The sequence below is a fragment of the Kogia breviceps genome, chromosome 17, assembly GCF_026419965.1.
Source record: "Kogia breviceps isolate mKogBre1 chromosome 17, mKogBre1 haplotype 1, whole genome shotgun sequence".
Lineage (NCBI taxonomy): Eukaryota > Metazoa > Chordata > Mammalia > Artiodactyla > Physeteridae > Kogia > Kogia breviceps.
The window spans coordinates 36,192,573-36,264,661 of NC_081326.1; positions in this window are offsets into that span (position 1 = coordinate 36,192,573).

Consider the following 72,089-nt stretch of genomic DNA (forward strand, 5'->3'; position numbering starts at 1 on the left):
GTGGTAGAGTGGCTCATTTTGCTAACTGAGCTAATAAATCCTGCCACCACAGTTCAGCACCTTTCCTGTTTAGGCCAAAATTGCTCTTTTCTAGAGATTGCTTAGCCCAATAGATTAGAAAATCCTTCACATGATGTCATGATCTAATGAGATTACCCTTTAATCTTCAATTTCTAGTAACATTACAAATGCTAGGAAACTATTATAACCACAGTGCAACCATAAAACATATTAATGATATTCCACTGATAAATGTATTTGAAGTAGGAACCATTAGATAGAACAATAATTCTACAGATATTTTGATTAATTCTAAGAATCTGTGGTTTTTTCTTCATGTGTGTTTCTGCATTTCTGTTTCCATATATCATTTTTTAAATGAAAAAAAAATCAATATAATAATATTGGGGTTTCCAAAGAATTTACAATTACAACCAGTGTTTGGATGATATCTCTAATTTTTGAGAATGGTAGAGGTCAACTGAAGGAAAAAGGCAATAACTGCAAAATCAGCCAATAGGAGCCTCACCTGGATTACCTGTGTCATTTTCTCTGCTTTTGTCTCTGTTCTGGGATTGAGGTCTAGCTCTGAAAAAGCATTAAATTATCTGTGATTCTACTGCAATGATGTAAATAAGGCACATTCTAGCACATATTAGAACTTCTGTATCTGACCCCTCATTCTCTGCATTGTTCTCCTTTGTGTTGAATAGAGGCACATGGCTAAGAGCAAAGTTATTCAGGCATTCTACTCAGTCACATTCTTCCCTGCTGCCTTGCTAGCCTAGAAAGGAGTCTAATTTGCTGATGATTACAGTGAGGAGGGAATGATCCATTACATTAACTTTAATGAGCTGCAGCAGGTCACTTGGTAACGGATGGTACCATGCAAAGGTTGCAGTTCAGGGTGATATGAAATCACTGACAGCATCCTCCTGACACTTGTGCAGTGGCCATAACAAAGGAGGGAACACTAGTTTGTAGTCATAGTAATGACTGAACTTCACTGCATCTTTCCATTTGGACAAGCTTTAGTGTTACTATCTACAGCATTAAATAATTTATAGACAGAGCTTATGTAACTGGCGGTTATGATACATAGCATTAACTTAGAAGTGGTCTTGCAGTTGAAGGAATGATAAAGAGTCTGCATTTTTTATGTTTCCTCTCACTTGATTTTAAGGGTACTTTTAAACTTCAGCCAGTAAATTCAGGAGCTCTGAAAAACAATTAATGATTTAGTTAAAAATGTCTGCAGCGGAATATATCAGACTGATTTGTCTCTTTGAGCACGAACAAGACACTTTTATGTGGAAATTTCCATTTTAAGATATATTAAAATTTTAAATAATAGATGAAATATAAGTCTTTCAAGAAGATGAAAGGAAGGCAAGTTAAGAATATTTGCTTTATCTTACATTGAAAGTGAAATATATATATATATTTTAAAAATCAATTTATTTATTTATTTTTGGCTGCATTGGGTCTTCGTTGCTGCACGTGGGCTTTCTGTAGTTGCAGCGAGCGGGGGTTACTCTTCATTGCGGTGCATGGGCCTCTCATTGCAGTGGCCTCTCCTGTTGCAGAGCATGGGCTCCAGGCACACGGACTTCAGTAGTTGTGGCACATGGGCTCAGTAGTTGTGGCTCACGGGCTCTAGAGCACAGGTCCAGCAGCCATGGCGCACAGGCTTAGTTGCTCTGCAGCACGTGGGATCTTCCCGGACCAGGGCTCGAACCCGTGTTCCCTGCATTGGCAGGCGGATTCTTAACCACTGTGCCACCAGGGAAGTCCCGAAAGTGATATTTTTAGCTATGATAATATGATCTTGGCTCTGTTGTATTTTTCTAGTTGAGCAATAAATAAACAGAACATTAAGGTTTATATAGCATTCAGTAAACTGTAAAAGAATGTGCTTGAAAGACTTCTAATTTTTCAAAGACAAGTCTTTTATTTTCTAAGAATCCAATAAAAATAACACCTCAAAAGCATGTCTTCTTTTCTCAAGACTAACCTGTGGTTTAAGAAAGGTCACTGGATTAACTCTAGGCATTTTTGAACTGGTGACTGAAAGAGCTAACTTTCCTTATAACTAAGTAGGCAATATCTCTATTTTTAAAACATGGATGGCTAGTAACGGGGGATATTTCCCTCTTGGAATGGTAGTGGGGGTGAAATAAGGTCAGACTCTGGAAAGAGAGTCCATTTGGATGTCAGTCCAGTATAGACATAAATTCTTAAGAACCTCTCCACTCAAGAGGATGAGCATATCATAGGTGAAGAACACTCACCTAATGATTTCAAGCTCGCCACAATCTTCCTGCGCCATTATCATAAATTGCTAGTTTGGCAAGGGAGACATAACTAAGGAATTCATTGTTTGAAGAAACTCTTTTGACACCATTTCTTTCTTGATTTATATTTATACATTTGCTGCTGCCCTTGTTTGTATCTTTGTCAATACAGCTTCATTTTCACTCAGTATGGTTATTCTTATCACACATATTTTACCACCACATGACCAGTTATTTTCCCTAATTTCTGTCTGTTTGTAAAGGAAAAACAGAGGATGTAGAAGTGCACGGTAAAAAAAAAAGTTTGACTGGGTTGGGCACAGCCTCCTTTCATGTGGGTACGAACAGTTTAGCCAGGGCTAATTGTAGGCCAGTCACTTACATCCTCAAAATTAAGTGTCTAATTATTCCCACAATGGTCTAATTATGGCTGCAATTAACTGCAGGTGCAATGTTTGCACCTGCAGCTAATAGAGGGACAAAGCTACCCAAAACAAGTTGCCTAAGCAAAGTCTTAAGGGAATTGATTTATAGCTCTGCAAACACTTGAAGCAGCCTGTTTTCATATTAAAGATACTATTTAGCAAACAAACTTTATTGCTGATAGAACTTACTTTAGTTGATCACGCTTGCTTTTTGTGTTAGAGTATAGTTTCTATATGCTAGAATAGAGTAAATCTGGGCATTTATATTTTTTCTTAACTTGAACAAAATCTTTGTTAAACAGTTCCTGAAAAGAACAGATGTCACCCATTATCTTTCCTGGATGAAAAGCCTCATTTCTGCAAAGAGCAGATAAAGGAATAACGAATAGGTTTTGTTTTATGGCAAAGAGCCATGATTTGGGCCCCAGCTCTCTCAGGCATCTCATCATTATCACTATATTTTTACATAAAATTTAGCAAGTTAAAATGAGACTTATGGAGTCACATAGTCATCTGCTTAACAACCATAGTATTTTTGTCCATATACTCATTTTTAATAGCCCAGCTGTACTTTCTAATTTATCGTTATTGTCTTTAGTACCTAGCACAGTGCCTTTGACAGAGTACATACTTACCAAACACACTTTTTTGAATGAAGCAGAGGATACTGAGGTGACATCTCTTATGGGTCATTTATATGTTTTTTGTTTGTTTGTTTTCTTTTGTTTTTTTAAAAACATCTTTATTGGAGTATAACTGTTTTATAATAGTGTGTTAGTTTTTCCTTTACAACAAAGTGAATCAGTTATACATATACATATGTTCCCATATCTCTTCGCTCTTGCATCACCCTCTCTCCCACCCTCCATATCCCACCCCTCTAGGTGGTCACAAAGCACAGAGGTGATCTCCCTGTGCTATGGGGCAGCTTCCCACTATCTATCTAATTTACATTTGGTAGTGTATATATGTCCCTGCCACTCTATCACTTCGTCAGAGCTCACCCTTCCCCCTCCCCATATCCTCAAGTCCGTGCTCTAGTAAGTCTGTGTTTTATTCCCCTCCTACTACTAATCTCTTCATGACATTTATTTTTTTCCTTAGAGTCAATATATATGTGTTAGCATACAGTATTTGTTTTTCTCCTTCTGACTTACTTCACTCTGTATGACAGACTCCAGGTCTATCCAACTCATTACAAATAACTCAGTTTCATTTCATTTATGGCTGAGTAATATTCCATTGTATATATGTGCCACATCTTCTTTATCCATTCATCTGTTGATGGACACTTAGGTTGCTTCCATGTCCTGGCTACCGTAAATAGAGCTGCAATAAACATTTTGGTACATGACTCTTTTTGAATTATGGTTTTCTCAGGGTATATGCCCAGTAGTGGGATTGCTGGGTCATATGGTAGTTCTATTTGTAGTTTTTTAAGGAACCTCCATACTGTTCTCCATAGTGGCTGTATCAGTTTACATTCCCACCAGCAGTGCAAGAGGGTTCCCTTTTCTCCACACCCTCTCCAGCATTTATTGTTTCTAGAGTTTTTGATGATGGCCAATCTGACGGGTGTGAGATGATATCTCATTGTAGTTTTGATTTGCATTTCTCTAATGATTAATGATGTTGAGCATTCTTTCATGTGTTTGTTAGCAATCTGTATATCTTCTTTGGAGAAATGTCTATTTAGTTCTTCTGCCCATTTTTGGATTGGGTTGTTTGTTTTTTTGTTATTGAGCTGCATGAGTTGCTTATAAATTTTGGATATTAATCCTTTGTCAGTTGCTTCATTTGCAAATATTTTCTCCCATTCTGAGGGTTGTCTTTTGGTCTTGTTTATGATATCCTTTGCTGTGCAAAAGCTTTTAAGTTTCATTAGGTCCCATTTGTTTATTTGTGTTTTTATTTCCATTTCTCTAGGAGATGGGTCAAAAAGGATCTTGCTGTGATTTATGTCACAGAGTGTTCTGCCTATGTTTTCCTCTAAGAGTTTGATAGTGTCTGGCCTTATATTTAGGTCTTTAACCCATTTTGAGTTTATTTTTGTGTGTGGTGTTAGGGAGTGTTCTAATTTCATACTTTTACAGGTAGCTGTCCAGTTTTGCCAGCACCACTTATTGAAGAGGCTGTCTTTTCTCCACTGTATATCCTTCCCTCCTTTATCAAAGATAAGGTGACCATATGTGTGTGGGTTTATCTCTGGGCTTTCTATCCTGTTCCATTGATCTATATTTCTGTTTTTGTGCCAGTACCATACTGTCTTGATTACTGTGGCCTTGTAGTATAGTCTGAAGTCAGGGAGCCTGATTCCTCCAGCTCCATTTTTCGTTCTCAAGATTGCTTTGGCTATTCGGGGTCTTTTGTGTTTCCACACAAATTGTGAAATTTTTTGTTCTAGTTCTGTAAAAATTGCCAGTGGTAATTTGATAGGGATAGCATTGAATCTGTAGATGGCTTTGGGTAATAGAGTCATTTTCACAATGTTGATTCTTCCAATCCAAGAACATGGTATATTTCTCCAACTATTTGTATCATCTTTAATTTCTTTCATCAGTGTCTTATAGTTTTCTGCATATAAGTCTTTTGTCTCCTTAGGTAGGTTTATTCCTAGATATTTTATTCTTTTTGTTGCAATGGTAAATGGGAGTGTTTTCTTAATTTCACTCTCAGATTTTTCATCATTAGTGTATAAGAATGCCAGAGATTTCTGTGCATTAATTTTGTATCCTGCAACTTTACCAAATTCATTGATTAGCTCTAGTAGTTTTCTAGTAGCATCCTTAGGATTCTCAATGTATAGTATCATGTCATCTGCAAACAGGGACAGCTTTACTTCTTCTTTTCCTATTTGGATTCCTTTTATTTCTTTTTCTTCTCTGATTGCTGTGGCTAGAACTTGCAAAACTATGTTGAATAAGAGTGGTGAGAGTGGGCAACCTTGTCTTGTTCCTGATCTTAGTGGAAATGGTTTCAGTTTTTTACCATTGAGAATGATGCTAGCTGTGGGTTTTTCATATATGGCCTTTATTATGTTGAGGAACGTTCCCTGTATGCCTACTTTCTGCAGGGTTTTTATCATAAATGAGTGTTGAATTTTGTCAAAAGCTTTCTCTGCATCTATTGAGATGATCATATGGTTTTTCTCCTTCAGTTTGTTGTTATGGTGTATCACGTTGATTGATTTGCGTATATTGAAGAATCCTTGCATTCCTGGAATAAACCCCACTTGATCATGGTGTATGATCCTTTTAATGTGCTGTCGGATTCTGTTTGCTAATATTTTGTTGAGGATTTTTGAATCTATGTTCATCAGTGATATTGGCCTGTAGTTTTCTTTCTTTGTGACGTCTTTGTCTGGTTTTGGTATCAGGGTGATGTTGGCCTCATAGAATGAGTTTGGGAGTGTTCTTACCTCTGCTATCTTTTGGAAGAGTTTGAGAAGGATAGGGGTTAGCTCTTCTCTAAATGTTTGATAGAATTCGCCTGTGAAGCCATCTGGTCCTGGGCTTTTGTTTGTTGGGAGATTTTTAATCACAGTTTCAGTTTCAGTGCTTGTGATTGGTCTGTTCATATTTTCTATTTCTTCCTGGTTCAGTCTCGGCAGCTTGTGCATTTCTAAGAATTTGTCCATTTCTTCCAGGTTGTCCATTTTATTGGCATACAGTTGCTTGTAGTAATCTCTAATAATTTTTTCTATTTCTGCAGTGTCAATTGTTACATCTTTTTCATTTCTAATTGTATTGATTTGAGTCTTCTCCCTTTTATTCATTATAAGTCTGGCTAATGGTTTATCAATTTTATTTATCTTTTCAAAGAACCAGCTTTTAGTTTTATTGATCTTTGCTATTGTTTCCTTCACTTCTTTTTCATTTATTTCTGATCTGATCTTTATGATTTCTTTCCTTCTGCTAAATTTGGGGTTTTTTGTTCTTCTTTCTCTAATTGCTTTAAGTGCAAAGTTAGGTTGTTTTTTCAAGAAGTTTCCTGTTTCTTAAGGTATGATTGTATTGCTATAAACTTGCCTCTTAGATCTGCTTTTGCTGTATCCCATAGGTTTTGGGTCGTCGTGTCTCCATTGTCATTTGTTTCTAAGTATTTTTTGATTTCCTCTTTGATTTCTTCAGTGATCACTTCGTTATTAAGTAGTGTATTATTTAGCCTCCATGTGTTTGTATTTTTTACAGATCTTTTCCTGTAATTGATATCTAGTCTCATAGCATTGTGGTCGGAAAAGATACTTGATACGATTTCAATTTTCTTAAATTTGCCAAGGCTAGATTTTTGACCCAATATATGATCGATCCTGGAGAATGTTCCATGAGCACTTGAGAAAAATGTGTATTCTGTTGTTTTTGGATGGAATGTCCTATAAATATCAATTAAGTCCATCTTGTGTAATGTATCATTTAAAGCTTGTGTTTCCTTATTTTCATTTTGGATGATCTGTCCATTGGTGAAAGTGGGGTGTTAAAGTCCCCTACTATAATTGTGTTACTGTCGATTTCCCCTTTTAAGGCTGTTAGTATTTGCCTTATGTATTGAGGTGCTCCTATGTTGGGTGCATAAATATTTACAATTGTTATATCTTCTTCATGGATCGATTCCTTGATCATTATGTAGTGTCCTTCTTTGTCTCTTGTAATAGTTTTTATTTTACAGTCTATTTTGTCTGATATGAGAATTGCTACTCCAGCTTTCTTCTGATTTCCATTTGCATGGAATATCTTTTTCCATCCCCTTACTTTCAGTCTGTGTGTGTCCCTAGGTCTGAAGTGGGTCTCTTGTAGACAGCATATATATGGGTCTTGTTTTTGTATCCATTCAGCCAGTCTGTGTCTTCTGGTGGGAGCATTTAATCCATTAACATTTAAGGTAATTATCGATATGTATGTTCCTATTACCATTTACTTAATTGTTTCGGGTTATTCTTGTAGTTCTTTTCCTTCTCTTGTGCTTCTTGCCTAGACAAGTTCCTTTAGCAATTTGTTGTAAGGCTGGTTTGGTGGTGCTGAACTCTCTCAGCTTTTGCTTGTCTGTAAAGTTTTTAATTTCTCCATCAAATCTGAATGAGATCCTTGCTGGGTAGAGTAATCTTGGTTGTAGGTTTTTTTCTTCATCACTTTAAATATGTCCTGCCACTCCCTTCTGGCTTGTAGAGTTTCTGCTGAAAGATCAGATGTTAACCTTATGGGGATTCCCTTGTGTGTTATTTGTTGTTTTTCCCTTGTTGCTTTTAATATGTTTTCTTTGTATTTAATTTTTGACAGTTTGATTATTATGTGTCTTGGCATGTTTCTCTTTGGGTTTATCCTGTATGGGACTCTCTGTGCTTCCTGGACTTGATTGACTATTTCCTTTCCTATATTAGGGAAGTTTTCAACTATAATCTCTTCAAATATTTTCTCAGTCCCTTTCTTTTTCTCTTCGTTTTCTGGGACCCCTATAATTCGAATGTTGGTGCGTTTAATGTTGTCCCAGAGGTCTCTGAGACTGTCCTCAGTTCTTTTCATTCTTTTTTTTTTATTCTGCTCTGCAGTAGTTATTTCCACTATTTTATCTTCCAGGTCACTTATCCGTCCTTCTGCCTCAGTTTTTCTGCTATTGATCCCATCTAGAGTATTTTTCATTTCGTTTATTGTGTTGCTCATCGTTGCTTGCTTCCTCTTTATTTCTTCTAGGTCCTTGTTAACTGTTTCTTGCAATTTGTCTATTCTATTTCCAAAATTTTGAATCATCTTTACTATCATTATTCTGAATTCTTTTTCAGGTAAACTGCCTATTTCCTCTTCATTTGTTAGGTCTGGTGTGTTTTTATCTTGCTCCTACATCTGCTGTGTGTTTTTCTGTCTTCTCATTTCGCTTATCTTACTGTGTTTGGGGTCTCCTTTTTGCAGGCTGCAAGTTCGTAGTTCCTGTTGTTTTTGGTGGCTGTCCCCAGTGGCTAAGGTTGTTTCAGTGGTTTGAGTAGGTTCCCTGGTTGGGGGGAGTAGTGCCTGTGTTCTGGTGGATGAGGCTGGATCTTGTCTTTCTGGTGGGCAGGTCCACGTCTGGTGGTGTGTTTGGGGATGTTGGTAGCCTTATTATGATTTTAGGCAGCCTCTCTGCTAATGGATGGGGCTGTAGACCTGTATTGCTCTTTGTTGGGGATAGGGTGTCCAGCACTGTTCGTTGCTGGTCCTTGAGTGAAGCTGGGTCTTGGTGTTGAGATGGAGATGTCTGGGAGATTTTCACCATTTGATATTATGTGGACCTGGGAGGTCTCTTGTGGACTAGTGTCTTGAGGTTGGTTCTCCCACCTCAGAGACACAGCCCTGGTGTCTGGCTGGGGCGCCAAGAGCCTTTAATCCACACGGCTCAAAAGAAAAGGGAGAAAAAACAGAAAGGAAAGTAAAGGAAGGAAGGAAGGAAGGAGGGAGGGAGGGAAGGAAGGAAGAAATGAAGGAAGGAAGAAAGCAAGAAAGGAAGGTGGGGAGGAAGAAAGGGAGGAAGGAAGAGAGGAAGGGAGGCAGGAAGGGAGGAAAGAAGGGGGGAAGGAAGGAAGAAAGGAGGGAAGGAGGGAAGAAAGGAAGAAAGAAAGGGAGAAGACAAAATAAAGTAGGATAAAGTATAGTTATTAAAATAAAAAATAATTATTAAGAAGAAAATTTTCTATTAAAAAAAATAGAAAAACTGGTTGGTCTAACCCTAGGACAAATGGTGAAAGCAAAGCTATACAGACAAAATCTCACACAGCAGCATACACATACACACAAAAAGAAAAAAAGGGGAAAATAATAGTATATCTTGCTCCCAAAGTCTACCTCCTCAACTTGGGATGATTCGTTGTCTATTCAGGTTTTCCACAGATGCAGGGCACTTAAAGTTGATTGTGGAGCTTTAATCCGCCGCTTCTGAGGCTGCTGGGAGAGACCTCCCCCTCTCCTCTTTGTTCGCACAGCTCCTGGGGTTCAGCTTTGGACTTGGCCCCGCCTCTGCGTGTAGGTCGTCCGAGGGCGTCTGCCCTTCGCTCAGACAGGACGGTGTTAAAGGAGCAGTTGATTCGGGGGCTCCGGCTCACTCAGGCTGGGGGGAGGGAGTGGCACGGGTACGGGGCGAGTCCACAGCGGCAGAGGCCGACATGACGTTGCACAGGCCCAAGGCGCGCCGCGCGTTTTCCCGGGGAAGCTGTCCCTGAATCCTGGGACCCCGGCAGTGTTGGGCTGCACGGGCTCCCGGGAGGGCCGGTGTGGAGAGTGACCTGTGCTCACACACAGGCCTCTTGGTGGCGGCAGCAGCAACCTGAGCGTCCCACACCCGTCTCTACTGTCCGTGCTGACAGCCGTGGCTCGCGCCCGTTTCTGGAGCTCCTTTAAGCGGCGCACTTAAACCCCTCTCCTCGCGCCCAGGAAGCAAAGAGGGAAGAAAAGGTTTCTTGCCTCTTTGGCAGCTCCAGACTTAAACCGGACTCCCTCCCGGCCAGCCGTGGCGCGCTACACCTTCAGGCTGTTTTCACTCTGCCAACTCCAGACCTTTCCCTGGGATCCGACTGAAGCCCGAGCCTCAGCTCCCGGCCCCCGCCCGCTCTGGCGGGGGAGCAGACAAGCCTCTCGGGCTGGTGAGTGCCGGTCGGCACCGATCCTCTGCGGGAAACTCTCTGCTTTGCCCTCCGCACCCTGTGGCTGCGTTCTCCTCCGCGGCTCCGGATCTTCGCCCTCCGCCATCCGCAGTCTCCACCCGCAAAGGGGCTTCTAGTGTGTGGGAGTCTTTCCTCCTTCACGGCTCCCCCACCCGGTATAGGTCCTGTCCCTATTCTTTGTCTCTATTTATTCTTTTTTCTTTTGCCCTACCCAGGTATGTGGGGAGTTTCTTGCCTTTTGGGAGGTCTGAGGTCTTCTGCCAGCGTTCGGTGGGTGTTCTATAGGAGAAGTTCCACGTGTAGATCCATTTATATGGTTTTAACCAAGTAGGTTTTACTTTTTTCTTTTTCATCTTCCTCCCCCTCCCTGATATCCATTACTTGGAAAAGGGGTAATCTGCAATTTCATTTCTCTCTGTCATATGTTCCTCCTGGGACTGCTGGAATACCTGGGTTGGAGTTGTTATTGAAGTCATGTCCTTTCTGAAGAATCTAGCTGGTCAGTGACATAAGATGGCACTGTTTTGAAAGGGGTGTAGTATGGGGTCAAGGGAGAGAGATAGTGTTCCCTCATGTGCTGGGCTAAAGGGGAGGTGGCTGTGCAGAGCAAGAGATCAAAATATGGCCTAATTATTAGCTGCTGCTGCCTTTTCTGCCCTTGGATCTATTTCATGATCCCTGAAGATTGTTTCGAACTTTGAAATGATGAAGACAAGAATATTTCCCAATTGTTTGTTAGACTTCTGACCTTTCTGGGTGATCTGCATTTCACTAGCTAACAGGCCACAGCAGAGCATGGATAAGGCTGGCCAGGTTAACACCTAGCTGGGATCTCACAGCTTTTTGGTGGATTGCAAACTAATGAATAAAGAAACTTGATGCAGGCCTTGAAGTTAGAGGTCAACAATCTAATTCTCACTTACAACTTCACTGGGTAATCATATGTTGAAGACTTAGTCTTTGACTTGGGAACTGTTGCCAGTGATGACTTCATCAAGATTTTCATAATATTCAAGAGGAGTATTTAAGAAATATTTACAGATTTCAAAAATCTTCAAAAAACACTTAAGTAGTTGTGACTACTTTTAAATCTTCTTGAGAGAAGTAAATCTTTTTTAAAACATATAATTAAGTTAGAATAATGGCATGGACACAGCTGATGCTGTATTTTTGACAAGAATCCTCTCCTTTCATTTTGAGGAGTAAACTAGTGTCCTTTTTATGGTAAGGGTCTTATATCTCCCTGAAAAAAATATTGTATATAATATAAAACCCTAACGTTATAGACATTTCCAAGGAATTCACCTGTAAACAGCAGATATTATATTGCACATCCAGTGCCTAAATTTCAAAATCTGACCAGCTGATCTAACAAATTTCTAGCTAAGTGCCTATTCCTACAAAGTTTTATGAGTTTTGGGTTTTAATTCTGTTCTCCTATAGTTGGATCAGTAATTTTACCAAATAAAATTTTCTTTCATATTGAGAAAAGCCTCTAAGAAATTTTGCTTCTCTATCTGTGAAATAAAAGTCCATAGGTTGATCTTTCTGAAGGAACACGAGGAGTTGCTGAAACTATTTATGTACCCTTGCAGTTCATTTACACATCATTTTCTCAGTTTGAAGGTACGTTTAGAAACTAGAGATCATCCTTATTAATATACAAACAATGAGTTTCTCCAGTGACAGATTGGTAGCTCATATTTAGTTTGGGATTCTTTGCTTAGGCAAAGACTTTTTAAAAACTTCAAGGCAATAGTGGTGATATCTTCAGGGATGCCAGTTTTCTTCTAGTAATGTTCTCCTCATGTCGTACTTTGGAAGAAAACCATTATGATATTTTAAAAAATGAAGGGTATACTCAATTGATTATTGATGACTCAAAGCATGGCAGATGTAGTGGACACTGAGGTGTGCTACCCAGACTCTCCTTCTGGAACAAGTCGCTCATTCTCTCAGCTGCCGGGAATGTCAGCATAGCTCATATGCCAACACATGAGATCAAGACTTGGCCTCATGAGCTGAATCCACTCATAGCTGAGTCCCTTCCCAGCAATTGCCCTCTGCCGAAGGTTGCCATTTGGCCTAATGTTATACCTTCTCCGAGAGGCAGGACACATTCAGTGAGTGGGCGATGCAAGGGTAAAATGGCCTGACCCTCTTGCTGCAGTGTGGACAAATCTGAAGGCCTATCCAGCTCCAGAGTTCCTTAGGGGATTGACTGAGATCTTGGCTCCAACTGCTTTTTAAATTCAATTTCTCCCTCTATCAAATCCTGCTTTCCATCCTCTTTTATCCATCTGAGAGTTCTCCCTAATAAAGTACTATTCTCTAATTTTTAACTCAGAGGCTGTTTTCAAGGAACTCAACTTAAAACAGCATAGGAAGGATAAACAACAAGGTCCTACTGTATAGCACAGGGAACTATGTTCAATATCCTGAGATAAACCATAATGGAAAAGAACATAAAAAAGAATGTATATATATGAATAACTGAATCACTTTACAGCAGAAATTAACACAACATTGTAAATCACCTATGCTTCAATTACAAAAAAAAAGATATCACATAATTACCAAAAACCCCCAAACAAACAGTATAAGAATACAAAGCCTAGTATACTAGGTTTTTATACTAGGCTTCTGCCTAGTATACTAGGCAGAAGCTGCTTCCTGAAACTTTCTTTCTCTTTTGCAAACACTGCTCTTTTACTGTGAGTTTTTTCTCCCCCACCCCTTAAAGTCTGTCCACTCAGGCTCTGCAGATGGCCCATTTTAGTAGAACTTCTGTTAATATATTTCTAAATCTTTGAGCGCTAAGTCAAGCACCTGATACTAATTCTACTAGGCTATTGCTAGGCCATGAGATTATCGCCCAGAACAGACTCAGAAACAGCATGTGTTTGGGGCTGAGGAGTTAATGGGGAAGACCCTCTTAGTGAGTACACACTAGACCATCTGCAAAACTTCATGTCTCAGAATGCAAGTGGCTGGGTGACTGCACTCTGTAAACACAAAGGGAAATGTTTCAAAAGCCAGGCGCCAAGAATGATTTGTTTTGCACTTAGTAAATCCCTTACAAAGCAGTCAGATATATGGATTGATCTCCTGGAAGGTATGCCCCTCTATCATGTATATGTGGATATATGGCCCTAGGGGATTCTTCCATTTCCTGAGAAGATAAATGGTATATGGTGTAACCAAAGCTTGGCATTTACAAGTTTTGGGGAGATAATCTGGGTTTTTCTGTAGGGCAGTCTCAGGGATGTTATAAAGAGGTTACAAGGCAAAAATATGAAGTAAAGATTGACAGAGACAGAGAGAGCAACAGGAAAGGATCTTTTCTAGTTTCTGGTCACATTGGCCCTCTGGTTGCATCATTCATTCATTCATTCATTCATCCATTTATACAATATATGCTTGGCTGGGCTAGAAATATTGGACGTTCAGACTGGCACTCAATTACAGCAGCATGTGCTGAAAGTGTATCAGTTTCAAAATCTGACCAGGTCAACTTTACAAAAGCCCAGATGTCTAAGTGCCTTATTCCGACAAACTTCTACCATCCCTCTACTAGTAAGACATTGAAAAAGATACAAATAACATTTTTACTAATTTTTTGACAACTAGTGGTATCATGGCAAGGGGATATTTGACTCTTGCAGGGGATATTTGACTTAGAGTGGGCAGTTAGTCAAGCAGTGTGACACAGCAAGAGACCTCAAGGAGAGTAGGTTGCTAGACTTTCACTGAACTGTGGCGGTAGGCAGGACAGGGTAGGAGACTTATAGTTTCAAGTATAGATTTGGGAATCTCTCACCTATGAACATCCAAACTGGTGTGCAAATAAAGCAAGCACTGCAATCATCCACAGTTAAGAGAATTTTGTGATTCATTTATGTTGCCCTTCCTTGGACTTTGGTGACCTCAGCAACTTCACTATCATCCTTCAAGGTACGTTGTCATGGTGGTAGTGGTAGCAGTAGAAGTTCTTGAAAGCCTACAAAACAGTGCCTGTATTGTGCTAAACAATGTGTAAAGAGTGATGTACAAGCCAGATAGATAAGACTCCTGCTCTCTTGTTATTGATTAAGAGAATTAGGTAAAACAAGACCACAAGTCAGTGCATGGCATAGACATTTCCTTGCAGAGTTCATGTTAGATTTTGTATGGGTAAGACTGTTTTGACTACTTGGGATTGTGTTTAACAGTATTGGGGGAATTGCATTTTTGAGGCAATATAGTAGCTTTGTGATATGTGTGAGATGTATGACTCATATTGATATTTTGTCTTCTATCTATAGAAAGAGTGATGTATATGGATTTGTTAAAGGTTGTGGCTTGAAAGGGCAGTATAGGGTCAACATTAAACCAGAGAATTGAAGGATCACGGGCCAATAAATTACCTTTTGCTACATAGTAGGTGTCACAGCACTTTGTGTATCACCAATCCTGGAAGGAATGTCACTGATGACTACAGGAAAATGAACAATAGGCCACATTGACTCTTAGCAACAGGGACCCCTGGGATTAAATTTCTTGGTGTATTCTGGGAGAAGGAGGACACCTGTTAGTTTCTCAGGAACTAAGAAATAATGTTTCCACCAACAAGTGTGTTCTAAAGGTTAACTTTAACTAGGGGTATCATCAACACCTGAGAAATCTTTTATCCATTGCCCTGGCCCTGTCGAATTCTGTGAACTCCTGAACAGTCAGGGATCCTTCCTAGGCTACTTCTGAACATTGCCCTTGCATTGAAGAGAAATAGTTGGGATATAAATGCCTATACCAATCTTCTAAGACCAAGATGATATTCTGGATAGCACTGTGGAACGGTACAAAACCTTATAAATGTCATTGTGATTCTGGCACTTTATGCACCAATTAAAAAAAAAACTTTATTGGAGTATAGTTGATCCACAATGCCATGCTAGTTTCAGGTATGCACCAATTTTTTTTAAAAAATATTTAAATTTGTTCTATGTAAGAGTTAATTCATTCTATTCACTGTCTGCCTACCAATTATACCTATAATTTAGGAGGCTTGTATAAAAGTAGCTGATAGATTTATAACGTTTTAAAATACTGTATATTATTGGTTTTAGAATATAAGCACTGGGGAGATTTGGTTTATAAGCTTTTGAGTCACATGAGACACTGCATGCTACTTAAGTAGTCAATTTGTATTCTTTGATGAAGATGATTTTTGACTTTGATGGCTTGACCTATAAATAGGAAGAGGTATTATTATTAACCCTTTCCCCATAAGGATCCTTCTATCTGATTGCATTCAATAATGTTCCATGAAATTAACTCATCTTAGAGCTCTGTGGAGAGAACAGAAAGGAGTAGAAGACTAGTGAGATCACAAAATATGAAGCTAATCATGGATCTTCTGGTAACCAGTTAGAACTCCAAAAAGATCACATCATAAGAAACAAAAGAACATTTAGTAACTGGAAATCAAACATCAGATATTCCTTAGGAGAGTTATTAAATTTAACTAAGAAGTTAAAATGAACTAAGAAGTGAGTTTGAATATATGTGCCTAGTTTTTCTTTTGGTCAATGTTACTTTTAGGAAGCTAGTCACACATAGCATGCTTAACAATGCTAAGGAAAATCAAATAATCATCTTGAGTAGATTTGTAATATTGAGATGCCATTCCTCAGATTGTAAATATTTCTAGAAACTATTCAGAGAATTGTCAGTAAGGCATATCTTTAAAAAATATATTGAATTGGGAACTAAACATACATTTTCTGAGAGACCCTAACAAAAAATTCTCAGCTATTATTAGAATTTGATTTCCCCTAACGTTATCTCTTGAGTTCTTAATGTGTATGACTATGATTTGCATTAATTTACTTTCATGAATCAGGATTCTCAGCCAAAGAAGCAGTCAAAACAAAATGAATCATCTCTCTTATTTGGCCAGAAGGTAACTTTTGCCACTGATTTTCTTGGCTTATAACTTGGAGTCAGATAACATTGCCCTTGAACACTACAAATTCAGTGTTTTATGTTCTGAACATTTAAGGGCTGGTTCACATAAATGTTTATGCCACTTGGTAGGACATACTTACCTGCTTTACCTAAATATTTTAGTGACACATATGCCAGTTTGGACAGAGATCAGTGATTAAGAGCATGGACTTCAGATCAGATACCTTTAAACTTGAATCAGAGTCCTACTACTTACCAGCTGAATAATTAAGAGGAAATTCTTTATCTTCTAAGTGATAGTTACACCCATTTCACAGAGTTGTCAGTGGGATTGAATGAGATGTCTAAATAGAGCTTGGCATAGAAACTGGCTTACAAAAAAATATTATCTGCTGAATATACTTGGTTTGGGTAATTTTTTAAAAAATTAAAATATAAAGTGGTCATTTCTACTTGGCCCTATATAAGGGCCACAAAATGATTTTTTGATAATGGTATAAAATGTAGGGCTTCCCTGGTGGCACAGTGGTTGAGAGTCCGCCTGCTGATGCAGGGGACGCGGGTTCGTGCCCCGGTCCGGGAGGATCCCACATGCCGCAGAGCGGCTGGGCCCGTGAGCCGTGGCCGCTGGGCCTGCGCGTCCGGAGCCTGTGCTCCGCAACGGCAGAGGCCACAGCAGTGAGAGGCCAGCGTACCACACACAAAAAAAATAAAAAATAAAAATAAATAAAATAAAATAAAATAAAATAAAATGTACATATATTTCAATTACTATCTGTCAACTTAAGAATAGTTGGATATGTGTATTATTACAAGGTATGTATTACAATGTTTTCCTGTTGTTGGTAAAGTTCTTCACAATGAGCCTAAAGCTTTTTTTAAAAATAAGTTTGAATCCATTCCTTTTTCCATAAACCTAGTTTTTTTTCTCCAACTTGCATTTCCCAGTTCAGCGTCTCACTATCATTTACCCCAGACTGATTATTTCTGATATTATTTTTATCCGTGCTGATCTTCTAACTGCAGGGAGGTTTCAGCCTTACTGCTCTAAGTTTAGATTTCAAAAGATATATAGATCTCTGCTTCAACCACATGGAGTTCATCAACTGATTTCTCTGCCTATTTGCTTTAGCACAAGTCTTAGTGTCCCTAGAAAGAATGATGTATGTTATGACCAATTAAGTTTTCTCTTTATTTTATTCAGTTGTCCTTTAAGTATTTGTTGAATTACTACTATGTGCTAGGCACCATTTTTTTAAATTGAAGTATAGTTAATTTACAATGTTGTGTTAGTTTCAAGTGTACAGCAAAGTGATTCAGATATATATATATATATATATGTTCTTTTTCAGATTATTTTCCATTATAGTATATTACAAGATATTGAGTATAGTTCCCTGTGCTATATAGTAGGTCCTGGTGTTTACCTATTTTCTATATAGTAGTGTGTGATTGGTAGTCCCAAACTCTTAATTTATCTCTCTATCCCCCACCCCCCACTATCCTCTTTGGTAACCATAAGTTTGTCTTCTATGTCTGTGAGTCTATTTCTGTTTTGTAAATAAGGTCATTTGTATCATTTTTCAGATTCCACACATAAATGATATTGTACGATGTCTGTCTTTCTCTGTCTGAATAACTTCACTTAATATGATAATCTCTAGGTCCATCCATGTTGCTTGCAAATGGCATTATTTTCTTTTTTATGGCTGAGTAATATTCCATTGTATATATACACCACATCTTCTTTCTCCATTCATCTGTCAATGGAAATTTAGCTAGCTTCCATGTCCTGGCTATTGTGAATGAACATTGCAGTGTAAGTATCTTTTTGAATTTGTTTTCTTCAGATGTATGCCCAGGAGTGGGATTGCTGGATCATAAGGTAGCTCTATTTTTAGTTTTTTAAGGAATCTCCATATTGTTCTCCATAGTGACTGCACCAATTTACATTCCCACCAACAGTGTAGGAGGGTTTCATGTTAAACTCTGAGGAAGTAATGGTAAACCTGACACAATCCCTCAATTAGAACCCACTGATGGAGAGAGGCATCAAACAGATAATTAGAATACAGAATGTAAGTAATTTCCTTCCCCCAATCTTGTGGGCATCACGTGGTCCTGAAAGGCTTTATCAAGGAAATTATCTCAAATCCAAGACCTGCAGTATGAAGATCTTGACTCAGGGGTATGTATGGGGTGGAAAAGAGCATTCCACAGACAGAAACCAGCACATGTAAAGGTCAAGGAGTAAAGAGAGGTTGGTTTGCTCTGGGAATTACAATTACAATGCTGGAGTGTAGTTGCAGGGGAGGGGAATGTAAGTGGCACCAGATGGTAATGCCCATGCAAAAAATACCACAACAGGCACCTCACAGGTGATTTTAAACCAAGGTCTGACTCCCTAAAGATGAAATGCCTATCTCCTTGCTCTTTGATCACTATCCCCACAGTTTAGTAACATGGGTGGTCTCCTTTGTGACCATGTGCCCTCCTCTGTCAGACATTTAGTGCACATAAGACTGATTCCAGAAACCACATTACAGCCCAGTCAGTACCCATGGAGGCCTGGACTAACTAGGCATTTTTTGTTCCTGTCACAAGGATCTCTTTTGTGGGCTTGGCACTGTCTGCCTCAGAGTGACTGTCTTCTTGCTCAGACTCATGCTAAATAGACACCAAAATCATTTGCTAAGCAGTATCCGTTGATCATAACATAATTTCACATCTGCAGAGATGCACACACAGTGAAAAAGGACCAAGCACCGCACCAGCTCAGGGCTCTGTGTTTTGGCAGATGGGCTTCAGCTGCCCAGATATTTTTTTTGCACATTTTGAACCCCTCTTCATGGTAGGTGCTGACTTATAATTATGGAAATAATCAGTATTCTTAGGACTTTGTCCAGCCTTGATTTAATACTTAGGGTTGCATTAACTCTTTCCAATGGTACCACTCTGAAAGGTGAATCCTAGGGTTGTAATTATGAGAATAAACTCCAACTCCACCATTACCCAATCTATGAAAAATCAGGTAAGTGCCTATGCTACATGAAGAGAGCATTTTGACACATGAAAAACACCAGCTAAAATGTCTTAAGACAAAGGTGACTTTTTCATTGGCACTTGGTATTGCCTGGATCTAGCCTAGTATAATTCAATGTAGGAAAAGAGTGTCTGTACGAAAAAATTTCCTAGTTAAGTTACATTTTATCCAGAACTCAGGAGACCAACTTGTCCACTATGAATGTGAAACTGCCAAAAAGCTGAGAGAAAATAAGGAGGGATTAGAGAAGTTTCCCAGTTGATCCACAATGGTCTCCAGCTTCTGCCAGTCCATAAAGAAGGAGGAAAATAGTCACGATTACTTCAGCTGCCTTTTCTGTTTATTCTATGAAAGGTTAAGTTTGAGGCTTCATGCATAATCATTTTATTATACTTTCATCTCTGGTCTAACTGTAGACTGTAGGAGGAGTGGTTCAAATGGAATAGGATAATGTTGTGTGAGAAGGTTTTGTCATTTTAATATGCTGTACAAGTGTATGTTGTATTCTTTTAGCCAGCTTCTGTATGAGGAGACAGTAGGAAGCAGTGTAGTGAAGTGGTTAAGAGTGTGAGTTTGGAGTCTCAGCAATCCCACTTCCCCACTGTGTTGTTCTGAGCAAACCTTTTGAGCTTCATGGAGCTTGATATCCCTCTGATAAATGGAAAGAATAACAGAACTTAGCACCCCAGGAGCTGTAAGCAGTTGAGACTCCAGTGTAACATGTGAGAGGATGAGCAGTGAGAGATGAGGCAAGGTTTAATTTCCAGCTACAACCAGTCTCTCTAGACATTGGTTTCCTCAGCTGAAACTGACAGTAATGCTTAACTCAGGAGTGTTGTGAGAATAAACAAGACAGTACCCATGAGAAGTATGGGACAGCACTTCTGTTTGTCATTGGAAATGATGGCAGTGGGGAGCCAAGGCACCATCTTGAGACTTCAGCATTGTGTTTGGATCATCAAGCCTTTATCAAGGTTCTTTGGTTCCCCTGTAGTCAACTACTTTATGCCAAGACCAGTTAAGACTGGAACAAGAATAAGCAGATATTACGGCTTCTACTTTACTTTTGAATCTTTAACTTGACTTCATTTTCCATTGTCCTTTTTTTTAAACATCTTTATTGGAGTATAATTGCTTTACAATGGTGTGTTAGTTTCTGCTTTATAACAAAGTGAATCAGTTATACATATACATATGTCCCCATACCTCTGTTCTCTTGTATCTCCCTCCCTCCCACCCTCCCTATTGCACCCCTCTGCTGGTCACAAAGCACCAAGCTGATCTCCCTGTGCTATGCGGCTGCTTCCCACTAGCTATCTGTTTTACGTTTGGTAGTGTATATATGTCCATGCCACTCTCTTACTTTGTCCCAGCTTACCTTTCCCCCTCCCTGTATCCTTAAGTCCATTTTCTAGTAGGTCTGCATCTTTATTCCTGTCTTGCCCCTAGGTTCTTAATGACCTTTTTTTTTTTTTAGATTCCATATATATGTGTTAGCATATGGTATTTGTTTTTCTCTTTCTGACTTACTTCACTCTGTATGACAGTCTCTAGGTCCAACCACCTGACTACAAGTAAGTCAGTTTCATTCCTTTTTATGGCTGAGTAATATTCCATTGTATATATGTGCCACATCTTCTTTATCCATTCATCTGCGGATGGACACTTTGGTTGCTTCCATGTCCTGGCTATTGTAAAAAGAGCTGCAATGAACATTTTGGTACATGACTGTTTCTGAATTATGGTTTTCTCAGGGAATATGCCCAGTATTAGGATGGCTGGATTGTATGGTAGTTCTAGTTTTAGTTTTTTAAGGAACCTCCATACTGTTCTCCATAGTGGCTGTATCAATTTACATTCCCACAAACAGTGCAAGAGGGTTCCTTTTTCTCCACACCCTCTCCAACATTTATTGTTTCTAGAGTTTTTGATTATGGCCATTGTGACTGGTGTGAGATGATATCTCATTGTAGTTTTGATTTGCATTTCTCTAATGATTAATGATGTTGAGCATTCTTTCATGTGTTTGTTGGCAATCTGTATATCTTTGGAGAAATATCTATTTAGGTCTTCTGCCCATTTTTGGATTGGGTTGTTTGTTTTCTGATATTGAGCTGCATGAGCTGCTTGTAAATTTTGGAGATTCATCCTTTGTCAGTTCTTACATTCGCAAATATTTTCTTCCATTCTGAGGGTTGTCTTTTTGTCTTGTTTATGGTTTCCTTTGCTGTGCAAAAACTTTTAAGTTTCATTAGGTCCCATTTGTTTATTTGTGTTTTTATTTCCATTTCTCTAGGAGATGGGTCAAAAAGGATCTTGCTGTGATTTATGTCATAGAGTGTTCTGCCTATGTTTTCCTCTAAGAGTTTGATAGTGTCTGGCCTTATATTTAGGTCTTTAACCCATTTTGAGTTTATTTTTGTGTGTGGTGTTAGGGAGTGTTCTAATTTCATACTTTTACAGGTAGCTGTCCAGTTTTGCCAGCACCACTTATTGAAGAGGCTGTCTTTTCTCCACTGTATATCCTTCCCTCCTTTATCAAAGATAAGGTGACCATATGTGTGTGGATTTATCTCTGGGCTTTCTATCCTGTTCCATTGATCTATATTTCTGTTTTAGTGCCAGTTCCATACTGTCTTGATTACTGTGGCCTTGTAGTATAGTCTGAAGTCAGGGAGCCTGATTCCTCCAGCTCCATTTTTCGTTCTCAAGATTGCTTTGGCTATTCGGGGTGTTTTGTGTTTCCATACAAATTGTGAAATTTTTTGTTCTGGTTCTGTGAAAAATTCCAGTGGTAGTTTGATAGGGATTGCATTGAATCTGTAGATTGCTTTGGGTAATAGAGTCATTTTCACAATGTTGATTCTTCCAATCCAAGAACATGGTATATCTCTCCATCTATTTGTATTATCTTTAATTTCTTTCATCAGTGTCATATAATTTTCTGCATACAGGTCTTTTATCTCCTTAGGTAGGTTTATTCCTAGATATTTTATTCTTTTTGTTGCAGTGGTAAAAAGGAGTGTTCTCTTAATTTCTCTTTCAGATTTTTCATCATTATTGTATAGGAATGCAAGAGATTTCTGTGCATTAATTTTGTATCCTGCTACTTTACCAAATTCATTGATTAACTCTAGTAGTTTTCTGGTAGCATCTTTAGGATTCTCTATGTATAGTATCATGTAATCTGCAAACAGTGACAGCTTTACTTCTTCTTTTTGGATTTTGATTCCTTTTATTTCTTTTTCTTCTCTGATTGCTGTGGCTAAAACTTCCAAACCTATGTTGAATAATAGTGGTGAGAGTGGGCAACCTTGTCTTGTTCCTGTTCTTAGTGGAAATGGTTTCAGTTTTTCACCATTGAGGATGATGTTGGCTGTGGATTTGTCATATATGGCTTTTATTATGTTGAGGAAAGTTCCCTCTATGCCTACTTTCTGGAGGGTTTTTATCATAAATCGGTGTTGAATTTTGGTGAAAGCTTTTTCTGCATCTATTGAGATGAATATATGGTTTTTATCCTTCAATTTGTTAATATGGTGTATCATGTTGATTGATTTGCATATATTGAAGAATCCTTGAATTCCTGGGATAAAATCCACTTCATCATAGTGTATGATCCTTTTAATGTGTTATTGGATTCTGTTTGCTAGTATTTTGTTGAGGATTTTTGCATGTATGTTCATCAGTGACATTGGCCTTTAGTTTTCTTTTTTTGCAGTATCTTTGTCTGGTTTTGGTATCAGAGTGATGGTGACCTTGTAGAATGAGTTTGGGAGTGTTCCTCCCTCTGCTATATTTTGGAAGAGTTTGAGAAGGATAGGTGTTAGCTCTTCTCTAAATGTTTGATAGAATTTGCCTGTGAAACCATCTGCTCCTGGGGTTTTGTTTGTTGGAAGATTTTTAATCACAGTTTCAATTTCAGTGCTTGTGATTGGTCTGTTCATATTTTCTATTTGTTCCTGGTTTAGTCTCGGAATGTTGTGTATTTCTAAGAATTTTTCCATTTCTTCCAAGTTGTCCATTTTACGGCATATAGTTGTTTGTAGTAACCTCTCTTGATCCTTTGTATTTCTGCAGTGTCTGTTGTTACTTCTCCTTTTTCACTTCTAATTCTATTGATTTGAGTCTTCTCCCTTTTTTTCTTGATGAGTCTGGCTAATGTTTTATCAATTTTGTTTATCTTCTCAAAGAACCAGCTTTTAGTTTTATTGATCTTTGCTATCATTTCCTTCATTTCTTTTTCATTTACTTCTGATCTGATCTTTATGATTTCTTCCCTTCTGCTACCTTTGGGTTTTTTTTTTTTGTTGTTGTTGTTGTTCTTCTTTCTCTAATTGCTTTAGGTGTAATGTTAGGTTGTTTATTTGAGATGTTCTTGTTTTCTATGGGTTGTATTGCTATAAAGTTCCCTGTTAGAACTGCTTTTGCTGCATCCCATAAGTTTTGGGTCGTCGTGTTTTCATTGTCATTTGTTTCTAGGTGTTTTTTGATTTCCTCTTTGATTTCTTCAGTGATCTCTTGGTTAGTAAGTAGTGTGTTTTTTAGCCTCCATGTGTTTGTATTTCTTACAGGGTTTTTCCTGTAATTGATATCTAGTCTCATAGCGTTGTGGTCAGAAAAGACACTTGATGCAATTTCAGTTTTCTTAAATTTACCAAGGCTTGATTTGTGACCCAAGATATGATCTATTTTGGAGAATGTTTCATGAGCACTTGAGAAAAATGTGTATTCTGTTATTTTTGGATGGAGTGTCCTATAAATATCAATTAAGTACATCTTGTTTAATGTATCATTTAAAGCTTGTGTTTCCTTATTTATTTTCATTTTGGAAGATCTGTCCATTGTTGATAGTAGGGTGTTATTTAAAGTCCCCTACTATGATTATATTACTGTTGACTTCCCCTTTTATGGCTGTTAGTATTTGCCTTATGTATTGAGGAGCTCCTATGTTGGGTGCATAAATATTTACAATTATTATATCTTCTTCTTGGATTGATCCCTTGATCATTATGTAGTGTCCTTTTTGTCTCTTGTAATAGTCTTTGTTTTAAAGTCTATCTTGTGTGATATGAGAATTGCTACTCCAGCTTTCTTTTGATTTCCATTTGCATGGAATATCTTTTCCCTTCCTCTCAGTTTCAGTCTGTATTTGTCCCTAGGTCTGAAGTGCATCTCTTGTAGACAGCATATATACGGATCTTGTTTTTGTATCCTTTCAGTCAATCTATGTCTTTTGATTAGAGCATTTAATCCATTTACACTTAAGGTAATGATCGATATGTAAGTTCCTATTACCATTTTCTCAATTGTTTTGGGTTTATTATTGTAGGTCTTTTCCTTCTCTTGTGTTTCCTGCCTAGAGAAGTTCCTTTAGCACTTGTTGTAAAGCTGGTTTGGTGGTGCTGAATTCTCTTAGCTTTTGCTTGTCTGTAAAGGTCTTAATTTCTCCATCAAATATGAATGAGGTCCTTGCTGGGTAGAGTGATCTTCGTTGTAGGCTCTTCTCCTTCATCTCTTTAAATATATCCTGCAACTCTCTTCTGGCTTGCAGAGTTTCTGCTGAAGATCAGCTGTTAACCTTATGGGAATTCCCTTATGTGTTATTTGTTGTTTTTCTCTTGCTGCTTTTAATATTTGTTCTTTGTATTTAGTTTTTGATAGTTTGATTAATATGTGTCTTGGCGTGTTTCTCCTTGGATTTATCCTGTATGGGACTCTCTGTGCTTCCTGGACTTGAATAACTATTTCCTTTCCCATATTAGGTAAGTTTTCAACTATAATGTCTTCAAATATTTTCTCAGTCCCTTTCTTTTTCTCTTTTTCTTCTGGGACCCCTATAATTCGAATGTTGGTGCATTTAATGTTGTCCCAGAGGTCTCTGAGACTCTCCTCAATTCTTTTCATTCTTTTTCTTTATTCTGCTCTGCAGTAATTATTTCCACTATTTAATCTTCCAGGTCACTTATCCATTCTTCTGCCTCCATTATTCTGCTATTGATCCCTTTTAGAGAATGTTTTATTTCATTTATTTAGTTGTTCATCACTGTTTGTTTGCTCTTTATTTCTTCTAGGTCCTTGTTAAACGTTTCTTGTATCTTCTCCATTCTATATTTAAGACTTTGGATCATCTTTATTATCATTATTGTGAATTCTTTTTCAGGTAAACTGCCTATTTCCTCTTCATTTGTTAGGTCTTGTGCGTTTTTACATTGCTCCTTCATCTGCTGTGTGTTTCTCTGTCTTCTCAGTTTGCTTAACTTACTGTGTTTGGGGTCTCCTTTTTGCAGGCTGCAGGTTCCTAGTTCCCTTTTTTTTTGGTGTCTGTCCCCAGTGGCTAAGGTTGGTTCAGTGGGTTGTGTAGGTTTTGTGGTGGAGGGGAGTAGTGCCTGTGTTCTGGTGGATGTGGCTGGATCTTGTCTTTATAGTGGGCAGGTCCATGTCTGGTGGTGTGTTTTGGGGTATCTGTGGCCTTATTATGATTTTAGGCAGCCTCTGTGTTAATGGATGGGGTTGTGTTCCTGTCTTGGTAGTTGTCTGGCATAGGGTGTCCAGCACTGTAGCTTGATGGTCGTTGAGTGGAGCTTGTTCTTGGCAGTGAGATCAAGATCTCTGGGCCTTTTTTGCTGTTTGATATTACGTGGAGCTGGGAAGTCTCTTGTGGACCGGTGTCCTGAACTTGGCTCTCCCACCTCAGTGGCACAGCTGTTACACCTGGCTGGACCTCCAAAAGCCTGTCCTCCACACAGCTCAGAATAAAAGGAGGGAAAAAAAGATAGAAAGAAAGAAGGTAAAATAAAATAAAATAAAGTTCTTAAAATAAAAACATTATTATTTAGAAAAAAATTTTTAAGTAAACAAACAAAAGAAAAGGACATACAGAACCCCAGGACAAATGGTAAAAGCAAAGCTATACAGACAAAATAATACACAGAGGATACACATGCACACTCACAAAGAGAAAAAGGGAAAAATATATATATATTGTTGTTCCCAAAGTCCACTTCTTCAATTTGGGATGATTCATTATGTATTCAGGGATTCCACAGATGCAGAGTACATCAAGTTGATTGTGGAGATTTAATCCGCTGCTCCTGAGGCTGCTGGGAGAGTTTTCCCTTTCTCTTCTTTGTTCGCACAGCTCCCAGGGTTCAGCTTTGGATTTGGACCCGCTTCTGAGTGTAGGTCGACTGAGGGTGTTTGTTCTTCGCTCAGACAGGATGGGTTTAAGGAAGCAGCTGATTCAGGGCCTCTGGCTCACTCAGGCCTGGGGGGGAGGGAGAGGTGTGGATGCGGGGTGAGCCTGTGGCAGCAGAGGTCAGCGTGACGTTGCACCAGCCTCAGGTGTGCCATGCGTTCTCCCAGGGATGTTGTCCCTGGATCATGGGACTCTGGCAGTGTCGGGCTGCACAGGATCCCAGGAGGTGAGGTGTGGATGGTGAGCTATGCTTTCACACAGGCTTCGTGATGACTGCAGCAGCAGCCTTAGCATCTCATGCCCTTCTATGGGGTCTGTGCTGATAGCCGCGGCTTGCGCCCGTCTCTGGAGCTCCTTTAAGCTGCGCTCTTAATCCCCTCTTCTCGCGCTCCAGGAAACAAAGAGGTAAGAAAAAGTCTCTTGCCTCTTTGTCAGCTCCAGACTTTTTCCCACACTCCCTCCCAGCTAGTTGTGTCGCACTAGCCCCTTCAGGCTTTGTTCACACAGCCAGTCCTCTCCCTGGGGTCTGACCTCTGAAGCCCGAGCCTCAGCTCCCAGACTCCACCCTTTCTGGTGGGTGAGCAGAGAAACCTCTAGGGCTGGTGAGCGCTGGTTGTCACTGATTCTCTGTGCAGGAATCTCTCCGCTTTGCCCTCAACACCCCTGTTGCTGAGCTCTCCTCCATGGCTCCATAGCTTCCCCCCTCCGCCACCCGCAGTCTCCGCCTGGGAAGGGCCTTCCTAGTGTGTGGAAACATTTCCTCCTTCACAGCTCCCTCCCACTGGTGCAGGTCCCATCCCTATTCTTTTGTCTCTGTTTTTTTCTTTTTCCTTTTGCCCTACCCAGGTACGTGGGGAGTTTCTTGCCTTTGGGGAGGTCTGAGGTCTTCTGCCAGCTTTCAGTAGGTGTTCTGTATGAGTTTTTCCACATGTAGATGTATTTCTGATGTATTTGTTGGGAGGAAGGTGATCTCCGCATCTTACTCTTCCGCCATCTTGAAGCTCCTCCCTTCTCACGCTCTTTTATTGAGATTTGGGGAGGTAGGAAGGGGAGGAGCTCCCCATCCACTATTTCCTGTCAGCTAAACCTCTGCAGACTATAATTGTGGAGAAGGCACTTGGATGACACCTGTGATGTCAGTGTGGCTTAAGTAATCCTCTGGGCTTGTAGGCAGAGAGGTGGCCAACAGGTCACCCATTCACATGTGACAAATATTTATTTACCACCCACAATATGCTGGGACCTGAACTAGGAGCAGGGGATACAGCAGTGAATATGAAGACAAACATTGCTATCCTCCTGAAGCTTACATTTTAAAGGGGGAGATGAACAATAAACAAAGGAAAAAACTAAGTAAAGCAGATGGTATTAAGTGCCATGGAGAACAATGAAGCAAGGAGGATGATGGAGAATGAGAGGTGGGATTGCACTCCTCATGGAACTCTAAGGCAGAAGTGTTCGGTGTGCTTGTTCTATGTCTACTTGACTGTAGAGTCATGGTGAGAGAATCAAGAGAGGGAAGTTAGAACTGCTGGTGCCAACAGCTGCATCTTCCATTCAGGGTGGGGATTCTACATGCAACATCTGAGAAAAACCAAGGCTGCTGCCTGGGATTCTGCCCTTGAAACATGTTTATTCCTCAGTGTTAGAGATAATTCTTCTCTGTGTCCTGTCTGGGCCTGCACACTTGGTCCCTCATCCTCACCTGATGCCCTCTAGGCTATGCCATTATCCTAAATGGTTTTGGAGGCAAGCACACACTTATATTGTGATTAATGTAAAGTTTTCCTTCTATCATCCCATCAGACAACAATGAACTGAGAAAGCCTGATTTCTATTATTTGAGAATAAGAACTATGTCATCATGGACAAAGAGATAAACTCCAAATCTCAGTTTAGCACAGTATTTCAATAACTCTTCTTACCCAGGTTTTAAATGAGAATTGCCAATAGGTACTTCTACTGGTATGAATTTTACTTCCTTTACTTTCTTTCTCTACTCTTTCCTTTAGTTGTTAATAGGCAGTGAATTAACCAAATTTGGGCTTTTAAATAAAAGAAGGAGGCTGAGAAAAATGGGAATGTTCCACTAAGGAACACTCAAATTTTAAATCATGAAGAGTTAACTGCTTTCTCTAACATTACTGGCTCCTTCAGTAATGTAATGTGGCTTATTGTATATTGTGCTTTACTTTAACTGTCTGAATTTTATGAAGCTGATGTAATCTTTGGTACTAATTGCCAGTACTTTAAGAAAAGGTTGTTGATATAAGAGAATGTCTTCATTTCATTTTTTTAAACTGTACTTCGTGCCTCATATGACATATACACATAACACAGAATAAAAACGCACACTGGAAACATTATGAAAAGTTTCCCACTAGAGTAGAGTGGCACATGTAGGAGTGAAAAATATCTATGCCCAAATTGGAAATGATTTATGACCACACAGAACTTGGTTTTAGATGGACCATGAAGGGTCTGGTAACAAAAATAGCATCTAGAAAGTGTACACATTTTGGAAATATTATTGAGATGTTTACCATGCCCTTTTTCTAGTTTGTCGAACAAACACTTCCTCCACTGAAGAAGAAAAAATTAGAATTCATTTAGAGAGAGTGCTTCACAAACAACCTTTTGAATTAAGAAAACATTCATTTTGATGGCAAAATTATATTCTTTAATAGCACAGTTTAAAATTCATTTCATTTTCTGGGCCAAGTGTTTTTCAACATTCCAAAAGAACATTCATTGTATCATTATCTTTTATAAGCTAATGATTTAGGAGTAAAACTTAGTCCTAGAATTTTTCAAGAGAAGACAAAATCTATGTAATGTTTTGTTAATCATTTAATTTCATGTGAAATAAGAAGATAGATGTCTTCATAATTTGTTTTTTATAGTATGAAAAATTAAAAATTATTGCAGTCTGGCAACTCAATTCAATTCTATTCTTTTACTTTAAAAATTTCCTTAATGTATAAAATAATGTTTAAAATTTTAACATTTAAGTATTATCTTAATTATGTTTTCTCCTGTTAACTGACTTGACTGTCAGTTCTTGGAGGTCAAGAACTATACTCATAAATGATATCTGTCAATATTACTATGTTCTTTGTAGCTTTCAATGCATATGAGTTGGACTTGCTAGAGGACCTATTCAACCCCCAGAAAAACTGAGTGGCAAAGGTAAATAAGCACTGTTCCAGTCCAAATCAAAAGAGCACTATAGAGTATTTTATCAGTCACATACACAAGGTTTATAAAGGTAACTATTGATATAATAGCTCTTTAAAGAACATTAAAGCACAGTTGTATATTCTCTAGAGTTGTAGTATTCAAATTTAAAATTTTACATTCTTATCTACTAAGAATTTTAAAGTATGCATTCTCAATAATAAATAAATTTTGATGCATACTATTTATGTAATCATAGCAATTTATTTACACATATTTATTTATGTATCTATATAATTATGTACATTTTGAAACATATAATTTATAAATTAGAAGAGTATAAAGTGAGGCTGAAAAAAGATAATATCTCAGGGTGTAATATAAATTTAGGGCACAGCTTCTCATTAGTAATATGGATTTGTGACATGCATTAAACAGTCTCTCAATAATTTGGAAGATCCGTCTCTTTTCTTGTCATATAAGCTTAGGTGGCCATTGTCTATATGTTGCTATGGAACAGATGGTACAGTCATTCCAGGGGTATAAGAATATTAATTCTGCCAGTTTCTTAATTTTGCTTATACTTGGCAAAATACCAAGATTGCCAATTTCTTGTTTTTCCTCTCCTTCTGAGAAGAAGCCACTTGTTCAATTTTGTAAGGATGTTTTTAGTTAATACTAAATAATATGATCTATAAACCAACTTATCCATGCATCCTAAGACTATAATATGTTACAGTATGTTTTATTTATTTTTTAAATGATTTTTATTGTGATAAAAATCACATAATATAAAACATACTATTTTAACCATAACTGTACAGTTCAGTCATACTAACTTTGACATTGTTGTGCAACTCTCACCATCATCCATCTCCCAAATTTTTCACCTTCCTAAACTGAAACTGTCCCCTTTAAACACTAACTCCCCAATCACACCCCACACACCCCAGCCCCTGGCATCTACGAACATACTTTCTGACTCTATGAATTTGACTATTCTAGGCGCCATGTATAAGAGGAATCAAACAGAATTTGTCTGCACCTAATGTATACTGGATTACATTTTTAAGGTTAACTTAATATATGTCCTTCAAATGGATTGTACCTTTATTTTTCCCCTTGTGATATGCAGTAGACACTCACCAGCCATCTACTTCATACATAGTAGTGTACATATGTCAATCTCAGTGTTCCAGTCCATCCCAGTACCCCTTGGCATCCACACATTTGTTCTCTACGTCTGTGTCTCTATTTCTGCTTTGCAAATATGTTCATCTGCACCATTTTTCTAAATTCCACATATATGCATTAGTATACAATATTTGTTTTTCTCTTTCTGACTTGCTTCACTCTGTATGACAGTCTCTAGGTCCATACAAGTCTCTGCAAATTGCAAATTTTTGTTCCTTTTTATGGATGAGTAATATTCCATTGTATATATGTACCACATCTTCTTTATCCATTCCTCTGTTGATGGGCATTTAGGTTCTTTCCATGTCCTGGCTATTGTAAATAGTGCTTCAGTGAACATTGTGGTGCATGTATCTTTTGGAATTATGGTTTTCTCTAGGTATATACCCAGGAATGGGATTCCTGGGTCATATGGTAGTTCTATTTTTAGTTTTTTAAGGAACCTCCATACTGTTCTCCATAGCGGCTGTATCAATTTACATTCCCACCAACAGTGCAAGAGGGTTCCCTTTTCTCCACACCCTTTCAAACATTTGTTGTTTGTAGATATTTTGATGATGGCCATTCTGACTGGTGTGAGGTGGTACCTCATTGCAGTTTTGATTTGCATTTCTCTAATGATTAGTGATGTTGAGCATCTTTTCATATGCCTCTTGGCCATTTGTATGTCTTCTTTGGAGAAATCTCTATTTAGGTCTTCTGCCCATTTTTTGCTTGGGTTTTTTTTTTTTAATTGAGCTGCATGATCTGTTTATATATTTTGGAGATTAATCCTTTGTCAATTGCTTTGTTTGAAAATATTTTCTCCCATTCTGAAGGTTCCTTTTTGTCTTGTTTATGGTTTCCTTTGCTGTTCAAAATCTTTTAAGTTTCATTAGGTCCATTTGTTTATTTTGGTTTTTATTTTCATTACTCTAGGAGGTGAGTCAGAAAAGCCCTTGTGGCGATTTATGTCAAAGAGTGTTCTGCCTATGTTTTCCTCTAAGAATTTTATAGTGTCTGACCTTACATTTAGGACCTTAATCCAGTGGGAGTTTATTTTTGTGTATGGTGTTAGGGAGTGTTCTAATTTCATTCTTTTACATGTAGCTGTCCTGTTTGCCCAGCATCACTTATTGAAGAGATTGTCTTTTCTCCATTGTATATTCTTGCCTGGTTTGTCATAGGTTAGTTGACTGTAGGTGCGTGGGTTTATCTCTGGGCTTTCTATTCTGTTCCATTGATTTATATTTCTGTTTTTGTGCTGGTACCATACTGCCTCGATTACTGTAGCTTTCTAGTATTGTCTGAAGTCAGGGAGGATGATTCCTCCAGCTCCATTTTTCTTTCTCAAGATTGATTTGGCTATTTGGGATCTTTTGTGTTTCCATACAAATTGTAAAATTTTTTGATCAGTTCTGTGTAAAATGCCATTGGTAATTTGATAGGGATTGCATTAAATCTGTAGGTTGCTTTGGGTAGTATAGTCATTTCCACAATATTGATTCTTCCAATCCAAGAACATGGTATGTCTCTCCATCTGTTTGTGTTGTCTTTGATTTTTTTCATCAGTAACTTATAGTTTTCTGCATGCAGGTATTTTGCCTCCTTAGGTAGGTTTATTCCTAGGTATTTTATTCTTTTTGATGCAACAGTAAAAGGGATTGTTTCCTCAATTTCTTTATCTGATCTTTCATTGCTAATGTATAGGAATGCAAGAGATTTCTGTGCATTTATTTAGTATCCTGCAACTTTACCAAATTCATTGATTAGCACCAGTAGTTTTGTGGTGACATCTTTAGGATTTTCTATGTGTAGTATCATGTCATCTGTAAACAGTGACAGTTTTACTACTTCTTTTCCAGTTTGGATTCCTTTTCTTTCTTTTTCTTCTCTGATTGCCATGGCTAGGACTTCCAAAACTATGTTGAATAATAGTGGTGAGAGTGGGCACCCTTGTCTTGTTCCTGATCTTAGAAGAAAGGATTTCAGTTTTTCACCATTGAGAATGATGTTTGCTGTGGGTTTGTCATATATGGCCTTTATTATGTTGAGGTTGGTTCCCTCTACACTCACTTTCTGGGAAGTTTTTATCATAAATGGGTGTTGAATTTTGTCAGAACTTTTCTCTGCATCTACTGAGATGATCATATGGTTTTTATTTTTCAATTTGTTAATATGGTGTATCACACTGATTGATTTACATATATTGAAGGATCCCTGCATCCCTGGGATAAATTCCACTTGATCATGGTGTATGATCCTTTTAATGTGTTGTTGGATTCTGTTTGCTAGTATTTGGTGAGGATTTTTGTGTCTATGTTCATCAGTGATATTGGTCTGTAATTTTCTTTTATTGTGATGTCTTTGTCTAGTTTTTGTATCAGGGTGATGGTGACCTCATAGAATGAGCTTGGGAATATTCCTTTTTCTGCAATTTTTTGGAAGAGTTTGAGAAGGATAGGTGTTAGCTCTTCTCTAAATAGTTCATACAATTTGTCTGTGAAGCTATCTGGTATGGACTTTTGATTGTTGGAAGATTTTTAATCACAGTTTTAATTTCAGTACTTATGATTGCTCTGTTCATATTTTCTATTTCTACCTGGCTCAGTTTTGGAAGTTTGTACCTTTCTAAGAATTTGTCGATTTCTTCCAGGTTATCCATTTTATTGGCATATTTGCATGTAGTAGTCTCTTATGATCCATTGTATTTCTGCAGTGTCAGTTGTAATTTCTCCTTTTTCATTTCTAATTTTATTGATGTGTGTCCTCTCCCTTTTTTCTTGATGAGTCTGTTTAAAGGTTTATCAATTTTGTTTATCTTCTCAAAGAACAAGGTTTTAGTTTCATTGATCTTTTCTATTGTTTTCTTCATTTCTGTTTCATTTATGTCTGCTCTGATTTTTATGATTTCTTTCCTTCTATGAACTTTGGGTTTTGTTTGTTCTTCTTTCTCTAATTGCTTTAGCTGTAAGGTTCAGTTGTTTATTTGAGATATTTCTTGTTTCTTGAGATAGGTTTGTATTGTTATTAACTTCCCTCTTATAACTGCTTTTGCTATATCCCATAGGTTTTGTCATTATGTTTTCATTGTCATATGTTTCTAGGTATTTTTTTATTTCATCAGTGATATCTTGGTTATTTAATAGCGTACTGTTTAGTCTCCTTGTGTCTGTGCTTTTTGCAGCTTTTTTCCTGTAACTGATTTCTTTCTTTTTATAAAAAGTAAATTTATTTATTCGGCTGTGCTGGATCTTAATTGTGGCACATGGGCTCTTCATTTGTGGCATGCAAACTCTTAGTTGCAGCATGTGGGATCTAGTTTCCTGACCAGGGACCAATCCTGGGGCCCCTTCATTGGGAGTGCAGAGCCTTAGCCACTGGGCCACCAGGGAAGTTCCCTGTAATTGATTTCTAATCTTGTAGCTTTGTGATCATTAAAGATGCTTGATATGATATTAATTTTCTTAACTTTACAGATGCTTGGGACTTCCCTGGTGACACAGTGGTTAAGAATCCTCCTGCCAATGCAGGGGACATGGGTTCAAGCCCTGGTCTGGGAAGATCCCACATTCCACAGAGCAACTATGCCTGTGCACCATAACTACTGAGCCTGCTCTCTAGAACCCATGAGCCACAACTACTGAGGCCCACATGCCACAACTAGTGAAGCCTGCATGTATAGAGTCCATGCTCCACAACAAGAGAGGCTACCTCAATGAGAAGACCACGCATCACAATGAAGAGTAGCCCCCGCTCACCACAACTAGACAAAGCCCAAATGCACCAACGAAGACCCAACATAGCCAAAAATAAATATATAAATTTATATATATATATAAAAATTACTGAGGCTTGATTTGTGACTCAAGGTTTGATCTATCCTGGAGAACATTCCACATGCACTTGAGAAGAAAGTGTATTCTGCTGCTTTTGGCTGGAATGTCCTATAAATATTGGTTAAATCTAACTGGTCTATTGTGTCTTTTAAAGCTTGTGTTTCCTTATTAATTTTGTCTGGATGATCTATTTGTGTAAGTGGGGTATTAAAAGTCCCCCACTATTACTTTGTTACTGTTGATTCCCCCTTTTATGGCTGTTAGCATTTGCCTTATATATTGAGGTGCTTATACGTTGGGTGTGGAAATATTTATAATTGTTTTGTCTTCTTCTTAGATTGATCCCTTGGTCATTATGTAGTGTCCTTCCTTGTCTCTTTTAACAGTCTTTATTTTAAAGTCTATTGCCACTCCAGCTTTCTTTTGATTTCCATTTGCATGGAATATCTTTTTCCACTCCCTCACTTTCAGTTTGTATGTGTCCCTAGGTTCGAAATTGGTCTTTGGAGACAATATATATAGGAGTCTTCTTTTTGTATCCATTCAGCCAGTCTGTGTCTTTTGGTTGGAGCATTTAGTCCATTTACATTTAAGGTAATTATCAATGTGTATGTTCCTATTACCATTTTCTGAATTGTTCTGGGGCTTTTTTTGTAGGTCTTTTTCTTCTCTTGTGTTTCCTGCCTAGAGAAATTCCTTTAGCATTTGTTGTAAAGCTGGTTTTGTTGGGCTGAATTCCCTTAGCTTTTACTATCTGTAAAACTTTGATTTCTTCATTGAATCTGAATGAGATCCTCGCTGGGTAGAGTAATCTTGGTTGCAGGTTTTTCCCTTTCATCGCTTTAAATATGTTCTGCCACTCCCTTCTGACTTGCAAAATTCCTGCTGAAAAATCAGCCGATAGCCTTATGGGGATTCCCTTTTATGTTGTTTGTTGTTTTTCCCTTGCTGCTTTTAATATTTTTTCTTTGCATTTATTTTTTGTTAGTTTGATTAATATGTGTCTCAGCATGTTTCTCCTTGGGTTTATTCTGTATGGGACTCTTTGCACTTCCTGGACTTGGGTGGCCATTTCCTTTCCCATGTTAGGGAAGTTTTTGACAATAATCTCTTCAAACATTTTCTCAGACCCTTTCTCTTTCTCTTCTTCTTTTGGGACCCCTATAATTCGAATGTTGGTATGTTTAACATTGTCCTAGAGGTCTCTGACACTGTCCTCATTTCCCTTCATAACTATTTTTTTTATTCTGCTCCTAGGCAGTTATTTTCACCATTCTATCTTCCAGCTCACTTATTCATTCTTCTCCTTCACTTTTTCAGCTATTGATTCCTTATGGCGTATTTTTTGTTTCAGTTATTGTGTTGTTCATCACCATTCATTTGTTCTTTAGTTCTTTTAGTTCCTTTTTACACACTTGTATTTCCTTAATATGTGCCTCCATTCTATTTCTGAGATTTTGGGTCATCTTTAGTATCATTACTCTGAATTCTTTTTCAGATAGATTGCCTATTTCATCTTCATTTAATTGGTCTTTTATGTTTTTACTGTGCTCCTTCCTCTGTAACATATTTCTCTGTCATCTCAGTTCTCTCATAGGTGGGGCTGTGTTCCTGTCTTGCTGGTTGTTTGGCCTGAGACGTCCATCACTGGAGCTTGCAGGCAGTTGGATAGAGCGTGTTCTTTGTGCCAAGGTGAGGGCCTCTGGGAGAGATTACACCAATTAATACTCCCTGGGGCCTGAAGTTCTCTGTTAGTTCAGCAGCTTGGACTTGGTGCTCCCACCACAGGGGCTCAGACCTGACCCCTAGCCTGGGAACCAAGACCCTGCAAGATGTGCAGTGTGTCAAAAAATAAATAGTAAAAAAAAAAAAAAAAAAGGCAAAAAACAGATAAGAAACAAGAGCAGAACAATAGCAAAGAATAAAACATAAAATAAAATTAGAAAAATAAAAAATATAGTAGAAACAATAAAAGTAAAAATGAAACCAGAAGCAGAAAACAAACATAACAGCAAAACCAAAAAAATATGAAAAAATAAAAATCAAATAAAAAAATTAAAAAACAAATTTAAGAAAAAGTAAAAATTCCCTGGTGACTCCTCTATCAGTGTCCTTGTCCCCATGGTGAGCTACATCCAACCCTGCCTCCCTGGGAGGGTCTCTGAGGCTTCTAGGTAGGTCTCTGGACCAGCTGTGTCAGCCTCACCTCTGTGTGTGTTCCTTTAACCAGTGTCTGCTCCTGAAACTGGCCCAGATCACACATGCTCACTCAGGCCTGTTGGGGCACAGGCTTCCCTGGGCATGTTTGCCTTGGCCAGCCCAGCTGGAGGAGGCTTTGGAAGGGGATGGTGATTGGCCTGCCTGAACCCACGTGGCTAGAGGAGGCTTTGTCAGGGGTGGGGTCTTGCTAGGCTGGAGGAGGCCCTGTCAGGGTGGTGCGTGGGTTGCTGCGACCCACACAGCCTGCAGGGGCTTTGTGGGGTGGTGGTGTTTGGGCCCACCAAGATCCACGCGGCGAGAGGAAGCCTTGGTGTGGGTGGGGCTCAGGCCCCACATGCAGCAGCAGGAGGAGGCCTTGTCAGGGGTGGTGAGTGGGCCTCTGAGACCTGCATGGCCCTTGGTGGCCCTGAGGTTGCAGGGTCCAGACCCGGGACCTGCTTGGCAGGAGGAGTCCCCACCAGGGTGGCATGCGGGTCGCTGGGACCTGCGTAGCCAGAGGAGGCCCTCTAGGGACAGGGCTCAGACGCAGGACAGTAGCAGGCTCACCAGGGCTTGAGGGGCAGTCAAGCTTGCTCAGGTGTTCACCTCTACGACTTTCCAAGGAGGCCAGGCTGGCGGGAGAGGAAGGGCATTGCAATGGCAACCCTGCCCCCAACATGCAACTCAACAATGGCTCCACATTTTCCTGGTGGACTTGGCCTCCCCCACCAACCCCCCTGACCATGGACCCCTTCCTCCCTACCACCCCAGGCCATGTCCCCAATGCCAACAGCCATCCCCTTCCTGGGTCCACCCTCCAAACCCCACTCTCCAGCACCTAGCCCTCCTCCCCACCAGGAGACACAATCCAGGTCGGGGTTCACAGTGCTGTGGCACAGACCACACCAGAGGCTCTGCTCTATCCTGCCTCCCACAGAGTGGTTGCCACACTCCCGTACAAGCCCCTGAACCCCTGAAGGTCCCCCTCCATCCCTGCCATACCCCCTGCCACAAATAAGTCCCCCTGAGTGCCAGAATCTCTCTTCTCCCCCGGACACCCCCAGGAATGCTGGCCTCGTTCCATCTCCACCCCTCCTCCCCACCTCCTTCCCCACCACACTCCACCTGGTTGTGCAGGGACCCCTCCCATCTCTCTAGGTGACCGAGGTCCCCCACTAGCGCCCAGCAGGCACCTTGTGAGAACTGCTCTGGTGTCCCCCTACTGCACCTGTGAGGAGACATGAATTCTACTTTCTCCTACTCCGCCATCTTGACCTGCAGTATGTTTTAGAAATAAGTGCAGATTCTCCCAGTCTTCCAGAGGATATGTTGTATAACAAACGTGACACTTTCTCTTCTGAATCAAGGAGTAAGGAGAGGCATCAAGGAAGGGCTCCAGTGATCATCATATATGGAATATAGTAAATCTTAATGAATTTCTTGCTTATAGATTAAAAAATATATAAATAAGAACTTTATAATTTTTTTCTAAACCTAAGTGATTTACATAGAATATTCCTTCCAAAATTTTGGAGTCACATATTCTATGTAAAAATAGTCTGTTGTGAAATACTCCAATATACATTTATTTGTTTAGAAAAAATACCCACTATATTGTGATGAAATATACATATTTATTGCAAACATATCAAAATACAGTATTTGAATTAAAGCAGATAAGAAAAAATATACATAAAAAGAAGATGTAGTGTTTTATTTTCCTGCCATTGTGGATTGCTTTGTGGACAACACTTTGGAAAACACTTTTCTGGTGACTGAAGACCTGTTGGTAGAAATTTACACTTTGTTTTCAAGCAAGAGAGAAAGTATGAATGATTCAGAATAAAGTGATCACAATAGGTGACCACATTTAAAACTTTCTTCTTTTCCTACCTTCTCAGAAGCAATTATACTTAGAGATGTGAACTGGACCCTCTATTCTCTTTGTTCTGCCCTTATCTGAATTCTTAAGCCTCCAGTGGATTCTAGTAATCACCCAGAACCTTAAATTTAATTCACAAATTCTCTAAGACATACTACTTTATCTTCAAATCTGTTACTTGAGATGAAAGGCAGGATTCTGAATCTTTGAGCTAAGGAATAGGGTCATTCTGTCAGGGTGAAGGAATGATGTGGAGAGCATAAATTAAGTTGAGAGATCATATGTTTTGTTTTCTGAACCATAAACTATGGTGGTAACTGAACAGGCAGTATTTTTTGCTGCTTCTACGCTTTACTATTACTTCTGGTATAATTATTATCTATAGATTCATGTGTGCATTCAATAGTGAGCTTATTTTATTTTATATTTAACCTATGAAATGATATACCTATTCCCTTCCTTTTATAAATTTGTTATAGTAATGCCTATATTTGTTAATTCAAAAGCTGAACATTATTTTCTTCATTCTGTTGCATAAATAAAGTATTGAGTGTTTATGACTTTTGGATAAGAATGGTCAAATGATAATTGCATTCACATTTTTGGTATTAGTTTTCACTTACTCTAATTTGTTAAAATACTTCTGCATGTGAAATAGTCTTATTAAATCAGGCATTCCTTACATGTTATTAATTAATGTGTGTAATGTCTATCTTGAAAACTCACTTAATTTTACAAATTACACTACTCTATGAGAGTATCCCTGGACCTTCATCAAGTCTTATTTCTAAATAATTTCAAAGTGAAAAGAATTTTTAATAAGAAAATAAGCTAAAATCCATTTCACAATCATATTTAGCAGGAAAACATTGCACCACTGATTTTCAAGTATCACTTGGATGGTTTTGCAGGAGTAGTTTATCTATCAAATCTGTATTGTGCCCATTGTCAAGTACCATGCTAGGTGTGGTTAGTAGGACAAGGTTCTTATCTTTAAGTAGGAGACACTTCAGCAGGAAATACAATGATACAAATAAATATAATGTCAATATGACAAGATTAAAGTTCTGTTGACACCCAAAATAGTGGGACCTTCGGATAAGAGTGTAAGAAGATATCAAACAAATCTTCACGAGAGAGAACCATTTCAGTTTGACCTTGAGGTCCAGGGGTCTGGGCATTACTATGAAGAGCAACAGCTTGTTTGGGGAATAAAAAAGTTAGTTCATTGTGGCTAACATATGAGATTCAATGGGGTAGAGAAAGAATAATAGAAAGTAAGGTTGGAGAGATAGTTCAGGGTCATAGTCTGAATTTGATGATAGACATGTGTTTGGACAATGACAAATCAACTACCACAAAGGTAAGAAAGAGACAGTTTGTGCTGATGGAGAATGGCTGTTGCGAACACTCATATTAAGGTCCTTTATAGATTCCATAGGAAAACTTGTAACTATAATCCATTATGAGAAAGATGAGGAAAGAGTGGCTGTGATTTAGCAGGTATTAATCTAAGCTTTCCAAGCAAAGGATGGACATGATCAAATCTGTAATTTGGAGAATGAAACAAACAAAATACCACTTTGGTATCACTGAGAAAGAGATTAGAGAGAAAGGAAATCAAAGGCCAGTATGAAGGTTATTGTAATAATTCAGATATATGATGATAAGGCATGAATGGAGCAATGATAGAGAAAATAGAAAGAAAGTGACACTGCAAAAACATTAGAGGGGTAGACTTATGACTAATTGCATTAGAAGGTGAAAGAAAAAGAAAAACCCAAGACTCTAAGTCAGTATTTGGTTTGCAGATTTGAGTAATTTTTGAGTTAGCCATTTACAAGCAACTCTAACTTTCAATGATTTATATAGCAATCATTTCATAAACGTGTGAATCTGCAGGTCAAGAGAAATTCTCCTGCTATAGCTGGGGCCTATTTATGTAATGCTCTTCATGTGCATACAGCTTAGGACAGCTCTACTCATCACTGCAGAACTGTGAGGCAGCTGGGGCAACTCTCCCTCATATGTCTCTTATCCTTGTCCTAGTGTGTTAATGTATTATTGTGATCTATAATAAGAAATATATATATTTGGTCTTCATTCCCGTTTCTGGCACAGAGCTCTTAAAACCCTTGGAACTTTCTATGTGATGAGAGAGATAAAGGTGTCTTTTGTTATGTTAATGAGGTGACTTATGGACAACACCTAAGGATGGGGCTGGTTGCCATGAGAACCATGTGATTAGAGGGTTGGAACTTTTAGTGCCACCTCCTGACTTCCAGGTAGGGGAGAGGGGATGGAGGTTGAATCAATGGCCAATGGCCAGTGATTTAATCAACCATCTCTATGTAATCTCCATAAAAAAATCAAAAGGATGGGATTTGGAGAGCTTCCAGGTTGGTGAAGAGGTGGAGATGCAGGGAGAGTGGCGCCTGGAGAGAACATGGAATCTCCTTGCCCTTTCCCTACCTCACCCTATGCATGTCTTCCATCTGGCTATTCCTGAGTTATATTCTTTTATAATAAACCAGTAATCTAATAAATAAAATGTTTCTCTGAACTCTATGAGCTGCTTTAGAAAGTTAATAGAACCCAAGAATGGGGCCATTAGAGCCTCCAATCTGTAGCCAATCAGTCAGAAGCAAGGTCACAACCTGGACTTGTGATTGGCATCTCAAGTCAGGTGGGGGCAGTCTTGTGGTACTGAGCCCTCAACCCATAGAATCTGATGCTATCTCTGGCTAGATAGTGTCAAAATTGAGTTGAATTGTAATATACCTAGATGGTGCCTATGAATTACTTGGTGGTGTGGGGAACACTTGCTCCCCAACACACATTGGAATTGGTGATTAGAACCATAATTGGGTGTCAGAATTTGAGTAAACCAGGATATACTTTTTCTTATGGCAATGCATAAGGGCAAAAGGAATAACATGATGATGCTTTTTAAGTCTTAGGTTCTGAAATGGTCTTTTGTCATTTCTTGTCACAGGACACTGACTAAAGGGAGTACAAGACCAAGCCCAAAGTCAAGGGATGAGAAAGTTCACTCCACCACGATGAGGCCATGACAAGAGTGTTGATGCCAGAAAGGTACAGGATTGGGGACAACAATGCAATCTACTACGTTGTGGTGTCAACATGTTTTTAAATCAAAAAATAGTTTTGGAAATAAATCTTTAAGAAAAAGAAAATGTTTATTTTGTTGTACTATATCTGTGGGCACTAATTAATAAGTTTGAAGCCAGGAAGATCAGCCAAAGGATAATTAAGCTTAAATTAGCCTGTTTTTAATGAAGAACTATAGCTCTCTAGGTTGTTTGCACTGGACCGCTGCCAGGAAGCCCCCAGCAAATTATTTTCAGTCACTAAATATCAGGAGAGGAGGTATGGGAATTTAATCTGGAGTGAAAGAAACATTAAGAGGAAATTCTCTAGTTAGTCAGTTGGAATTTGTATTTATTTGGTAAAATAACAGAGATGCAGTTCCTTAGTATATTTAGGGTTCTTAATAATATAATGGATAATAATTTGAATAAATGAAGCAAAAAGGACAAAGAAAATGAAGAACATATAGTTTATGTTGTGTCTCCTCATATTACAAATATGTATCTTGATACTTCATTTAGGAGCCTGAGGGACTTCCCTGGCAGTCCAGTGGTTTAGATTCCTCACTTCCACTGCAAGGAGCATGGGTTTGATCCCTGGTTGGGGAACTAAGATCCCACATGCTGTGCAGCCAAAAAAAAAAGAACTAGAGAAAGTACTGAACTTGAAGGAATTTACATTTGTTATGGTGTTTCTGAACAATTCACTTTCTACAAGTATTGCTTTTGTGGTTGGTTAACATACTCTCTGAAAAAGTCAGTGAAATAAGAAGTAATATAATACTGCCGAGAAAAGGGCACAGGAACACATGAAAATGTATTGCAGGTAAAAAAGCCATTAAATTTGTTATTTGTATACCTATATCTATATACCTATATCTACATTTACATCTATATCTATATCCTTCTATCTAATCTAATAATGATAATATAGAATACTTAGCAAGAAATGTTCAAGACCTATATGAGGAAAACTATAAAACACAAAAGTAGATTTGAAACAGTGGTCAGGCATATCCATGGTTTTTGATTGAATGATTCATTATCAGTAAAAGTGTCAGTTCTAAGTTAATTTATAAATTCAATGCAATCTCTGTAAAAGCACCATGATGTTTTGTTATGGGTTCAGACAATTTGATTATGAAATTTATTTGGAAGAGCATAAAACAATATCCCTGGAAAATAGGAGCAATGAGTGGGGACCAACCTTATCAGATTAAAATACATTTTTAAACGTCTATAATTAAAGATATATATGTTGAATCATGAATATAGAAGGATAAATTAATATAACATGTTGTAAAATTAAAAAATAGACCCAACATTGCATATGGAAATTTAGTATACAGTAAACTACTATTTCAAATTAGTCATGAAAAGATGGAATTTTCATGAAGTTAAGATAACTAGGTAGCCATACAAAAAAGTAAGATTGGATCTAATTCTTATACCATCCATTATGCTAAATTCCAGGTGGACTGAGAGATGTAATTGTAAACAATTAACTTATGTAAATACTACAAGGATGCATGAGAATTACTTCTGTAATCTGGGAGTGGAGTAAACTTTCCCAACCATGACTCAAAACCCAAAGTCCATAAAGGAAAATATTGATAAATATTATTATGTAAAAATCAATCAAACAATCAAAGAAAGTAACAAAAACTTTTGCATGGCATAAAAAATACAACCTGTTGATGAGACTATAGGGAAGAAGGCACTCTCATATATTATTGGTGGAAATTTGGCAGTATCTAGAAAATTCCCATATGCATTTACCATCTGATTCAGATATCCCACTTCTATAAATATATTCCAAAACTACAGTAGAAAAATATGAAAGACATATGGGAAAGACTATTGATTATAGCACTATTTGCGATAGCAATGGAAATAACCTAAATGCCTGTCATAATTGGAACCACTTAAATAAACTCTGTACATCCATACAATGGAGTACTGTGCATCTATTAAAAGATAAAGACTATATCTATAAACTGTTATGAAGTGATTTTTAGGATATATTAAGTAAAAAAAAACAAGGCAGAGAAAAGTATATATAATAATCTGCTTTATCTTAAAAAACTATAAATATATCTGCACTTTCTTGAAGTTGTAATGATAAAATAAAATCAACCCAGTACTTATCTCCAAGGGGAGAGAGGGAACATGAGGGAAAAGTACAGGGATAGAAACTAGACTTCTCTGAATATACCTTGTTTGGTTGATTTGATTTTGGTACTATGTTTATGTGAATATGTGACAAAGTTACATTAAAATTTAAAAATGGAGTCTAAAATTTAAAAGCAAGATTAAACAAAGAACTAAACTGTATGTTGAGCTGATGGCTTATTCAAGACCTAATAAATTGTTTCAAGTAACTTTAAAATTCAGTAACTTGCCTATATATTCTTATCCCTGCTGGAATACACCTCTTTTCTTTTTCTTTATATTTTTTTAAATTGAAGTATAGTTGATTTACAATGCTGTGTTAGTTTCAGGTGTAAAGCAAAGTGACTCAGATATACATATGTATATATACATACATATATAAATTCTTTTTCAGATTCTTTTCTGTTATAGGTTATTACAAGATATTGAATATAGTTCCTTGTGCTGTATAAGTCTTTGTTGTTTATCTATTTTATATAAAGTAGTTTGTATCTGTTAACTCCAAACTCTTAATTTATTCCTCCCTCTCCCCCCTTTTCCCTTTGATAACCATAAGGTTTCTATGTCGGTGAGTCTATTTCTGTTTTGTAAATAAGTTCATTTGTATCATTTTTTGATTCCACTAGTGACTATATCTTAAAGAGATACTAAACAAACAAAAAATTAAATAGTTTTTAGTAATCTTATAGTTATTATGATTCTGAAACTATAAATATATTATATATTATGTATAATGTAAATCAAGTAAGCAATTAAAACATTTTAATAACAAAAAACCTCTCTGTTTAGTTAAAAGACCTGAGACAATTTCCAATTTAGAAACCTGACTGTGGTCTATAAGAAATATGACTCGTCACTTCAAAACTGGCTTCTTGGACAAGTAGCTGATTCCAACGCTGAATACTGAAAGTTACAAGATGAGCCTGAAACATCTTGTATCAAAGACAATTGGGGTGGAGACTTGAAGAGGCTTGCCCTAGACAACGAAGGGACAATTTAAGATATACTAATACAATGAAACATCTAGTAATAATAATAGTACTAACTACGATGAAACATCTTCCCTCTTATGAAATTTGAAACAAAATATTACCACCTCTTAAAAAGAAAATCTAACCCAGTCAAGTTAAATCCCTAGATTTATCCACCAGTGTACAGAAAATACAAAGAGCAGAGGAATCTACTAAATGACCCTATGGAGATGTAATCAGCATATTTTAGGATGAAGGCAACGTTACAGGGCAAAAGGTTAAGATTTTTTCAAAAAATAAATTGCAAAAAAAAAAAAAAAGAATAGCATATAGATTAAAAGAGACTTAGGAGTACATATTAATTAAATAAAAAATTATGGACCTTGGGTGAATTCCAATTAGAAGAAACCCAACTGTGAAAATAGTACATATGAGGCAAACTTTGAGGAAGTCTGAATGCTAACTGCACATTTTATGTCAAAAAGGAACTATTGTTAATGTTTTAGGTGTAGATAATAGTATCGCCATTGCTTAAGAAAGTTACTAATAAATTCTGAAATGCATATGAGTGAAATGATATATCTGACATTTGCTTCAAGATAATTCAGTGAGGGGAGAAATGGAAGTTATAGATGAAACAAGAGTTGATGAATGCTAAAGTTGGGGGAGAGGAACATTAGAATTTGTTGTGCCATTCTGTTTACTTTTGTAAATGTTTGAAATCATCCTGATAAAGTGTTTAAAAAAAAGAGAGAAAAAGCCATTAAAAGGGTCATTTTCCTCATGCTTTCAGATTCAATAAGACTGATGACCATATGTTGATTTTTCCAAATATACTCAACAAACAAAAAGGTGACAAGATAGCCTTAATCTCAAACTGACTTAAACGCTACAAAATAGTAAGATGGTTCAAAGGTCTGTGACATTTCAAATAATACTGCATAGCTTTTGTAGAAGTATCTTGAGTGTCCTATATGGCCTGTTTGACATGAGAAGTCAACGTGATAAAATTTCCAAGGAGTTTCCAGTATGTCACTGGGTCTCTGCCATCAAGACAAAGGTGACAAGAGGTATTCACTCAGAGAGATGAATAATAATTTTAAAAATAATGCTATTAGTTAATGGTTGATTCAGGGAAGCACACAGTGGTGTGGTTAGGAGCAAAGGCTTTGGAGTTGGACAGACTAACCACTGTTCATCATTCACTATTTCTATTCCCTGTTTGGGAGAATTCACTTTCAGGTTCCTCATCCAAAATTTAGGGCTACTATATCCCTATAGAACTTACACAATGCCTGGTGTATGTGAAGAGTCTCAGTCACTGCTATAATTAATATTATTGGCTCATGGTGATTATTGTCTGAGAAACTGAAGCAGAATCACAAGCTCAAAAGGGGAAAGTAGAAAAAAAATCTAAAAGTATCCTGGAAGACATATAACTTTTGGGTTATCAATAACAGAGTTCTTTTAGATCTCTTCCTAGCAGCTCATATTTTTAGGTAGGACACCTTGGAACATGAGCAGGTGACTATCTGAGGAAGACATAATTCTGATGAAAATAACTTGCAGTGCAGTGGGTCTTAAATGTTGGCTGTGAAAGACCTATCCTATTATCAAAGCTTTAACCATGTATTCTTTGATTAAAGATGCTACTGGTTCTGATGAACCTAGGGGCAGGACAAGAATAAAGACACACATGTAGAGAATGGACCTGAGGACACGGGGAGGGGGAAGGGTAAGCTGGGACGAAGTGAGAGAGTAACACTGACATATATACACTACCAAGTGTAAAATAGATAACTAGTGGGAGGCAGCTACATAGCACAGGGAGATCAGCTCGGTGCTCTGTGCCCACCTAGAGGGGTGGGATAAGGAGGGTGGGAGGGAGATGCAAGAGGGAGCAGATATGGGGACATATGTATACATACAGCTGATTCATTTTTTTATACAGCAGAAACTAACACAACACTGTAAGGCAATTATACTCCAGTAAAGATGTTAAAAAAAATGCTACTGGTAAGAAAGCCTGACAACATTATATTTGTATCACTTTCTTTGCCGTATGCACAGAAACATAGAGACATATAAAACATATTTTAAGTGTATGTAAAGGAGGGGAAGACATATTATTTTCAAATGTAATCAAGGTCATTTCACAAAGGAGATGATATTTGAACCTGATCTAGAAGGATAAGGGGAAGTTTTTCAGGAAGAGAAAGTTGCAAGGACATTCTAGGCAGAAGCAGCAGAATGAGGAAAAGGTACGGAGACAAGATTGTTTGGATACCACTCCCACCCGCCATGAGTTCTTAAAGCATGTGGATCAGCACAGGATGAGACTAGGAGGAGGATTTAGTATCACTCTTATAGATCCTTTTCTGCCTTAGAGTTTTCTCTTTCTTTTCTACGTAACATTGAATGTGTATTAAAGGTGCTATTTAATCATGGTTATGGTAGTGATTCAGAGAGATACCTGATGGCCATCTGGGTAAAGGACATATATGAATTCTAAAAAAATAAAATGAAGGAGGTAAGTTGGATGATGTTTAGAATATTACATTTTTCCAGAAGAGAGATTTTATGGTTAGCTAATAGTAGTTGTGGTGAGGTAGTGACCAATTCAAATTCAAGAGATACTTGGGAGAGATAACTGATAAGACTTGGATAGATAATCATATAATTCATATAATTATATTGTCCGAAAAATTATATTGTCCAGAAGTTATATGTGTTCCATAGAGACTTAGATTTTTTTTCTACTCTCCTGTTTTTTTCTTTCTTTTTTTTTTTTTTTTTGTGTGTGTGTGGTATGCGGGTCCCTCACTGCCGTGGCCTCTCCAGTTGCAGAGCACAGGCTCTGGACACGCAGGCTCAGTGGCCACGGCTCACGGGCCCAGCCGCTCCGCGGAACGTGGGATCCTCCCAGACAGGGACACGAGCCCACGTCCCCTGCATCGGCAGGTGGACTCTCAACCACTGTGCCACCAGGGAAGCCCTCTACTCTCCTCTTTTGAGCTTGGGATTCTGCTTCACTTTCTCAGACAAGAATTGATAGGACTTGAACATAATTCATAAAGGTGAAAGAAATTTCTAGTTTGAAGTGAGTGAAAATCTTTCTATTTATCAAGATGGAGCAGGAGTGGTAAGTAGATACAGTTAACCCTTGAACAATGCTGGGGTTAGGGGCTCTGACCTTCCCTGCAGTCAAAAGTGCACCTATAACTTATAGTCTGCCTCCATATAAGTGGTTCCTCCATGTTCATGGTTCCACACCTTCAGATTCAACCAATCTTGGATCATGTACTATTAAAGTATTTACTATTGAAAAAAAATCTGCATGTTAAGTGGACCCATGCAGTTCAAGCCCATGTTGTCCAAGGATCAATTGTACTTTGATAATGAACATGTTGAGTCTGAGGTACACATTCTTTATTGCCATTGAGTGTCATGACCTCACTCACTGGTAAGTTGGGCATTGAAAACAGAGTGGGAAGGGTTAGGTTGGAGACTGACTCATACTGGTCAAGTGAGGGTTAAGGAAAGCAAACTGAAGAAAGTCAAGGAGCGGTACTACGGGATTTGAAATGCATGGAGTGCCATACCCAAGAGCACAAATCATAATTACACAAATCAAACTCATGCCTAATCAAAGCTGCAGTAATAAATATTCTGGGAAAAGCATGCTTTCTATTATTAGGTACAATCTGGATTCACAGAGAAGAGCTGTATGAGGAAATTTAAGAGATTCTTAGAAGAAAATCATCAAAGTAGAGGGAATGAGGCATATGAGCCAAAGATGCCCAAGCCTACTTTCTGAGATTCCTCCTAGTATTCTAGAGATGCTGATGGAAGCACTGAGTTCTAGGGGCTGAGAAGATTGGCCAGTTTGTCACCCAGTCTCATCTAAAGAAAGTCATGTAGGGGCACTGCATGTACTCACCAGTTCCCAGGGCTCACTCTACCCACAGGCCCTCAGACCCAGGCATAGACTACTTTCCAAACTTGCTAGTCAGTGCAAGTGAGCCACTAATGTATCCTGTCAGTTTAGGTCTTACTTGATTTTATTTTACTATTACTTACAGAGAGTAAGTAACTCAGATTGATTGAAGGGGAGGGTTGGAGGTAGGAAGAAATTGGAATCACAAGTAGTAAAACAGATGGTAACCAGATCCTGGAGAATCTTAGAGATTCTAATATAAGTCTAAGGAGTTCTGATACTATATTTTAGTCAATGGGTATTGTTGAAAGATTTTGATCATGAGTGTTTTGGTATATCTTAGATCATATACTTAGTAAATTATTGTTGAAGGAATACAAGATTGCATCTAGGTGAACAGAAATTCTCCAGAGAAGATTTTGAAGCCATGAAGCACATTTCTGTATTGTTGAGAGATCTATGTAGCCACAAATCAAGCTGGCAACAAAAGACCAGAACAAAGCTATTTGTAGAACCAAGGGTAAAGTTGCAATCAATGGCAAACTCTGTAAGCAGTGGCCAAGGGCTGGAAATACTGATTATGGACTGGTATCCTTAGCTCATTGAAATAAATTACCTGGAGCCTCTATATACAACATGACCTTGGGTCATATACCATGAGACTACTTTTAGTACAAACTATCTTATAAGGAGATCTTTTGGTGTTTAATTACATAATCCTCTTGGAACTGGTCCAGGATTTCAGAGGAATTTTTCAGTAGAGTGAGAAGTATTACAGTGAGGTTCTAGAAATGTGTCTATTTCAAATGAATAACGTGTATTAAACATATTCTTTGCATGTTCTAATGTTGGGGAGAACTTGACAATAAAGCATGCAGTATTTGATTGCCTCAGCTCATGAAGAATATGACAAATGAAGGTGTAGATAAACCTTACACTTTATTTTCCATTAATATTTTCAGCATTATAAAATTTTATTAAGAGCATCAATACTCAGTTATTTAACACAATTTCTGAACTCATCTAGGGATACTAATAAATGGAGCAGGAAGGAGTGAAAACAAAGACTGCAAGCAGTTTAGAAACTAAAGCATAGACCAAGTGACCAGTACATTCTTCCATACTGACAACACATGGAAGAAGGTATTGTAATTCACTAAAGTTAGATCATTCACTCTTCTGTAGACTTGGCTTCTGTCCATGCAGCATTCAAGTCCAATTATAAAAATGAGGCAGTAATGAGAAATGAGATGGTTGCCAGAAAACTCTTAGACTGATGTTAAAATCACCCTTTGACTGGGATGACCAAGCCTTTATGTGAAAGTCTAATCGGCTATTGAGATCTAAATACACTTTTAGACCACTTAGTGGCAAATGACCCAATGATTAGAGTCTGTAACAGGAAAGACAAGAAGCACATACTCGAAGAAACCATTACTGTGAAAATGCAAGGGAGCAATATGGGCATTCATCCAATGTTGTGTAATAAAGAAAATTACTACAAGATGGTTATAGTTATAAAAATTAGAGAATTGCTGTTGGTAAAGGAAGAACACTATGTAGTCAATAAATAATTGAAACTGCAGTTCTTCTTTGCTTCTACTGACCTTTCAGTCAGGAAAATGAAAGTACTTTAATTAAACTTAAGATCTTCATCAGTTTGTTTAATTCTTTTGAAAGAGCTACTTGGGACTAATATGTCTAGATCTCCCATTGTTATCAGTGGGAGATCTGCCAGCTTCAGGACAGAAAGAAAAGAATACATAATTAGAGACAACCTATCCTACTGGAAATTATTCCAAAAGGTACAATAATTTCCTTAAGGTTTTATATACAATGATAGGCTTCTAAAGTCAGAATGCCCAGGGTTCCAATACATTTCTTCTATCACCCTTTCACTCAATTTTTCTGTGCCTCAGTTACCTCATCTGTAAAAAGGGAGTTGATGTTTGCCTCATGGAACAGACATAATGATTAAATGAGATAATACATGTGACATGCTAAGACTCATGCCCGGCATATGGTGGGGATTCAATATATGTTAGTTATTATTATTGTTATATGATAATAATATTAATTCTGTTAGGGTGGGCATGGGTTGGAGAATAGGTAAAAAGCACATACTGTAAGATGTATCTGCCAGTGCTATGACACAATGCTCGCCAATGAGCCATTTTTTTTCTCTTATATGTGAGTAACCAAAGAATGATACTTGATTTCATCAAATTCATTAGGCAGAGGTTTTCCAATGTCATAGTATTGGGATAAATAAATATGTGAGTCTGGAAGAAATGTAAGACAAGGGTGAAGATTAATTACTAGGCAGGATCAGACACCCCTTAGAGGAGTTCTGTGGTATGACTAAAGGAAGACCAGACAGGAGTGAGAAAACTTTCATCTGCCCCCAGTAGACTGCAAGCCCTCTGATACTGGGTGCCATATTTTATTATAAATACAATCCTCCATGCCTACTACAGAGTGTGGTTCACAGTAGGCACTCAATAATTGCTGAATAAATAAATGAATTAACCAGACATTTAATCTTATGCAAATCACAATTTATATGAATCCCAGTTAGGATTTGTTTGCTTTTATTCTTGAAATGATGGGGTTGTGCTAGTAATCTTTAAAGTCCTGCAAGATCTTCATACAGCAAATAACTTAATTTTAAAAACTGAGAAATTCCCTAAAAATCAGAATTATCATAAGAGCAGTGTTTCTCAAACTTTAATGTTCATACAGCTCACTTGGTGATCTTGCTAAATGCAGATCTGTTCTGGTCTGGGAGATGCTTCAAATTCTGAATTTCTAAAAGTTCCCATGTGATGCTGATGCTTCAGTTCCATAGACCACATACATCAAATAGCAAAGAATAGAGGGCTTTTAAAATATTCTCTCTTATTTATAAGAAATAGGGAAGAATGTCTTCAGACAGATACAAATATGTCACTTGCTGGGTTCAGGGTGAAGGATTCTTATTATTTAAAGACATGACATTTGACCTTCAGTTGAAAGGTGGGTAGGATTTGTGACAGCACTTTACAATTTGCAAACTACTATTTTCATTTCATATTTCAATGATTATTTACAGAGATCTTATAGACCCTTTTAAGTCTCACAATAACCCAAAGAAGTAGACATGGATTTTGAGCTCCATTTTACAGAACAGGCCAAAGGACTCAAAAGAGAATGATTATTTTCCTAGTTAGGGCATAGTAGTTCTGAGGTGAGCAAACAGATCTCCTGAATCATAGTCAGTGTTTTTGTTCAAGCACGTCACATTTCCTCTAAGTAGATGAGGCTTAAGCCTATGATGCTATGAACTTGTCACTCATCCAATTTGACATTGCTCACCAGGACCTGAATAGTGAGGAAGCCCTAATGAACAATCATCATATGATGTAATAAAACCAGTACAAAAACTATAGCTATTTCTCTTTTCACTTATCAGCTATGTATTTTATTTAAAAATTTTCAATGGATTTATTATTTTATTTCCTACCTTTTATTATTTTAATTCTACATATATTTTTGACAAGAGCCAGGAGAGGTGGTAAGCATTTATCAAACACAACAACATGCAGGGCACTGGCTTCTTCTGGGGATGCAGAGATGCATAGAAATTCCCATGGAGATATCAGAGTATACTGTGGTGAGATTATAATGAGGATGACCTTACATCCTCATCTGCCAGAGACAGTTCCAGCTTATGCTTATTGATCTAACAGAGTTAGCTTCAATTAGAAGGATGTGGTCACTCTAGCTATCATGGATGTGATTATTACTTTTATGTGTCAACTTGACTAGGGACATAGCACACAGATATTTGGTCAAATACCAGTCTAGATGTCTCTTTTTTTGTTTTTTAACTTTAAATGTTATACTGGAGTATAGCCGATTAACAATGTTGTGATAGTTTCAGATGCATGGCAAAGGGACTCAGACATACATGTACATGTATCCATTCTCCTCCAAACTCCCCTCTCATCCAGGCTGCCATATAACATTGATCAGACTTCCCTGTGCTATACGGTAGGTGCTTGTTGGTTATCCATTTGTACATGTCGATCCCCAATTCCCTGACTATACCTGTCCCCCATCCTTCCCTGCCCCCCCATAACCAGAAGTTCATTCTTTAAGTCTGTGAGTCTGTTTCTGTTTTGTAAATAAGTTCATTTGTATAATTTCTTTTTAGATTCCTCATATAAGGGATATCATATGATATTTCTCTTTGTCTGACTTACTTCACTCAGTCTGACAATCTCAAGGTCCATCCATGAAATCAGCTATGTATTTTAAAGATTCAAAGACTCAAATTCTTAAGTTAATATTCAAAAGAACAGACTCAATAAGCTATAATATATTCATTTTTCTCATGGAGAAAAGCATCCACAGAATTATCAAACAATATATTCAAGATCTATGCAATCAAGAGTTTGTCAACAGGTTTGAACTCCAGGCCTTATTCTATTAGACTCCACTAACACTAAGGCAGTTTTAAAATTTTGAAGAGGTTTTTGAATTTCACTATCATGTGTTTTTCCATCTCAGCATTCATGAAGGTCAAAGGTACGGTGATAAATATGTCTGAGAAAACATCAAACATTAACACTGTATTAGTAAACCATCACAGCTCAAGTATTTAGACATCACTTAAATTTTAATAAATGCTTTCTTCAAAACTCTTTGTTCAGCTCTGACTGATCTTAAACAATGTTGTCTCCACAGAATTTTACCAGTAGAGTGAATAAAATGTAAAATTTATATTTTATTTTTCCCTGTGGTTCCAGGTAAAATCCTCCTAGAAAATGAGAATAATTGCATTAATACTTACAAATGCAAAACAATTTTCATGTTCTTTGCTCAGTCCTAATTTTGATTCATTGGGTTTCCCATAGAAGGTATCTCTGAAAAATAACATATTCAGCAAGACATATATACTAAAAATGACCAGGCTGGAAGCTACAAGATTTTATTTCTGGTGTGATGGCCAATACCACTCAAAAACATGTATTCAATCCTAACTTCTCGTTGTCTGGTATTTTTCATTTGTACCAATTCCACTTTTGTGGGCTTGCATGTAAAAAATAATGTGAGCAGCTTCTTCAGAAGTTGAGAAAAAAATCTTTTATCCTTACAAATGCTCTCTCAAGCAACAGGGATGGTACCACAGGCTTTGAGACAGATGGTAGCCAATCCAAATTCAGTATGGTAAGCAGGCACCACTCAATAAAACTTTAATTGCTGCATATGGTATCTGCTAACTTGTTTAGAAAATGGATATGCAGCATTAGCTCAAAGCATTTAAATGGCCCGATAGCACTGGACAGCATGTTGGGCTGCCACCTGGAAGACCCAAATTTCATAGCAGATGTAACAGTAGAAGAATAAAGCTGGTGGTTGATAGTTCTGGAATGGAGATGACACAGTCAGCACCCAGCTGTTCCCCCCACCCGTGCTGACTCCTATTGCTTTGGTGTCACTTCCACCAAGTCCTGAAATCACTCATGTAGATATTGTATTCTTTTCCCAAGAAGAGGAAACAAACAAACAAAAAACACCCCCCTAAACTAAGCTACACCATAAGGCTAAAATGAGAAGGGGTTCTTGTCCCTACTATACCCTGGGAAATGTGGAAGATGCTTTAGAATGCAGTTCAGGGATGAACAAAAAAAAAAAAAAAAAAAAAAAAGAAAGATAAAGATCTGGATGGTGAATGCCCGACATATGTGAAAATTTTTGCCAAAAGACGGGAGCCAAGACAGAAGAGAAGGTTCCTTTTGAGAGTGCGGAAGACATCTTCGCAATTTATCATTTGCATTTGTCTTGCCCTGGCAAACAATAAATAACACTTTACACATGCCTGCCGAGGAGGTCAGTTTATCAGTCCCCCGACTTCAGAGACAGATTAAGGAGTGAAGCTTATCATTTCTCAAAACAGGGACTCTTTAACCCCCTCCCGCCAAGTTAGGTAGCATAATGAGTATAAGAGAAATAGGATCTCAAGATCTCAGCCTATTTAAAGACGGAGGATATTAAAGGAAGGAACAAAACTAATTGTTTCTCAGAAAGAATATTCACTTTTGAACATTAGTGCTCCGCGCTACCCACCCCAATCTAAATTAAGAAAACCCACAAATGCACTTCCCAGACACACCATTGGTTTCTGACCTGTAAATTACTCTCCATCAAAAAGGTTTTGGTGCAGACTAGAGGTTTGGAGTAGCCTGGGTACTTCTCGGCTGCAATCTGCATAATGTTTAGTATTCAGTGAGTTAAAGCAGGCAATGAAAGGGAACTGTCAACGCAATCTAGAAGATATAAAGAAATGAAGGGGGGTGGGAAGCCGTATGCTAATAATCCACTCAGTAATTAAGTGAAGATCGCTGCCAAGCGCCACTGCCACTTTCAAAGGGTAATTTGTACAGGAAATCATAGAGTCATTGTCAAATCATTTCAGGATAAAAGGAAAGTCATCAACTGAGATAAGATAAATGCTGGGTGTCTGGCAGCATGTGCCCTAGGAAATGCCTTTGCTTTTTAATTTTTTTTTCCTTAAAAATAAAACACCTTGCAAAAGTGGGGCTAGAAAAATTGACAGGTTGAAATGTACATTTACTATTAATAATAGGGGCAATCTATGCACGGATGCGTTTTTAAATAGGTTACTTGAACAAAACAAAACACAAAAGGTAAACTAAATCAGTTAAGAGACTTAACTTGTGTAATTTTTCTGTTCCCCTTCCTCCCTTTTGCACCATGGAGAAGTTTTCAATCGTTTCCCCCTTGCTTCTTTATTTTAGCTAAATTATAGTATTTTAAAAGTATTTTTAAGCACCCTGCTCTCTTAGGAAGACAATGCTTCCATCTCTGGAAAATTAAAATTATTTTAGGAAATTCAAGATGGAAGAAAACCATGTCCTCCTATTATATTGCCTTTCATGCTCTTGAATTCTTAATATTAATTTTCATCTTGCTTTATCTCACATAAAATATTGCAAAATTAATGCGTGAAATTTGTGAGGTAGCTACAGTCTTCTTTCCTTAAAAGTGGAGGGTGCAGGGTTTTTAAAAAATGTTATTCTTATGGAAAAACCTCAACAAATGAGGTATGTATTGTTTGTCATTCAAATTTATATGCTTCCTCATTGACTTATTCTGATTTAACCTGTGTTAGACAAACATCTCTAAAAAGAATAAATTGATGCATGCATTTGCAGGTAGCTATTTCTACATAGCTAAATTGATTCCTTGGATAAAAGGTTTCACCCAAATATTTCCTTAAAACTGATGTCTTCTGTCATACTGAAAGAAAAGTTTGTTTGCTCTAGGGAGTAAAATGTTGGAATGTTTGAGGCTCACTTTAAAGGACTCTCTCCATTATGGCACTGATTTATCCAAAAAAGCATGGACAGGAAAAATCAAGATAGCAGAGCTTTAATGGATACTTAAATATGGGAAATATGTAAAGTTTGTTCAAAGTATTTTTTAAAATTGCTTGACAAAACTTTTCCTAATGAAACTATATATTTTATAATATATACTTAATGAAGTTATCCATTTAAACATATAAAGAGTACCTACCTTTGTGCCAGGCACTATGTTAAGACACTGATCCTACTAACGAAGGGTTCATTTCTAACAAGAGAAGCAAACAAACAATTTATTTGTACATATTCATTTTCTAGGCATTGTCTTTTTGCCTATCAGTTTGTATCACAAGGTTTGTTATTTGGTTCTTAACTTAAAAGGACACTTAGCTAATTTTGTGTAGACTTCTGATGATTTCTTCAGAACAGTTATGAACCTGTACACTTGTCCTTCTTCACTCTCTTCTCTTAATTCCTCCCTCCTATTTTCCTTCTTTTCCTTTCTTTCTTTGTCTCTCCCTTTCTTCTTTCCATTTATCTACCTCTACTCAGCTACTAATCTATCCATTTATCCATTAGTAGTAGTGCCACTACTACTAATAGATACTGTGATATATGTCAGAACATAAAGAATTTGCCCTTTGAAGTTATGAATTAATGAATAAGTGATGGGAAGGAGAATACAAAATTAAAGAAAACAATGGCCATAAAATATAGCATTTTGTTCTATGGGCTAGGAAACTACGTTCTGGGCAGAGATTATAGAATTCATGTTGAGTATAAACTTGAGGTTATTGATTTAACAAGAATGATCATTTGATTCTTTTGGAAATCTTGTCTGTTTCCTTGAATTTCAGTAGTACCAGGAAGCAGTTGAGGAGGGAAACTATAAAGCAGACATAACCAAGAAGGCTGAGCTTATCACAGAGATGAAAAAATATATATACATATATATTAAAATATTTATATCTATCTTATTTAAGATATATATAGATATCAACTATTAAAACATAGTAATCTGGGTCCTTTTAGTTTAAGGCACACAGGCTTACACAGTATATCAAAATTTATTCAAAGAATAAATATAGGAACTGATGTTCTTAATAATGACCCTGAATGAACTGATTGATTATGACCAACCAATCATGAACTGATTGGTTATTTAGTGTAAGATTAAGTTTATTGGATACCCCCAAATGGTCATTCTTAATAATGACCTTGAATGAACTGATTGGTTATGACCAATGAGTCATGAACTGATTGGTTATTTAGCATAAGATTAAGTTTGTTTGGTACCCCCAAATGGAAATGCTACTGCCACTTCTGCGGAAAAAAAACAAAAACAAAAATCAGAACTCAAAGTGCATAGATTATATAGTAGTTGATTATTTTTCAGTCTTATGATTCAGTTTGACTATTATGCATTTAAATTTTACTTAAGTTTGTGAAATGCTAAATTAAATAATTAAGGATATTTCTTAATTTTACACAAAATATTTTAGAGACCAATTTACATTATGGTTCTATGTGAGAATTAAGAGTAATTCTCTTAATTATAATATTTATTTTCTCAATATATTTTCAATATATTTGACTATAATACCCTCTTTTCGATATATTTTCTAAATATATTTTCAATATATTTGACTATAATACCAAAAGGAGCATTTTGGAAGACTAGTGACTGTAAACAAATCTCTTCTAATGAAAAAAAAAAAAGATTAATCAAAACTCCTATCTCATTGATGCTTAGGGAAGTTGAAACAATCATTATTTTTACATCCACATATTTGACAAGCAAACCAATTAAAAATAGGACATTTATTCAAAAGTCTTGACTTGAAAGAGTTTAATGTCAAAAGCCATACCACTGAATAGTGTGTCCTAGAACTGAGCTAAGTATGTTACACAGATCATCTTTTAATCCTTCGAACAACCAAAGGTGAGGAAATTCTCATTCTAAAAGTGAGTAAAGGCCATACCATTCTGAAAGTGGTAAAAGCAGAATTTTAGACCCAAGTCTGTCTGGTGCGAAAGAATATACTTTTATATGGCTTTCTTTTTGGGGGGAAGCACAAAAAATTGTTTCAGAGGAGAACCTATAAACAAATCATTTATTTATTAATATATTTAGAAATCATTCTGAACCTAACCTTATAAAAGGCTCTGAGCCTCTACTGAAAGGACCAAAACATGGAATAATACTGTTTAAATCCTTGTATTTTTCAGAAATAATGAGAGTAGAGTAAGGCTGAATATGTTTTTATAAAATAAATGGACTCTGGTCTTATCAACCCACACAATGGGTCTTAGAGAGTAATACATTTCACAGCATGATAAAGTTTTTTTGAAAGCTCATCTTGCAAAGGCCAAAAGGAAAAGACTGCTAGTACTATCCCTTCAGCTACCTAGAGCTATAGACTAACCTTCCCCAAATTCAAAGTTAAACTTATTTTTCAGAACATTAAAGTCAATATGATTGATTTTAGTTTACCTGGGAAACACTGTTAGAAATCATTCTTCGGAGGTTATTGTACTTTACATTAAAAAACGATAAAGTTGAGAATAATTTAAAAAAAAGAAATATAGACAGATTTGTATAGATGGACCAAAAGTTTACTATACAAAGCAAATATTTTTTTAGCACACCATTCTCCATGATGATAACTAATGAAATTAGGGAAATCAATGATATTTTGTGTGACTGAAATATTTTCTCATTATGCTCAAGTAGACAAATGATTTCTTAGAAGGTATGGAGATAATTTCTAAATATGGCTGCCATTTATTCCTCCCTTCTCCTATTGAGGTAGATTCTGTTTCTCTTCTTCTTGAATCAGGGATAGCCTTTAGACTTGCTTTGATGAACAGAGTGTAGTGGTAGCGACACTGTTCCAGTTCTGGGCCTAACCTTTAAGAGGACTGGCAACTTCCTCTTTCCAGGGAATTCAGCCACCATGCTGTACAGAAACTTGGGTAAGACTACTGAATGAGGAGATATCACATGTAGAGAGAGAGGAGAGATGGGGGAGGAGATGGGGAGAGGGGAAAGAAGAGAGGAGAAAGGGGAGAGGGGAGAGGGGAGAGGGGAGAAGAGTGAGAGAAAAGTCATGTGAAGAAGCACTGAAATACCAGACATGAGAGTGAAGCTTTTTTGGCTGTTTCAGTTCAGCCCTGGGGCAGCTTAACTACCTGAGTGAGTGACCTCCATCAATGGCAGATGAAGCAGAAGAATCAACTAACAGCCCTGTCCAAATTCTGGATCCACAGGATCATAAGAAATAATACATTGCTGTTGTTTAAAGCCTGTTTTGTGTGGATTATAATGCAATAGACAATTGGAGGAAAAAGACTGAGTTAAAAGAATTAAAGAATAGATAATGATTTAAATTTTTTACTTTCTTCAAATTTGTCTGTATATTCAAGGCCTTCAAAGGAGATTAAAATTGAATTAACCAAAATTCAGAGGCTACCAAAGGTGCTACAAGTTTCCTCAAATTATTTTTTTTGGCCCAGATCCCCAGACGGGAAGTCTAGATAAAGGAAATTATAGAAAAAGAACTCGGACATTATTTAATACAAGCATTTCAAATCCAAATTCCTATGAGGACTAGGCAAGTAACACACATCAATTTCTCAGGTGTAAGGAAATAGTGATTTCTGAGAAAATATTAGAAACACTTTTCAAAATGTTAACACTTTTTGTACCATTTTAAAAATAGACCATGAAATTGGACTCCCCCAACTGATTTTGATGTTCTGGGCAAAACAAAAGTTTTGAGATTCAGCGAGTTCATAAAGTATTATCCTTAGTATGAATAAGTTTAGTTCATAATTCATTAAGAGCATTTCCATTTGATTAAAAAAATCTCAGCACTATCCTATGCCTGAAAGATTTTCAGAAAGTCATAAAGGAAGACATTTAATTTGGATTAATGCTGACCAATTTGCTTATTCAACTAAATGGATAAGCAGTCAGCTCTTTGAAGTGTGTATGTGCTTGGAGGATGAAAAGAATATTTGAGAATACTGATTTTTAGAAACCAAAAATTGCCTTAGTGTTCCTAAATAATTGTCAGTTTTCCCAGCAGAGAATTTTATTGAGTATGATGGTTTGCAAAAGCTGGAAGGTCAACTTGCAATGTGACTTGCATTTCTTCCTAGGCAGGTCATGACACAAATCACTAAATTAAAAAAAGCCCTCTATTTTTCTAAACTTCCCTAGACTCAGAGACTTCTTAGTACATGGAAATAGCTTCTAATGCCTGACTGTACAAGTGGCCCAGTCATAGCCCTTCTCATTTTCCCCTTTGGAAATTAAGGTGATATTCATAACCCTACTGGAAATTCTTGAACACTAGCAAGTCCCAAACATATTAGAAAATGTTAGTTAGTCCAGCACTTTCCTTTGTTTAAGTAATAACTGGTTAAAATTATTTTGCCTAACACTAGTTAATATTAAATAAGAGTAGGTTTAAAAAAGCACCTTTTTTTCCTCAAGGTATCACAGCAGAAATTTATAAAGTAATGAGTTAAAATCCTGGGAGCAGTGAGACTATGCTGGCAAATGGATCAGCCATTATGTACCCAACAATAGCTCACACACGGATAAGTAATTAATGTCCTTCAGATGTACTTTATCACACTTACTTTTCACAGTGTTAAATTATTACCCTAATTTTTATTCCAGAGACTTTCCTATTTATCTGGGGTTGAATTATTTTATTGAGCATATTACCATTTATTTTAAAGAATCACTATCATTTCAATTATTCTTGAAGAAGCTTTCTCATTCATTGCTCTGCCTATAATTTCATGTGCCACTTCTTGGGTATTATAAAAAAATTAAAAATAAGAATGGTATAAAAATTAAAAACTCAGCTAGAATGAAACCTATTAATTGCTTTGTTTCTCTGTATGCAGCTACAAAAATAAATAGGTCTCTCTTTTCAATTTTGTTTAAGGCAAATGTGTATTTTTTTTTGTGTGTGTGAAATATTCTCTCATTAAGCAAAACCAAATAAATCTCTATTTTATTATATTAAATATTAGACATACATTATTTTAGGAAAGGTATATAAATTGAATAATTTGTTTTGTTAAGGTATTTTTCATGAATGAAACATCAGACTAGTTTGGAGAGGTAAGCTACCAATGTTAATGATTCATCTTTCAAAATTAATGCAAGAGTTTATGCAATCAGCGAATGGCCAAGATTTCACAAAGGATGTTCACTGAATGCACAAAGTTGAAAACAAACCCCAATACACAGAACAATAAATGCTGTGGCAATGAATAATTATCAGTCTTACAAATCCTAATTGTTTTATGATTTATCTTAATAGCAGTTAAATATGTTCTTTGAATTCTTTTATCTGTAACAATATTTAGATTTTTTTTTTCCAGGCTTCTGTTGGTGATATTTTCCAAATTAAGTGAAGGAAAAGAAAACTCAGTCATTATAAAACATAAAGCAATCTGTAAAATTATAAAGCTTTTTCCTTCCTCCTCCCCACTCTCCTTCCCACATCAAATGTAGACCATATGCCAAGGCTACTCCTTAACTATAACTGACTGTTGCTACTGTAGTAATCAGTCTCTGTCAGAGCAATTACTTAAAATCATCCGTCCTGGTTGTTTTTAACAATCCACAGCACACCGAGCAGAACAATGCAGCTGACAATCCGAGTGACACAGATGGAATTATCATACCTCACACCCCATCTGACTGACAGTTACCTGCAGGAAAGGGGAAGGACCCTATCATCTGGAGGGGCAGCTTTCTTGCTGCCAAATAGGGAGAGAGAAAACCCTTTGCTGCACCTTTGTTATCTAGGGAATCAGCAGAGACTTCTTCCTGGCATGTGCAAAACAAATGACATTCTTCTGGATGGGCAGCGGTGTGGGCATCATCCATATCCAGGCACTGCGTTTAAGATATTAAACAGGTTAATCAATAGGTGTTACAGCTTTTGCATGACCCTTATTAGCAGACCATATGGACTGAAATTCATTAGCCCCTCTTGCCTTTTACCACATCAATATTTTCAGGAACTGTCCCAAAGTACATTGTTCAGAAAAATGTTTGTTTCTTATATTTTCTAACCACTAGTTGTCGGGGTGTATGCAATGTTTGTGTGTGTGCCAGTGAGTGTGACAGGGAGAGCTGCAGGGTGAGGCCTTGGGAGGGTCACAGAGTCTGATCCAATCAGGTGGTACAATCACCATTGTATTTTGAGGTGCAAGTTTTGGGACAAAAGTTATTTTAACTCAGCAAATAGTCTCCCTCATCCTGCCTTTTATTCAAAACAAGCAAGCAAACAAAGATAACAAGGGAAGCCTTCCTGGAAGGTGGGATTTTACTAGGTTGGAAAACTGAATCAAACAAATAGCATTTTTCCTGAACTGTTGATGTTTCCAAAGACCTGCCTCTCTTCCAGTGTTGTCGGCTTCTCAGAACTTGAGGAGTGAAGCTGCTTGGGCAAGAGCATGTGCTTTATTAAAAGTCTCAGTAAGATTTAGCCGCCTCCATAATCTTAAAAGCTAGAAATGTATTCATATTCATTCTCAGTGAATTCAGCTCAAAATAATTAGAGGAAGAAAAGAGGGGATAACTTCTGTATTGCCATCTTTTAGTCTTGAACTCTCTGTGCCAAATTAAGCATCCATGCACATGAAGGAATGGAGATAATTTTATGAGATATAGACATTTAGATATATGGCACCTATATGCATGTACATTCTTTTCATCAATTTCTTTGACTGGCAAGATTCAAAATACTAACGGAAGGAATTCATTTGTTTCGGTAGGGAACAAAAACAAATTAGAAGAGCTGAATTCTTATGGCATGCTGATGATTAAACCTACAGTAATCATAAACATCAATGGGCCACCAACAGGGCTTGTTTAATCATTTTCAACCAATTGTGTGAATCTGTGACTGCCCCTCTGCTAGACTTCTTAGAAGTATTTCCTTATTTGGGGTTGGAGTTATTAAAGTTACAAGATACTCCTGGGTAATCAGAATTTATTGCATTGCTATTCAGAAATTTGCCCAATATACAGGTTGCTAAAGAGGCCCCACCAAATACAGGCCTTCTGGCAGTGTTTGTTTCTTGGACATTAGGGAACTTTCATGTGAAGAAAGTACAGTTATTTTAATTTTGCTTTCAGTTAATTTTGGGCAGTGCAGTCTGGGAAGTGCTTCATAACTGAAACCTGGGAAGCACTGGGAAACCCCTTTCTGCAAAGGCAGGGGGTACTCTTTGTCTGCAGGCATGGGAAATGGGTAGGCAACAAGAAGAACCCTCTACACTGACAAGCAGTCAGTGACCTGTTGGGAAGTAAAAGGATGGGAAGGAGATAATCTTAGCTCAGAGTTTACACCTAATCTATCCAATACAGTAGCCACTACTGAGGCCACTGAGCAAGTAAAACTTGGCTGGTCCAAGTTGAGATGTACTGTCATTGTAAAGTACACACTTAATTTTGAAAAACCAAATAGAAAGAAGAATGCAAAATACCTCATTAATAATTTTTGATATTGATTTTCACATTGAAATGATAGTATTTTGGACATACTGAGTTAAATACATCATGTTATTAAAATTATTTTTACCTGTGTTTTCTTTTCTTTTCTTTCTTTCTTTTTTTTTTTTAGTGTGACTACTAAACAATTTAAAATATACTTGTGGTTCACATTCTATTTCTATTGGACAGCATGGACCTGCACTATCCATACCCTATGCCAATCACTTCATATGTATACTCTCTTTAAATCTTTATAGCAACTTGATGAGAGAGTTATGATTACTTTCTATTTATTGACAGGGGTCAAGTTTCAGAGATGCTAGGGAACTTGCCATAATTACTAAGTGGGAAGACTGTATACAGAGCAGATTGGTGTCATTCCAAAGGCCCTCATCTTTCCAGGATGTCTTGCTTCTTCCATGCTCTATTGCTGATACCTGTGAGTTGGAACAAGAATAAGGATTTTGACTTTTAATGCATATGTTGTCACCTTTGACTAATCCAGTGCTTCTCAGTGGGGATGCTATGGTCGCTAGGGTGGGGAAAATTCTGGTTTAGATGATACTGCCCCAGGATCTTTGCAGAATTTTTAGCATCTCTGGCCAGGGTCTACTAAATGCCAGTAGCTCTTTCTGAGTTCCTATTTCTGTGAGAATAAAAAAGCTTCCCCTTCATTTCCAAACAAACTCTAGGGGGATGATAACAGCCTGTGTTCAGAAACATTAATCTAGATTAGGGGGTTTGCAAACTATGATCCAAGAGCCACGTCTTCTTTTTATTAAATAAAGTTTTCTTAGAACATAGCCATACCTTTTTGCTTACATATTGCATGTGGCTGCCTTTGCACTACAAGGGCAGAGCTGAGTTGAGACAGAGACTATGAGCTGCAAAGCTGAAAATATTTACTGTCTGGCTCCTTACAGAAAAAGACTATAGGCCCACCTAGATCCGTCTCCATATATTATTCTGTCTCTCAATTAACATCCTTGCTTTAGGACTTGTGTTTTGGGACTTGTTTCTTCTTGATTCTCATTCCTAGCAGTTTATACCTCCTAGATGTACTATTCCCACTCTTCCATATACATAAACTTCTAAAAGGTTTGTTTGCTACTTCTAGTCTTTTCTGTAGTAGTATTGTGGAAATCAGTAAAGTTTGGATTCCAGACTAGGCACTGCCACTTATTAGTTGTGTGTCCTTGTGCAAGTGTGTTCTTACCCTCTCTGAGGCTCCTTTTGCCTACCTGTTATAAAGGGCTAAGTCTTACCTCATGGTGGCTACGAAAGGACCTAATGATATTAGACCATCTAGGACATAACAGATTTCTCTTCTTTTCCTAGGCTGGGTCCAAAACCAGCCTACTGTACTTTTAGTGTTGCTTCTGTAGCCTTTAAGACTGTCATGGTGAGAGTATTTTTCTCACTAACATTTTTTTTCCCCTCAATCAGCAGGTCACTGATCACTAATACCAGTGATCTAATGAGAAGGGTCACTGAAATAGACTGCTCAGACAAAGAGGAGGGCAGTGAATTCAATTTGCAGTTGACCAGATGCTTGGAAATCAAAGAGGTGTCATGTTGTCTTATTGCTTAAAGCAAGTAAATAACCTTGCAAAGAAGTTCAGAATTAATTGGAGTTGAAATAATTATAGTTGATGATAAGCTAGCCACCAGAGAAATGCAATAGTCAAACTGTGTGGTAACAAATGCATTGATTAACATATGTCAGGACAGCAGAGAATGTAGCTGAGAAACACAGAATTATGAAGGTGAAAAAAATTACCGGCTTCAGTAACAGTTTTTATTTATAGCTCCGTTTCTATTTCTGAGATCAGAAAGACTCCATTATTTTAAAAAAGCTGTTTCAGTGAGAGAGAATATTAGCCTGAAAGGCCAACATGCCACATGACTAGCAAAGCCACAGATTTAGAGTAAACAAATGTATTTTAACATCCATAGAGATATCCTTTGATTTTCTGATCAACTGATTAGTGAACCATACCCAGATTCTGAGTTTGAACAAGGTGTATAAGGGTCATCTCCTTGCAAATGAGGACCTCTGTACCACTCAAAGCATAATGTGACCTATTAAAGTGGAAATGCCTTTAGCTGGAGAACTTCAGAGACTCCACTTCACCTAAAATGAGCCTGGTGCATACAAAAGGACTGGCATGTGACCCATTTGTAGCCCACAGATGAAAAGGAATCCTGGAATAACAAATGTTTGTATGGCTCTGAAGTTTTCAAAGCACTTTTCCCTCCATTAACTCATATGTGAAATGACCAGGTTGATTAATTTATTGAAAGAAAACAAGATTGTTCTTTGCAGATCTAAACTTCCTCCCACCCTCTCATTTTTTTTTCCACAGAATTTAGGACATGACTCAGTTTCTTAACACATTGGGGGAAAATTACTTCAAAGAATGGAGTGATGTGTGAAATTAAGAAACAGAAGGAGCATAAGGAAGACAATATGGTAACACACAGTTAAGTTTCCAAGACTTGAGAATATATCTTTTGCAAAATATCCCTGTATGCTAAAGTGCATTCTGTTTATTCTAGCTCAGTGGCTCAGCTGGTCATGTAATATGTTAGCAAATGGCAAGACTGAAAATGTAGAGCAAGGTTGGACTATCAGGGCTTTCATCAAGAGGAAACTGTGGGGCTTGGTGTTAGTTCTTCGAGTCTGGGAGCAACAGAGAATGACTAAAAATGTATGATGGGGAGAAAAGGAAGTGGAAAATGAAGAGAATGAAGTAGTCGCTCAGACTCAGTGAATGGTTAGTGACCATAGACCCTCACAGAATTTTCTGTATTAGTAAAACATAAATACATCCTCAGAGAATTTCAGCCTAATTGGGACTCATTATCCTAGCCAATATGGGCTCACCTTAGAAGAGAAGTGTCACAGTAATTGAACATTCATTTGACTCTGGCAGTTGAAGGGAGGTGCTGTTCAACACACAATGTATTCAGCAAAGAGAATGCCACTTGGCCTGAACAGTTTCTAAAGAACTGTGCAAGCCACATAATTTTATAGCAAGTAAGTTCTTGCTAGGGAAGTGATTACCAACATTTTATATTTTTCAAAAAGCTTTATAAGCATTTAATGGAAAGTGCCCTCATCACTTTCCTGCTGTTTTTATCTTCATTTATAGATTAGGAAACTGAGATTCAGTGGCTTGGAGAGACTTTCCAGGGTCACATAGTAATTCAACTGCAAAGTTTCATAATATCACACAATCACAATAACAGAAGGATTTATAAATAGCCTTTCCACTGATTTACAGAACGAATTATACCTACAAGGCTTCTTTTGGACTTTAAAAATAGACACGTCTCTCTATGTCCTTTATGCTGATTTCTATATACTTTTAAGGTAATAGACTTTTCAGGGAAAAAAAATTCCTGTTACTAACAAAAAAGAAAATTCCATTTAAAAAACTCTATAAAAACAAGCACAGAATATTGTATATATTATAATTAATATTCTTATGGCCATAATTATCTTGATTTCTTGATTTTTTCTTTTTCTTTTTTCTATTTAGGAACATTGGCCAGTGTTTATTTTGAGTTGTCATAAAAGGTCACGTCCAACTACCAAAACCTCTATATTAGAAAAAGACAGTTGATTACTAATTGTCTCTTTAAGATTTGCAAAGATGAATGTTTCATAATCTTTCCTAGAGGTAGCTCTCAATTGGTTGTATTTTAATATCATGAGCCAATTTTCAAATTTCCCAAGGGCATCTGAAAACTCATAATCAACCTCCAAGATCTTAGCATTGTGAGTCATCTGCTAACCAAATAGTCAACTCTCTGTTTATCCAAAAAAAACCCCAAAATAAAAAACACCTTAATTTTTACAAGCCTCAGAAGCATTCCTAAAACTCTAGACTCTATTACAAAAGAGTCTAGAAAATAGTTGTATATAAATATACAACTATATTTGTGCTGATAGTCACTGAACTACAAATAAGATATTGTTAGATATCTGAATTCTTAAATTACCCATATCAAATCCCTTAAATTCTTATTCTCTCTTGGTTGTATAAGGGCTATATTAAAAGAGAAGTTTAGCAAATTTTTAGAGCTCTAGTCTCAACAGAGAAAATACAATTTAAAACCAAACTCATTTGACTAAGCTGAACAAGACAGGATTACTTATATGTTAAAGTTCACAAAGAGACAAGAACTACCAAGGAGGAAAAATATGAATGGCAGATTTCTATCAGTATGAATACCCCAGAATTGTTTTTTTGGAATATTTCAGTAGTTTCATGATCAGACTTTTAAAATTTTATTTTTGTCTCTAATATTTCCCAATAAAAATCATCTTGAAAATCAGTGATGCGCGATTCTCCTTTACCTTTTACTCTCATTTGTCCTTCTCAGAATCTTCAGTGGTTCCCAAGTGCTTACAGGTAAATTCCCAAGTGGTTTACTATTTTAGGCTCTCCACTTTCTAGTTTCTTTCTAGAGGAACCATTTTGGTAATAGCTCAACTTGCCTATTCATTGTTCCAAGAATATATCAAGAACTTCTCAAGATATCCTTTGTTCAAAATGTCCTTCCAAATTTCTGCCAAGTCTTCTCTCTTCTTCAAAGGTAAGTCCCACCTTTTCTCTGAGATCACTCATAGAACACTGTCCTTTATTAATTACTTCCTCCATGGCAGTCTTGTAATTTATTTCACCTGTAACATTCACTTGACACATAGTACATGTCACACCATCTTATTATATATCTTAATCTTTGTACTTTTAGGTTCTGTGTATGTCACAAGTGTTGTGTATCTGGGATCCTGCACTTGATAATGCATATGGCGCTGATGATGATTGCTAACACTGAAAGCTATGTGACAGATAAACAAAGTGGCCTAAGCCTTATAAGTATTAACTCATTTAATTCTCACAGCAGTCCTAAGACATAGCCACCATTATTACCTCCATTTTAAAGATGACAAAACTGAAGGATACAAGTAAGTGATCTGCCCTGTGCCACCTAGCTGGTAAATGGTGGAGTTGAGATTTGAACCCAGGTGGTTCAACTTGAATCCCATTCCCTTAAGCACTATGCAATGCTGAGGATTATTGAAGAAAAAAAGTATAAAATTATATAATTATGAGTTAAATTTTTCATGAGATGAGCAAAACTAAAATATGACATATTTTAGTCAAAAAGGTATTTCTTTGGAGAATATAAATTTTAGGAATAAGCATCATTTAATTTTCTTAAATAGATAATGACACATCTATTTGAGTAAAATAGTGTTAAGACTTGAATCAATATCTAGATGATTCAGATTCTCAAACACCACTGCTTGACTTAGCTAGCGACTTTGCCATAGATGTGCACTCTTGCTCTGCCCTTCATGTTCAGGTCACTGATGCTTGAGGAGAAACACAGGGAAACTGGAAATTAAAACAAACAAACCTTGAAACAATCAACTCATTATTGAATGTGTCAAATACCTTTTTCAAAATGGTAAGTGTGATTTCATGAAAATACAATAGTTTAATGATGAAAAATGTCAATGTTCTTTATTTTTTCTAGTATATCAAGTGTCTCTAAGCAACTGACTTACATACTGGACATATTATATCATCCTGGGCCATACATGGGTATGTGAATCTCTTGATAAAATGAAACCTGTCACTCATGAGGCATTTCGTTGGAGTGAAAACTCAATGAATATCTGAAATTTTCTATAAATTGGATATCTAGGGATTCCTTAATGTATAAACTAATAAATGACATCTACTAATTTTTAATGGTTTTAATTTTAATATACTCTTATGATCAATATTTTTATTAAAATTTAATCAGGAAAATCAATAGATCCCACAGTTGTTTGAGAAGCCTTAAAACATTTATACATTGTGACCATTAATTCCACTTATAGGAATCTATAACTAGGAAATAATAAGAAATGTGAAAGAAAAACTTGAAAGCAAGAATGTTTATTGCAACATGCAGTGAAAAATAAAATCTTAAATATCCTGAATTAGACGAAGTAAATTATGGTACAGTTGCACAATAGAACATTTATGTAGTAATTAAATATGAAGAGTGTTTTAATGACAAAAAATGCTTTTAATAATCAGTAATGTTAAAAAAATGCAGCTTAACAAAATTATATATAGAGAATGAGAACAAGTATTAAAAGAAGGATAGATAGAAAGAAATAAGAAGATACTCTGACATATGAATAGTAAAAGAAGAAACCTATAGAAAAAAGACAAGAAATAATTATGGAACAATGTTTATAAGGTATCACGTGCTGTGTGATTATGGGTGACCCATTATTTTCTTCTTTATGCATTTCTATAATTTATAAACTATTAAATTTGGGTTTACTACTCTTATTATCAGAAAAACTTTTGGCCTAAAAAAGTTAATTGCAATTTCAATAGAAATGTGTAGGATTTAGTATGAAAGATAACAAAATATGAGTTCTGACACTTCATTTTTTGAAATGATTACTGATGTTGTTGATGGTCACACAATGGTCTTCAGAGATAATGGCCAAGCAAAACCCTGAAAAGTTTATCTATTGAATGAAAAATATTGGATCTTTTGGGTATCTTGCTTATGATACCATTGTTCAAATAGATTGCCAGTATATGTTTGTTAACAATTGTGTAAAAGTTCCATCTCAATATATAATTATTACTTTGTGCAATTGTTTTATGAATAAACATCATCAGATTCTTTCTGAATATTAACTATGAAGCAGGGACATATATATTTCACTAATAAAAAGTACACTGGAGCTGCTGTATTATTTGCTCCCAGCCTAATTCAAATATTCAGTGGATTTATATTTATATATATCAAAAAATAGTTTGGCATAGTTGTAGAATCCCAATACATTTTTTTGTCAACCACTTTGTTCAGAACACAATTCATTCAAAAATGTTATTTTTTGAACCAGGGCTTATTTTCAAGTTCATCTCCAGAACTCCAGAGGACAATGGATGTGACAAGGGGATTGAGATATGTCCTCTGGGCATATGAGTGAAGCACAAGACTGAGTCACAACCATGTCTTACGTGTGATTGGGTCCACCTCTGAAAAAGTTTTGTACTAGAGAATCTATTTGTAATTCGTACCATCATTTTTCCATTTTTAGTGTGTTATTAATGTTTTTTATTCTACAGAGAAGCAGTGAAAATTGATTTTTATGTAAGACTTTGAAATTGCCCCTTCAACAAGTCTTCATATGGAAACACATGGAAGTGCAAAATAAAAATTTGTGGGAAAGATTTTCTTTGCAGTATCATTTATAAGATTTAAAAAGAAGAATCATTCTAAATACTAAGAGTTGGAAAAAGTAGAGTCTATAAAGACTTTAAATAATCATTAAAAATATTATGGAGTTTTATTAAAATGGGAAAATAATTTTAATAAGTAGAAATGTAAAGCCCCAAACCAGCATGTAAATTTATTGGTAGTGGTTAATTAAGTGAATTCTCAGCTCTCTCAGTCTCTAATTATTCCTTAATAGAAAAACAGAGTTAACTTTGTTTAAAGGAAATGGTCTTGACTCTTTGGTAGTGCCTTTTACTGCCCTGAATGTGTCAAACTGTGTTTCTCAATACTGAAATGACTCAAAGTAGAATCCCTTAGAAGAATTGTTACAGATCAATATTGTAATTACAATTGAGGCTAATTAAGAAGTCTTTATACATAAACTCACGGCATTTAGAGAGATTGGGGAACTTTGTGATTGTCTAAATAACTCCTTTTACAGATGAGAAAACAATTCCAGCTACTTCTAAAATAAGCCAAAAAGAGAAGCAGATTTCCTTTTATCTCACTACTCAGGGCTCATTCTCTGAGGCAAAGCCAGTCTCTTCTTTGGAGGAATCTGTGTAACATTCTCAAATTGAGGTTATTCTTTTAAATTCACTATCCCTCCAAGCCTGATTTAAAAACAAAACAAGACAAAACAAAACCCCAAACACCATATAAAGTGAAATTACAAATGTAACATTTGATTGTTTTTATTTATTTTTAATTATCCTGTCTACCTTTTGTCTTAATTGGACAAATGTGGTATAAACTTGTTCTATGCAATTAAGAGTAGGTATGTGCAAAGAAAGTGGAGTTCTATTTTAAATCTTATTTGAACTGACTCATAGTTCAGTGTGTTACATGAAATTAGAACAAGTATAATATTTAAAAAGCTAATGAGTTTT